Below are 72089 nucleotides of genomic sequence, written 5' to 3'. Positions count from 1 at the left end.
CGTTTTCCACCTCAAATTCAGTGGTACTAAAGTAATCTTGCACCTTTGCAGCTATAGGAAAAAAAAATGTTTTACATAAGCAAAGGCACCAAAAAATGGGTTGATACACTAAATCCAGTTATATAATCACCTTCTTGCTGATGGTCTCAAAAAAACCTTCCCACAGAGTAAGTCAAGTGGTGACAAACATGATTTCTCAGGGGCATAACACCTTTCATTTCTTGTAAATCAGAGTGACAAGCAAATTCTCCATAGAGGAGAAGTGGGCTCAGCAGAGATCCACAGAAAGAGACAAGAAACAAGACAAGGAAAATAACATGCACAGAAACTCTACCTAATACTGAAGTACCAGAAAACAAAATTATTTAATTGGGATTAGGACCCACTTTGCATACCACACTCCATGCTGAATTTCTAATGAGAATGGGAGAAATCTTGCTAACCCTTGGGCACTTTACAATGCTACCAGTGATGATCCTGGTGCAGACTGAAAGAATTTGTATGCCTGTGGCATGTCTCAGCAGCAAGAACAATTTGGCTGAAGATGCTCAATGTCTTCAGGTCCTGTGGATACTCGAGGAATTTTACCTTTTGGTTATGCTTGGCCTAATAGACATTATGATGAAACTATTTGACTAGGATTAGGCGCAGAAGATAACTCAGCTGGTAACTTTCCATCTTCTCAGGAACATTAAGCTCATTCCCTGAAATAAATTGCTCGTTCAGTCTCATACATCGCTGGGGCTAAACACCCCTTTACAGTAAGATGGAAAAAGACAGATTCATCAGCAACCACAGAGACCAGGCCCAAAATAATTCAGCAGAGATTAGGCCTTAAATTGGCACAGTGCCTGGGAGTGAATTATATCCATGCCACTAGACTTAGTGGCCCTCCTCATATGGCACTAACTATATATTCCTGCAGTGACTTAGTATCTGGCTCCATTTTTTTACTTTTTTTCCTTAAATATTTTCAAAATACCAGTACTGTAACTATTAGAAAATTTCTAGTAATGGCATGTTTGGCAGCCAGAAGGCTCAACTCTCTAACGTAGTTTTGTTTTTAGGCCTCTCTCTGCTAGTCATTTTAGATCATTTTGCTGTTCTCATTCTTCCCACTCTTATTTCCTGGTACAAACTTCTATCATTTCAATGTGAACATGGTTGGCCAAATCTCAGGCTTGAGAAGACTTCAGTGAAAGTTCAGGAAAGGGAAATGTGCTCAGAAAAGCAGACCAGGGATCTTTAGATCTGCTTCCTGCTTTTGTTAACTTGCAATTACCACCTTGTATTTGAAGAATAGATCTTGCCATATGCTTCTACTGGTCCAGTCCTTAGGCTGAACTCAAGCAATCAAAAAAATCAAGACAGGCTGAAAACAAGTAAAACTCTCACAGATTGTGCCCTCTTGCTCTGAGCCAGTGAAGTGTACGCTTCACAGTTTTTCAAAGGTTGAGGCATGCTTCTTAGCAAGAAAATCCCTGAAAGTGAAAATTCCCACATAGCTGAAAGATTCCAAGAATCCGTTGGAGAGAAGAACCCAGTGTTGCAAATCTTATTGTGAACTGGGGGCAGCTGCTAACATTCAGATTGCAGGAACCCAGAACCTTGCTGAGCCTGGAATGTTTTGCTTATTTGTGCTATGTACAATGACCACTACAGGCAATGTCTAGCCCATCTCCATCCATTGAAATATAACATGACTGCTGTTACAAGTCAGCAATAGTGGGTTTCTGTCAGTTTATAGATAGGTCTCTTGAAGGACAGCTGGTTTTGGCTTTTGGTCAACAGCCAGCATTCACTGAAAGCTCTATGTGATCAGTTTTTAGTAAAATGGCTGAGGAGGTTACCCATCCTGTTCTCAGTGCACATGATTTTTACCGCCGAATGCATGACCACATTGGCAGTATAAGCAAGCTCCAGCAGAAAAAGACTGAAAGGCTACGGACACCAAATTCACATCCCACACTTGGAAATTATTTCTGCCTAGCAAAGCTGGACATAAGAGTTGTGATGTGCACTGATGAAGAGGGCTGCACAGCTGCTACCCATATTCAATATTTCAGTAGAGGAAACCTCCCTCACTCTATAGAAGTCACTCGTGTCCTGAGCAGCTTTCTCAATGGGGACTCTCACAGAAATTGGTGGAGAAATAAAAACAGCCTTGGTTAAGGCGAGGGATAGATGCTTATTAGAAGTAACCCTAGATCCACTGAAATCACTTGCAAATTTTCACTGATTTCCATAGGATGGGCTCTTGGCCACTTTTGATTGAACTCCATAGGATGGCAAGTCACTCAACTTTTCAGATGGTTTAGTGCAGGAATTTGAAGAAGGCCATCCTTCCTAACATGCATATAGTGAAGCTTAGTCACTGTTCTACTGATCCCCGGCTCTTTATAGCCTAATAAATCAGGCAGAAGTCTCAGCTGCTATCTGATCTCACGTGTTATCTTTGATGGCCAATTTGTATTACATGACTGAAGAGTTCAAATTCATTAATAATTATGAGTGAATTAACACAGATACATAAAACAATTGGGGTATATGTCAGACTACAAACATCTTAATGTTAAGTTTCAAAAATCCCAAACGACTGTCCACAGTAACACATCTGGAAAGCCCAACTTTTGCTCTCACCAGTGACAACTAGAAGAGCTTTACCCTGATCCTAGGCCTGGTTACTCTGTCTCCGCAGGTATCCTCATGTACACCATGCCTTTCCAAAGTCAACAGGCCTCCACATGTGTATCAACAACTGTCTCCCTAGCCTCGACTGCAGAACTGAGCTGAAAGGAAGAAAGAAAGAAAGAAAGAAGAAAGAGAACAGTTCATTTCTGATCAACCAAATAGTCTAATCAAATATAGTGAGGAAAGGCACTGCAGAAATGTATTTATAACACACAGGATGTTAAAACAAACAAGTCAGTGATAGAGGGAGAATGACTCAAGCAAGATAAGCGTCCAAATAATGCATCAGGCTTTGAGTTGGCAAGAACGCTACAGAACCAGATGCAGGCTGTGAATCAGCAGCTTTGGAATGCCAGCACAGAAAGAATGGCAATAATGATCCAAGAGGACACAAGAGGCATGCAGAAACAGTTCCAAGACCATTTTAGCAAAACCACATGTTTCTAATATATATACATACATTTGTGTGATGGTAATGTCTCAAACACTTTCTAGCTTTGTTCCCCAAAGCATTAATTGAGGTCCAAGAATGTTTCTGAGATCCCGAACAGATAAAATCTTCTGCTAACCAGATGCTAAGGCAAAATTTAGAATAAAACCCCTCATGCTTTAGACAAACCTATTTGCTGGAGGATGAAGGTAAAATGCTGAATTACCGCTGTTTAGTATCCAAAATCTGAATTTCATGGGCTGACTTCTGCCCTGGCTGGAACTACAATGGGCTGAGGACCAAGAAGAGGGGAACAATCCCATGCTCCTGGGAACAAGGCGCCAAGTACAGGATTCCTTTCAGCGGGTGGGGGTAAGAGACATGCTGTGGGCAAGAGCAGCATTTGTCCCCAGCTAACTTTGGCTCTTTGCTAAACAGTCTCAGGATAGATGCGGTCCAGTGGGAGGGCTTGGCATGTATCCCTACCCTCACCCTGCTGATTGCGTTCTCTCCTTGGCGATGGCGAATGCAGGATTATTGCAGCACTCAGACTTCACTAAAGATCTTTGGGGCTCTGTGAAAACACACTCATATACAGATCAGTGAGAGTCCTTATACGCTTTTCTTTTTGGCAGTGTCACTCATTTCTTCTCTCCTATAAGGGATACCAAAACACCATTTGGCATCCTTGGTCCATCTGAATGTATAGGCCCTGTGCCCTCCTAGAGAAAAATCGGATTGTGTTCAGTAAAGAAAGCAAATGAAGTTTCTGTTTCTGGAAATAGGAATAGCACATAATGCTGCTGGAAGAATTACCTTTCATTTCATGAGATAAGCCAGACTTCAGGAAATTTTGCAAGGGTTAGAATATAACTACATAACTTCAAATGGTACTTGCTGATTTGATGATTAATTTTCATTTTCTTTCCTTTTTCATATTGGCCATAAAACCCCCACCCATTTATGTATAAAAGTCTAAAAAACACCTTTCCTTCAACTTTCGGCCTAGAAAAGAAACCTTTATAAGAATTGGTTACCCCTATCAGCTGACTGACTGAGAGTAGTAGACTGACTGGACTGCTCTGCCCAGCATACAAAGAGGCCATTGTTAGTATTCAGAAAACACCTCAACACTTCAAACATAAATCACATGAAAGGACCTTCGTGGTGACCAGATGGGTCAGTTGGCAAGAGGAGGACTGACAGCAATGAGAAGCCTACCCTCTCTGTGTTTATAATTACCACACAGGCTGATCAGGATATTTTTACTTCTTTCTTCCCATGGCTCTGCTGTGAGCAAAGTCAAACGTCTTTATGGCTTCCATAGTCTCCCTGAAGATGCAGTTTCCTTGAAAACCATTCCAGCATTATAAGGGAGGAATAATCCTGTCACCAAGGAAGCAGTACTTGTTTTTTTATTTCAATTAAAAATTAGTTCTAGCTTTGACTAGATCCCCACATTACTTTGGTCTAGCTCAGAATATCTCTTTTCAGAGAGCAGGACAGCAACTCTTGTCTATGCTACTGAAATCTCTAGATGTAGTTTGAATGAAGACAGGAGAGGAAAAAAAATGAAGTACGATGAGAATTTCTAGTGTTCCATTATGCTCCTCAGCTGAAAAATCCCATCCAAGATGGTAATACATTTCATTGTGGCTTGTAGTCAGGGGGAGAACATTGTTTTCAGAGAACAATTACATGGCGCTGTTAGTTAGACTGGCACTGTACTGTGTTCTGAGGCATACAGTTAAATTACAGTCTTTTCAGTCCCACTATGCCCAAACTAAGACGTATGGGGATCTTAATAACAGCCTGTGTGGGCCTTCTGCACATTGCAATTACAGCTGCAACTGCATGACTGAAGGGAGCAGCAGCAGCAGTTTTCTCCAATTGCACATATATCTCAGTCCTAACTTGAAAAAAACATGGGTAGGATGAGCAACTTATGTCACTGTTCTGTTCACCCATTGGTCACTGCTGCCCAGATTGCTTACATGCATGCCAAAATGGTAGTTTGGGCACTGAGGACAGACAACTCTGTGCTGGGAACTGGCCTATTGCTCCTTGCAGAACACTAAGCAAACACCTGGCAGTAATACACTGCTGCTGATGGCAGAGTTGACCTGAGCTGTTTGTTAGAAGCATAAGGTTATGCCTCCCATTGCAAAGCACCTGGGCATTTTAGAAATTTGGAATTTTTATTTTTTTTTTTTGTAATGTTAAAGCATGTAAGGCAACTGCTCAAAGCTCTGCCTATTTTTGTTCCAGTTACTGAACGGGGAGCCTAATCTTGGCCTTATATAAAAACAAAAGCTGGTTCCCATTCAACACCTTTCCTCTGTTAAAAGAAAAAACCTTGAAATAATATAAATCAAAATAAATAAGTCAGAATAAAGAACTGCCAATTGTATTTCACATGCAGCTGACCTTGCTATGCCCTCTAAATACATACAGAGTGTGATCTTCTTTCATTTCATTACTTGTCTAGGTAATAAAGATGTTTTGTTCTCCAAAGTAAAAGGCAGAAAAAAGCAAAGTAAAAACATAATAAGACTCCAACAAACTCTATGCCTAATAGATAGTATTTGCAGGTCAAATAAAGCAGAACTGTTTGCAACTGTTTCTGGAAAGTTTATGGGTTTGGAAATTATCTCACTGAGTAGAAAATGACCAGGAGATGGAAACATGAAGAAAGATTTAATCTGTGGAAGTATGAGACTTCAATAAATGGATTAAAATAAGATGATCTCTGTCTTAAACTAGAGATCAGGGGTATCCCTCTGTGTTTGATTATTTGCCAGTTGTGCCACTGGGACTTTGTCTTTGCACTTGTAACCCTGGCAGAGAAATGGCATGCAAGGAGAAAAGTGCCAGAAAGGCTCATTAATGCCTATGTAAATAGCAGCTCTTGCCTTGTATGGGCAGTGGGAAAGATTCAGTGAATGGCCCAGCAACCTCAACACTGAAGGACACTATATTGCTTTACAAACTTTATACAGACATACAAGGTAAGATTAAAATGCATCTGCAAAATAGCTCAGACTGTTCTGCAGGTAGAATTACCCAATTAATTAACATTTTGATATTGAAAGGTTTTTTCACATGCACCCCAAGCTAACCACTAGCAGTAAAAAGCCAATACTTAGAGTCTGTTTGTACAAAAGATAGCGGATGCAGAGCAAACACAATGATTATGAGTTTGGCTGAGTCTGCATGTTCTCTCCACAATTTCATCTGGTTGCATTCCCAAGCTGAATTGCAAGATCATAGATGACAGTGATCATTTCAAATTGAGAAGCAAAAATACATCCCTTAGGAAAATAAATCAGTTTTTACTTTCCAAAATGAATGAAAAAGGTTTCTGCAGAGACTCACAGTAGTTTGTTCAGAATTGCTCATGGTAGATTGTCAGACAGACAATCAGCATATTGTGAACCTGATGTCTGTGATTTAAAAGATGTAGCTTGCTAGGGCAAATATTTCAAGTTTTGTCAATAATGTATTTGTTCGTCTGACAAAATAATGACACATTCTGTTGAAAAGGGCATTTTGTTGTGGCAACCTCAGAAATAACAAAACAATTATGATAGACATCCATTGCATTCATTTGCACAGTTGAAAGGCAAATCATTTGTCATCTGACTGACTATCTCCATGACAGCCCTGAAGCTCCATTAACAGTATTTGAAAATATAACCAAGTGTAATGCAGTCAAACATCTTGATTGTTGTCAGTGTGTCATCATATGCATGTCATGTTTAAGAGATTATACTTATTCTTCAGTTATCAATTTGACTCATCTAAAAGCACAACATGGCAAAGCAGGAAAAAAATCAAAAGGAAATTCAGTCAATCTAAATAATTCTTCCGTATTTTGATTTCAGCAAATAGAACTTTCAGAGTCATTTTCATCAACTTCCTCCACTCCTTCAGGAAATCCTAACAGGGTTAAAACTGGACAAAAAAAAATCATATTGTTTGAATGAGGACTATTGCATATTGATCAGTTTATGAGCACTTGCTTTTGGAGTTTGGTATCAGAATTCTAAACCATTTCCTATCTTCAAATCCTACACCTTGAATGATGTAGAATTCATTATTTTCACTTATAACTCAATTGCAACAGTGAAAAAATTCTCTTACTTGGAAAAATGAAAAGATTGTATAAATTTTCAAAATATTGATACTGCTCTTCTACTAAATTTATTTTTTGCTTGCACATGCTGAGAGTTTTATGATTTGATTCTAAATTACTGAAATACATTAAATGATAATAAGGACCGTTTCATAGGCTTTCATAAGCTGGAGCTTATAAAAATGAACTGGTCATTTAGATCCAAAAAGAAAATAGCAAAAATATCCCTAACATAACATAAAGCAGCTTATTTTTCATGTGATTGTCTTTACTGTCCCTTTTAAAAGATGATCACTGATACCCACATAAAATAACATACAAATTAAAAGGAAAATTGTACGATGTTCTCTGCCAGTGGAATGTCTGATTTCAATCACTGCAGTGTCAAATAAAATACATAGAACACACCAGTAGGTAAAATTTTTTAACCCTCTGTGGATAGATAACTTCACTACACAATTCTTTACTTAGGGTTTGGTTTTATTCTATTTGAGATGCATTCATTGATAATGATGTTTCTGTTCTCACCAAGTGGGAAAAGCACATAGAAGCCCATTACTGACAGGATGTTTAGTCAATCTGTAAAGGATTCCATCTTGAAGCTGCTTTTCCTTCAAATATAAGAGGCATTTGCCCAACTTGTCTCTTTGATGTAAAAGTATAAAATGCTTTTTTAAAAAGCTTTAAGAAGCCAGTTTCATTTGGTTTTCTGGTTTTGTTGGTTTGGGTTTGTTTTTGGTTTTGGTTTGGTTTTTGTTGTTGTTTTTTTTTAATAGAGAAAGTGCAATATTAGGGTGGACAGAACAATTGAGAAGTCACGGCACAGAGGGAGGTAAGGAGGATGTGGCACATGTGTGCCAAAAGTGCAGTCATCACAGAATCCCATAGTAGCTGAGGCTGGATGCAAGCTCTGGAGATCATCTAGTCCCATCCCCTGCTAATGTCTTACTCCTTTCACTATGTACACAAATACTATTTGGTAGCTTCTCTATGCTCATAACTCATGTCAGGGTCTAATCAGCCATTTCAGAGGGCTAATGACCGAGGTTTTATAGAGAGTACTTCAGTGTAGTTTGAATTGATAGCATTTTAATGGATTCCATTTGATCTTTGCAAAATACAGAGAACCAATCTGATTCTACATCATCTGAACACTTTCCTTCAAATGAATGCCAAACAGCCTCTGCTTTGGAAAAGCTGTTCTAAAAGTGTACAAAATATGTGCAGGAAATCTAAGGCTATCTTATAACTAGAAAGGATGTTCTGAGACTGATACATTACTCATGTAGGTGGCTTTGTAGAAATGTCCTTAAGGTAAACTCAAATCTACATTTAAGAGTTCCATGAGTAAATTTAAGCATCTGAATAAAATTCTTCCACTTAGGAGTCCAACTCAGTATTCATCCTACCTTGGCATCTACAATTTGACTATGCAAAGCTAAGTTAGTTTTCTTGGGCTCTTTTCGAGTCAACAGGAAGTAGATATCCAAAGGACAATTTATCTAACTTGCCTTACATTGACAGAGATTGCCTTACTGGGTATTTACATTTGTCTATATACAATAAGAAGAGAATAGAAGACTAGACTAGAAGCTAGATGAGATTCTGGATGCTTATGAGAGGTTAGGTAAAATCTGCTCTAGGTTGTAACTACTGTCGCTGTTTAACACTCTAAGAAGCCTACTGCCCAAAAAGAAATGTCTCTTGATATTTCCCAAAACCAGAAAAAGGTTACTAGCAGAAGAGCAGTATTACCAGAGACAAAAGCTGACTATATTGGCTGGTTTTAGTTTGTGGGAGCAAAGTAATCTGGGAAAAAATATTAATCAATTAACCAGTTGACAGCAGATTTAAAGTCTTGTATATATAATTTTGTTTATTTTCATGTTGAACCTTGAGGAGACATCAAAGACATGAACACCAGTAATCTCATGGGAAGGCTGTCTGAAGCAGACCAAACCTTTACCCCTTTTTCAGTGTTCTCATGAAGTTACACAAATATACTTGCTAGCAATGTAGTGAATTCTGTTGACCGTGTATAGAAAGGAACAGAATTCAGCTTATTACCCAATACATAATTTCCATGTCTAACTGGAATAAAAAGCAAAACAAAATTATTTTTGACACTTGCATATACAGATAAAACCCTTACAGACAAGGAAATTGATTTACTAAGTAATAATCTGTTGTGTTCACAATTTTTTTCCTCAAGACAGAAATGCTATTTGAAGCAACAAACATCTATGCTTCAGGGCACACTGGTGTGAGGACTCTCCTGTACCTGCATCAATGCATGTAAGGTTTTCTGAAAGGGTTTCCTCTATAATCTTGTATATTTCATAAAGCCTTCAATGATCATAATAAAGATTTATCCCGGGATTTTATATGGATTTTATAGTTAATTCTGAAGTGATGCAACCAGCATGCTAATACTTGTCTTTTTTAAAGACCAAGTCATGCTGTTGAGCTGTGGGGTACAAGAAAGGGAATGCCAGCCTCCCAGGCAAAAAGCTGCGCCACTTTTCACATTTACATGCAAAACCAGAAATGTACTTTGGACTGATACTGCTCTGTTATATTCAACATCCACGACATGCTCAGTTGAGATTTCTCAAAAAATCTTTTATTTGGACAAGAAAGAAGAGTCTGAAGCAGTTCAAATGGCCAGCCTTCCAACCCTACAAGCACTGCTTCTCATTCTCTGGGTTCAGATCTTATCACAGTCTAGAACAGAGCAACAGAGGACTGAAAGAGACTACTTGGGTCACTGAATAATGTCCCAGGCAATCCAAGAATTGCCACAACAGATAGTTCATCCTAAAAGAGCCATAGAACTATTGCATGAACACATCCCAGGTGCCTGTAGACCTGAAACACAAAGGACAAAAGCTGTACCTCTGATGTACCATAAGAAGAAAGCAAGAGTGATCATTTCCCAACATCTTTACAGTAGTAAGAATTGGAAGTAAATTGACCAAATGTTTCTAAGATGTTTCAAGACCTTCTCACACCAGAAGCAACAGCTGTGTATCTTGCCAGGCACTAAGCTCACCACCCTCTGCCCGACTCCCATAGCTAAGCAACAGAAGTCCTGTAATGGAAGGCTAAAACCTTGCAAACACACAGAATCTCCTCTCTAACATGCATTTGTGTACCAGACCTACTAATAAATTGGATACAAAAGAACAGTTATTTCAAGTTTGAATTCTAACTTCAGGGTCATTCTTATCTGGTTTTGTGATCCCCATCCATAAACTTATCAACCTCTATCTTAAAAACATTTTGGGTTTCTTCTAACAATGTACCATTGTTGTCTACCTTTTCCCAAGGAAATCTAGCTGTGGGGAATACAACAGGAATCTAATGCATTTTTTTCCATTAAAACAGCATGAAATTGTGTGTTAACCCTTACATTATTCTGTTAAAATTAGACATCTAAAATAATAGACTGGTCCTGTAGACTAGGCTGTACCTTCCAGCAATGGAAGCAGGATTGATGTACATGTAATAATGTAACCTGTAATCCTTGCACAGAAAGGACAGCTGCTCCAGACAGTCTTCCATAAAAGACTAATACAATTAACCTTGTAAATTCTAGATTAAATACAAAACACATATATGCATAATTTTTTTTCAAAGCATATTAGGTCTGGTTCTCGCCTGCGCTACTAAAAACCATGAGATGCTGTTGATATTAGTGAGGAAAAATTTCCAGAAATTCTGAGGGATTAAAGAAGTATTCTTTCTTCTCCCATTTTTAAATTATTTACTTTTGAATAATGACAAAGGTACATGAAAACGGAAGTGGAAACTTTCTGCACTACAATTACTTCAGCGTATTGTTAATGCTGTTGATGATGTCTCTACCATATAGGAGGATTAAACTGCTGAAAATGGAAAACACCGATACTATTGACTTGGAAGCAAAAAGGAAGACTATGTTGATGAGGCTTAGAATGAACAGGTAAACAAGATGGAATTTTATAACTAAAACATGGAAGGGTCTGTTCCAGGGAAAACACCTGATAAAGGACTGTGATATCTATACAGATACAAGTTTTCTCACTCTGGCCAGCATTAAGAACAATGTAAACTGGGCCTACAGCATACGTGGGCTGTTGGTGTCTCATACTAGAAGTCTGACATTAACTTAATCAATTTCAAATACATCTTCACTTTTAAAAATATTCCAAAGAACTTTAAAGTCCACCTGTAGAACTATACTACAAGTTATTCTAAAAGTATTCCCTGATTAGAGTGAGTGAAAATATTTCCCATCAGAGTTTAGTTTCTTTTCCAAACATAAATTTATCTAGATCAAGACACTCCCCACCCCTTTATGAGACAATATCAACACAAGACATCAGTACTTGAAAGAAAAAAAATAATTTCTTATGCAAATGAAAATCTCACTGTAAGACTTTCATTTCTGAACAGGCTACAAACCCAGTGTTCATGTGTGCTGCGCTGCATATTTTGAGTATGCATGTATATATATCTCAAGTATGTGAGGAGCAACTAACTTGGGTACTCCCAGTGACTGCAATGTGACAGTGCAAGCTCCATGCAGACTAATTATCCTGCTAAGCCACAACCAGGTAGAGGTCTGGCGGATAACAGAAACTAAAGGTCACACAAGGCTTCAAATCTACAGTGACTTAATAACCTTTTACAAGCTGACCTGCAAGGTTGCAATGGCCAATGAACCATGTACTTCAGCTTCCTCCCTCTCAACTCTCAACCTTCTTCCTCTATCCTAACCTTCACATACTCTTCAGGGTAAGGTAACCTTTTAATCCCACATCACTTAACTGTATGCAATGGAATGGAGAGAACTATCAGCCATGTGTGCTGTCTGTTAAATGCTTGGCCAGCACAAAGAGCATATAGATATTACTGATTTGTATGTAAGTTTCAGCTACTGCAAGGGGCACTGTTTCCCATTTAAAGGACATAAACCTTAGTGAAAACTTTATTATGTTTTCTTCCCTTATAGTTGGTGGGAACCAACTTATATTTGGTGGCAAGCCTAATGTTTTGGGGGAATTCCAAAAATGGAGGCTATATCAACTGAGGAATCCATTTCCTTATTTTTCCATCTAAGTATAAGCCCTGTCTTCACAGCTGTTACCAAGGAAGGAAGCGTTCTCTGCCAGGAATGATGATACTATTGTTTCTGGAAGAGGTGTATGTGGACAATCAGAATACAGTTATTTAAGAGGCATGGGAATCACAAAGGCAACTTCAGTTCCACTGTTCCATTTTTTCTCTTTATATCTGGAAACATGTTATAAAGTTCTCCCAAAAAATTACGAAAACAACAAGGTTATTGATGTCTAGTGAAGAAAAACAACTTAGAAGCACTGTGCGCAAAAGGATGAACAGCTTTGAAGATTAATCTTTGTCTTAATAACAGAAATAAAAAGGGTTTCAGAAATTGTTCTCACAGGTCTTTTGTCTTTGCCCATATTATTCACCATTTTGGTAGGCATAATGACAGGAATATTTCTTCCAGACAATTTGACAGCTGGAATGATGAAGTAGAAAGTATTGTGGCAACTCTGGAAAAAAAAATGTATCCTGTCATCAGTACCAGAGAAGAGAGGACATAAGAGACATAAGCATTGGCAAGGAGAGATAAACAAACAGCGACAAGGTCATACAAACCACGGAATGCAAACCAAATGATCTTTAATGCTGTGAAGGTTCTTAAGGAAGAGCTAATTAAATATAATTACATCAAGGAGCAAGAGAGGTTATATGAGGGTTATATGAGTAGTTACACTTTTTTTTAACTGCTTGAGATGCCTGCTGGACCTTGGGAAAGCAACCAATATACCAGAGAAAACAATTAGAGTGCTCCATAGATAGAGCAGGACTATATAGAAGCTGAAAACTGAGCACCTGCATGAAGGGAAATATGGATGTGATGGAAGTTTACTTAGGATCACAAAAGTTCTTTAGATACTGCCAGAAAGTGATTAGTACCTGTCTCATCCCTTACCCGATTTTCTTTTCTTTATTCAGCTATTCCTTAGTGTGCTAAATCAGCACTTTAGCACCAAAGCTTCTGAATAACCAAGAACTGTTGCTTTCCCACATAGTAACTCTGTCGTAAGATCTGCCAAACATCCAGATTAAAAAAGAAGACAGACTTTTACTAAACATCTTGAAGAGCTGACGAAACCTCTGTGCTGTACCCAGCACAGTAAATTAGCTTGATGACAGTATGACTCTAAGGCAACAGAGAAAACAGTATGAACTGCACTATGACAAATACATGTGTATGCATGCACACACACCCCCTACTCCACTCCCTTCATTTAGGCCAACTCTCCAGCTAATGAAGACTCTAAGTTTTCTGCATGCAAGGCACATCCACTATGGGAAGAGCAGAAGTCAGAATGGTGAGTCTGTGTGAGGTCAGCAGGAATTTAATATAAAAGGTTGATTTTGAAGCACAGTTGTCCCACCTCTCACCCCCCCCTTAAATGGTTTGTTTACCATTTCCAGAGAAATTTCTTCCCTGTACAACAGGACAATGCAATTTCAAACTGGGTTCTGAAGGTCAGCTCCGTTCTGCATATCTCATGTGCTGTCACCAGCAATAAATGTAGTATTTCAGATAACTTTAGAATCATAGAATCTTAGAATAGTTAGGGTTGGAAAGGACCTTAAGATCATCTAGTTCCAACTCCCCTGCATGGGCAGGGACACCTCACACTTAACCATGTCACCCAAGGCTCCTTCCAACCTGGTCTTGAACACTGCCCGGGATGGAGCATTCACAACTTCCTTGGGCAACCCATTCCAGTGCCTCACCACCCTTACAGTAAAGAACTTCCTCCTCACATCCAATCTAAACTTGCCCTGTTGAAGGTTTAACCCGTTACCCCTTGTCCTATCACTACAGTCCCTAATGAAGAGTCCCTCCCCAGCATCCTTAGAGGCCCCTTTCAGATACTGGAAGGCTGCTATGAGGTCTCCATGCAGCCTTCTCTTCTCCAGGCTGAACAGCCCCAGCTTTTCTCAGCCTGTCTTCATCCGTCAAACTGATGTCTCTCCAATTTAGAGACAAGGATGTCATGCGGGACAGTGTCGAATGCTTTGCACAAGTCCAGGTAGATGACATCAGCTGCTCTACCCCTTTCCATCAGTTCCCTAGCCCCATCTTAGAAGGCCACCAGATTGGTCAGGCAGGATTTCCCCTTAGTGAAGCCATGCTGGCTGTCACCAAGCACCTTGTTGTTTTTCATGTGCCTTAGCATGCCATCCAGGAGAACCTGCTCCAAGATTTTGCCAGCCACAGAGGTGAGACTGACTGCTCTGTAGTTCCCTGGGTCATCCATTTTCTCCTTCTTGAAAATGGGGGTTATATTTTCCCTTTTTCCAGTCATTGGGAACTTCACCTGACTGCCATGATTTCTCAAAGATGACGGACGGTGGCTTAGCAACTTCATTCGCCAGCTCCTTCAGGACCCGCGGATGGATTTCATCTGGACCCATGGACTTGTGCACGTTCAGGTTCTTAAGATGGTCTCGAAGCAGATCCTCTCCTAGCTCCATGTTCTTCTTACACGATACTTCCCCGAGGGTTTAATACTATCCTACAGACCTGAGTCACTTACTTGTGTTTCATGAGTGTTGCAGGGAAAACCTGCTCGGCCCAGACGGTTTAAACCGAACTGGGATCAAAACACTTTGTTGAGCTTTCGAGAACGTGGAATTAGGCAGCAGTCAGTGAGGTGTTGCTTTCAAATAGTAGTACAAGAGGTAAACCGCCAGACAAGACACATGAATGTTAACAAACACAAGCAAATATCTAAACACCCTCTGCTACAAACGTTACCCTGCGTAACAAACGCAGAAGAGATTTCTTGAATTCTCCTTTCCAAGAAGACCTCACCATAGGCAGTGTAGTAGCAAATGCCAGTTGGTGTATTGATAAGGAATGGTGAGGAAATGCTGCATGATCTCTACGTCTCTGCCAAGTTCATACAGATGGAACCCAAACCCCTTTCCTTTCTCCTTCGGGATCGCCACTCTCCAATGACTGTACGTGGTATAAAAGCCTTTACGGATACAGTATGAACATACGGATTTATTTAGAGGGACACCCCGCGGCGATGCCCAGTGTGTGGCCACCATGGGCAGGGACATCCCCTGGGCCTCCTGGGCACAGGCGCTGCCTCAGGGCCAGCAGGATAAAGGCCTTTCTCCAAGGGATGCTGGGTGAAGGGGCAGCAGCAGCAGGGCTGCGGTGGGCAGGGCTGCAGGGGCCCCGTCACCCCCGTGTCATAGTGCCGGCACCCGGCCACGCAGCATCACAATGCTCCGGGGCAGTATGAGTCCAGCGCCCTCCCCTGCCCCACTGCCAGAGTGCCCGGCGCTGCCACCAGGACAGAGCTGGCAGGCGGAGGGCATCCGAGAGGCAGTCCTTGGGGCACCGGGGGAATTCCTGGCAGGGGAAAGGGGGTTGATGGGGGCAACCCTTGAAGCTGCACGAAGCTGCAGGAGGTTCTGTGCTGCGGTTCCAGCTCCTGGAGGGGCCACGCTCAAAGCTCATAGGATCTATGGGTGGATGGATGGATGGAAATCCTGCCTCAGTCACTGGGGAGCTTGCCGTCCTCATCTCCTGGGCACCAGGGCATTAGGTGAGGGGGGGACTAAGGGAGGGAACACTTGAAGCCGCGAAGCTGCAGGAGGTTCTGTGCTGCGGTTCCAGCTCCTGGAGGGGACACACTCAAAGCTCATCGGATCTATGGATGGATGGATGGATGGATGGAAATCCTGCTTCAGTCGTTGGGGAGCTCGCCATCCTCCTCTGCTGGGCACCAGGGTATTAGGTAGGGGGGGACTGAGGGAGGGAACACTTGAAGCTGCGAAGCTGCAGGAGGTTCTGTGCTGCGGTTCCAGCTTCTGGAGGGGCCACGCTCAAAGCATCATCGAGGGATCCTGCTTTGGTTGTCAGGGAGCTCGCCGTCCTCACCTCCTGGGGAGAGAGTGGCAGTAGCCAGAAGAAAAAGGATGCACAGGCGGCTCAGTGCCCTCCCCCAGTGCTCTGGAGCTCCCACTGCCAAGCACAGGAAGGATTCGTGCTCCGAGGATTCATCAGGCCAATGGCATTTTGCTGTTGTTGGAAGCCCCTGAGATGGCTTCAGGTGGAAGCAGAAAAAGCAGTGCCAGTGTCCCCTTGTCCCCTTAGAGGCGTAACCAGCGTGTGGAGCGGGAGCAGGTCTTGCTCACATGCTCAGGGAGTAGCCGACCGCCAGCACTGGGGTCAGGAAGGAATTTTCCCCCGGGGCAGATTGGCACCGGTCCCCGGGGGTTTTTTGCCTTCCTCTGAGCACTGAGCATGACCCCTTGTCAGGGCTCCTGGGTCCATTCTGGCTGTGTTATCGCCTGGTGCTCATGCTCCACGAAGGCGGCCCCTCGTGTCCTGCAGATGGGGGGGGGAAGTGCTTTTTTCCCCCCAGGCTGGACTAGCAAGCGTCCCTGGGGTTTTTTGCCTTCCTCTGCAGCCAAGCACAGCCCCTTCACGGGGCTCCTTTGGGTCATGGTGTCCCAAAGGCAGCTGCTCGTGCTCCACGCAGGTGGCCCTCGTGCCCCACATCCGGGGGGAGGCAGCCTTCTGCACTCCCAGAGTGGCCCCAGCGTGGCCCCGGGACTTGCTGCTGTCCTCTGGAGTACTGAGCACCAGCCCTCGTCAGCTCTTCCCTGGCCCTTTCTGGCTGGGTTCTTTCTTGCACTGCTCTCGCACCACCACGGCACCGCTCCTGCCCTGGCTTTCCTTTCTCAGGCTGCAAGGGAGGGTTTTTCCAGCTAAACTGAAGGGTCTAAGCTAAACCAGACTACAATTAACTAAGCTAAACTAAATCAAATCACTTTATTTAGAAATAAATCAAATACTCTTTCTACCCGTAACCGTTCTGAGCTGTGTCTTTGAAAGTGGTTTTGGTGCTGAAATTCCCTTGGCATTTCAGGTAAATACGGATCTCCCCATTGTACAACTTGTGAGTGCAGGGAAGGGAAGGCAATAAAATGCAGTGGAATAGAACAGAAGAGTGGAATGGAATTGAACAGAATGCAACAGAAAGCTCTGCTATGTTATGCATATAGAATCATAGAATAGTTAGGGTTGGAAAGGACCTTAAGATCATCTAGTTCCAACTCCCCTGCATGGGCAGGGACACATCACACTTAACCATGTCACCCAAGGCTCCTTCCAACCTGGTCTTGAACACTGCCAGGGATGGAGCATTCACAACTTCCTTGGGCAACCCATTCCAGTGCCTCACCACCCTTACAGTAAAGAACTTCCTCCTCACATCCAATCTAAACTTGCCCTGTTGAAGTTTTAACCCGTTACCCCTTGTCCTGTCACTACAGTCCCTAATGAAGAGTCCCTCCCCAGCATCCTTAGAGGCCCCTTTCAGATACTGGAAGGCTGCTATGAGGTCTCCATGCAGCCTTCTCTTCTCCAGGCTGAACAGCCCCAGCTTTCTCAGCCTGTCTTCATACGGGAGGTGCTCCAGTCCCCTGATCGTCCTCGTGGGCCTTCTCTATACTTGTTCCAACAGTTCCATGTCCTTTTTATGTTGAGGACACCAGAACTGCACACAACACTCCAAGTGAGGTCTCACGAGAGTAGAGTAGAGGGGAGGATCACCTCCTTCGACCTGCTGGTCATGCTCCTTTTGATGCAGCCCAGGATACGGTTGGCTTTCTGGGCTGCAAGCACACACTGAAGCCGGCTCATGTTCATTTTTGTCATCAACCAACAGCCCCAAGTCCTTCTTCACAGGGCTGCTCTGAATCTCTTCTCTGCCCAGCCTGTAGCTGTGCCTGGGATTGCTCCGACCCAGGTGTAGGACCTTGCACTCTGCATGATTAAACCAACAAATCCAAAACCTGGAAATTTCTCTGTATTACAGTATCTTGTCATCAATTTTGCTCTGCAGCACCTGAGTGACTCTTTTCTGGGGTATCCCAGTTACCACAGAGACATCCTATCATGATTGTACTTTAAGTCCATTGTCCCTGCCCCTTTCCCGAACAAAGCATATGGTAGCGGTAGGTTGGTGTTTCTCTGTGTGTGCAAAGCTCCACCTGCTTTGCTGAAGGTTTCCACGTTTGTTTGCTGACAGTGGAAAGTGAGATCTTAGATCCCATTCTTGATTCTTGAATGAGGTCCCTCAGCAACTGCATACTTCTGCCTGGTTCTTACATGTTCCCAAATCTGGCTCTTCCACTTTGTCTCTTCTATTGCCGTCACTTTTCTTGATTCCTTCTGTGAATAAAGCATCTTCCTTCTTCTTGAATCCAAGAAAGTCATGCTCCCTGCCTTCAGCTCCAGCTCCCAGATCAAACAGAATTCAAGAGGAAAGCTTGCTAAGCCCCTGTCGCCTAGACATAGAGCAAGTTCATTTGTTCAGTGATTCATACGTACACGTTAGTCACAGGAAGTAGCTGTGATGGGATGAAGCAAGTCTAAAGAAAATGGTCATGAGGGTTTTTTTTCCCAAGGTCAGTCTTGAATAGTTTTAGATAATCAAAATCAGAGTCCTGATTCCCAGGGTTTCCCCAGACAATTTTGATCCTTAGATTCTCTACTGTAACTCCCACATGAAACAGTTTCAAGAGTTTTCCTTTAGCAACAATGGCAAACACTGCATGTCTAGTCTCACTCTTCAAGAGACCTAAACTATTTTTGCCACAAGTATTAAAAAATTGTTTCAGCTGGCACCCAGGAAGCTAAGATAAAATCCAGTGATGAATTTAGTATGGGTTCTAAACAACAAAAAGCAACTGAGAACAGGGATTTATGATGGATGTTTCAGACAACAGATGCCAGATGGTTTTAATCATTGAAAATATAAACAAGGTCCAAAAGTGCATTCCTTATTCAAAGAATTCAGAGTCAATGCTTCAGGTAGTGAGCTGACAAAATCTTTGCATGAATTTTCACAAATTAGCCAAAATAAACATCTAAAATGTGATAATATTCCCAGAGCTTTCTTTTGCTTTTAATAAGTCTAACACTATTAGAAATAATGTGACCTTGGTGATTAGGAAGAAACAAGGTTTTTCTGTGTTTATTCATTTCCAGTTAAAAAGTAAAAGTAATACTGATTTTTAGAATTATTCATCACTTTTATCAAGAAGAAGTGAACATGTATCAGCAGAGGCATCCTCAAAGGATGTTTTCATCCTTCTACTTCATAAAAAACCCCAAACTTGATTGGGACAGGAGGTACATTCCACATCAGACTGTTTGCTACAGTGAAAACAAGCTTGAGAATTTTGTAACTGAATAAGAGCTTCAGACAATCTAGTTGGACTCCAGTTATGTCTTAGGCCACTAGACTCCATCCACCAAACTGCTAATCTCAATCATTTACTTACTTACCTCAAGCTGAGTTGACCAGATGCAGTCTGTTCATGAAAAGACTTTAAAATGTATTTGAATAAACTGTCTGAACATAAAATTTTGTTACTTTTAATTATGCTTTCCCAGTGTCAGGCTATGATGCTAGACTTCATAAATCATTTTAATAGCTTTTACTTACAGAGTACGTTACAAGCCATTAAAGAGTTCTGTTTGAGGTACCATACACCATATCTGGCAGATTAATCACTCTTTTGTCCTAGAAATCAACTTGCAAATTTGGAATAAATTTGACCCAGAATGCACCTTAAATTCTCAGAAGACATATGCTATATTTTCCCAGCACACTGCAAATTAAAATGAGAAGAGCACTTGTGTTTGCATTAGGAACACCAAATGTCAACAAGTACTGTCAACTGATGAATTTAATTCTTTAAAGGGCAGCAGGAAGCAGCTTTAATTTGCTTCTCCACAAACACCTGTTTTAAAGATCTATTCAAATAAGTAATATTCTTTCAAGACCAAATCAAGATCGCTTTAACTCTGCGGGAACAATTCTGATGGCTAATTACATTATTACCCAGATATAGCTTCACTGTAAGGCTCAGGTTTGCCAGTTTCTTTTGCTAAACATGCTTTTATCGCTGGGAAAGACTGGAGATCTAAAGGAGCTGTAAATCATAACAGAATTTCTAGAGTTTTATTGCACAGATCACAAATGGGAAGAAACATGGTTAGCGAACTAATAAACATAAATTTGGTGGATAAATCACTTCTAGTAAAACACATGGGTCTTTACTGAGAAACTTCAGAAAACTTATTTATCCCATAAAGAACATATATTTGATTTATACAGTCATACTGAGATCAAACACCAAACAGAAACATTCACTTTTTATGACAACCGATTTATCATTTTTTTCTCATTGCAATAGATTACTTTTAAACAGTCTTTTACCCTAAATTACAAAAAAAAAAAAAGCATGCTACAGACATTACATAGCAATACATAAGACAGTAAATACATTCCCAGTTGGCAAAGAGTATTCTTTAACTGCAATGAAATGGAAACTTACCAGGATGTTTGGTCTCCATACAGATTTCCAGAAGGTGACACCACATCCTCAAGAGTGCCATTTTGATATGTTTGTGCCAGCAGAGATAACATACTGTCCTCTTTGAGCACACTGCATTGTTGTGTCAGACTTTAAGTAGGTCATGTGAAAGAATGGCTGCTATTTTGAACACCAGATCAGAGAAGAGAAACTTCATGACAGAAGCCCTGAAACGGATATGAGAGCATGTATGTTCAGTTCAGCGGAGCTCATTCAGCATGGCCTCCCTCAGCCAGTATGAAAGATATCATCAGACAGTTCTCCTATGAGTTCACACAGAGCTGAGTGTTTTGAAGGGTGCAGTTTCTTCTACATAGCTCACACATGCTGACATTTTTTGTTTCAACATAGTTAAAATGAGTAATTACCTACTCATGTATCTGTGCTTTGTAGAGTGCCTGACATTTGCAACATTGAACAGGTAAGCAAGCCCAAGCATCTTTTTTCTTGAGAATCACGTCATTATGATGTTTATTCCTCTACTGAGATGTCCTTACATTACTTACTGTATGTCAGCAAATGTAGCTAATGATACATCGTCTTCGCTTTGATTAATCAGAACTAGGAGCTTCTTAAATACATTGGGTAAAGGATGTCTCAGCACCTGAAATGTGTACTTCTGTCAGTAATAATCATGAAGTTGTTCATTTTATATCAAACATTTCTCTTTCCTCGTGTATAAAAGCAAATTAATTGACAAAGTAGGAAATAATTTACACATCTTTCATAAAACTAATAACCTCCTATCAGAGGAAATCTGTGAGGATCCAAATCCAGCAGCTGTATATGAACAACCCTAGCCATCAGCTTGCTAATAATCTCAGAAATAGTTGTTAGATGCATTAATGTCTCTTGCTGACTGCAATACAAAGTAATAATTTCTAAATCAGCAAATGACAAAAAATATGCTTTTAGACACTTAAAGGCTAATAACAATTATGTTTAAAACATTTTATTGAAAATACAGACAAGCAAAGCTGTAAACAGATGTCTATGTGTATGATATCCTAGACATAGTGGAGCAGCACTACACCTACTGCAGACTCAGTATGATTCTTGGCTTTACTAGACAGCTATTTCCACATGTACTGATAGGTGGGGAGGTGTAACTGGTGCTGCCCTAGATAAGACAGCACAGCCCTGCTGAATTTTTAATCACAGCAGAAAAATAAACATGCTACAGCATGAACCCAATTGAGAACACTTAGCTTACCTCGTAAGATATATGAAGCACTAAAATATTTTTCCTACTACTGTGTGAAAAGAAGATCCAGAGGAAACTAGATTAGGTCATATTCAGTCGTGGAACAGTCTGAAGCAGTGTTCACCTCACACACCTACCCTAAGTGAAAACACACCACTGAAATCGCTAAAGTGAGGAGGGTCTGGAAAATGCGAGGATGCCTGATTTGAGATGGCCCCTGTTAAAATTCACAAGCTTTTCCCTCTTTGTTAATGAAAAAGAGAGTATTATTTGAGTATTTTTAAGGGAAGAACATTGCTATTGTGAGTTATTCTGGCCTACCAAAATTTACTCATTAAAGAGAAAGGATCCCTCTTTTTATTTTTTTACTTCAAGGCTATTTGAAATTTTTCCAGTACAAATTGTGATTTCTGTCAGGAAGCAGACTCAGCCAAGCTGTCAGTTTGCACTTTGTCCTGGTTTGAAAGTTCAAACCTGGACACAAGAGGTACAGTTGTAAATCCCTGATCACAATTCTTGAGAATCCCTGCTGTTACCTTTTTTTTTTGTCTAGGTAACAGTCCACTAGTTTTGATTGCCCACAATTCAAATCCCCTGTAATGAATAAAAAAACTTGCAATAAACTCAGCTTTAAAAAAGACAACTCAGCAGATTCTTTATTTAGATGGGGATGAGGTGGTGATGAGAGGACCTGTAACCGAGGTGACACCCAAAGCTGTGACCTGAGATGCCCCTGAACCCCCTCACCCAAAGAACACTGCCTGCTTCTCTGGTACGTGCGACAAGGTTCGCGAGCAATTCAGGAACCATTCCCAGGTCCCTGATGTCTGCGAACACTTCACCGAAGTGGGAAAAAAACCTCACCAAAGAGCAGCACAAAGAAATAGCGTACTTTTCTATCTCAACCGTCCCCTTCAAGCCTTTACTTCAGAGCCGGCCTCTCCCTTTCCAGGCGCACTTACAAACCCGGGCTCTAACCGGGACCGTGCTGCTGGCGGCAGGCACGCGTCGCGACCCCCGCCCGTACCAAGACCGGCGAGCTCCCGGTCCCGCCGCGCCTGACCTCTGCCGCCGGCCTGAGGCGGGAGCTCCCCCCGCCCCGTCAGAGCTACAGCAGCGCTCTCTAGTTCCGCTCCCCTCACCCCGAGGCGGCTGTGCAAGGTTTCACCCCTCCTCGCAGTACCGCGGCTGACGCTAACCCCAGCCACGCCGCCGTCACCCCACACGCCTTCATCGCAAATCAATCCCGCTCCGTTCCCGATCCCCAAGCAGACAGCCCGGGGGCGGGTCTGGGAGCTGCAGCGGGTGACGTCATCCCCTGTCCCGCCGTCGGCACCGCCTCTGCCCGGCAAGAGAGGGCTGGGACTTGCCGGCTTGCAGGCGCCGCCATGGCTGCCATATTGGGGAGGAAGTGAGAGCGGGAGGCGGCGGCGGTGGCCAGGAAGCAGCCCTTCCCTTTTCCCTCCTGCTTCGGCGGACGCAGGCTTCCCGGCAACGGCGGCTTGTGAGACCCCCGGAGCGGGCGGTGTAGAGGCGGCAGCGGGTGGTGGCGGAGCTGAGCGCCCCGGAGGCGGCGTTGGCCTAAGATGGCGGACCCGGCGGAGTGTAACATCAAAGTGATGTGTCGCTTCAGGCCCCTCAACGAGTCCGAAGTGACCCGTGGCGACAAGTACATCGCCAAGTTTCAGGGCGAAGACACCGTCGTCATCGCGGTGAGGAGCCGCCCCGGACGGGAAAGGCGGGGGAAGCGCCGGGGGAGGGGGTGTCAGGGGTTTGGGGGGTCAGATACTGCGGGGATGGGTGCGGTGTGAGGAGAGAGGGCAGGGCTGAGGCTATCGGGAGCCCCCGCGGGCGGGAACGCGGCGGGAAAAGGGGTGGCCTTTTGGGGGGGGGGGCTGAGGGGGAAGGGAAGGAGCGCAGGCAGAGCTGTGGATGAGGCCGGCCAGCCTGGATGGGGCAAAGAGCAGGGAGCTGGTGGGGGCAGAGGTCCCCGGGCAATAGGCGTTGGGTTGTGGGGGCACGTCCGAAGTACCGGATCAGGAAACCTCTGACAAAGGCTCTAGCGGAAGGCTTGCGACTTGGGGCGAAGCGTGAGGTTTCGGTGCCGAGCCCGAGCCACAGGGCACGTTTCAGTGTGCCCGCAGTGAACTGCGAGGCGGAGAGTAACAGCCGAGTCCTGCAGTGTGTCCCCCGGCTGGGCTGTCTCTGGTGTTGGCGGTGATGGGTTTGACTGCCTAAATACGGGCTCAAAATACATGTGCTGGGGCTACCATCGAAGTAATTGCCTACAGAGAGTTTTTTGGGACGAAAACTCAGAACTAGTGCAGGGTTCAGTTCAGTGGTGCTTGTGATCTGTAAATCAGTCTTGGGCTAATAACTTTGTTTTCAGTCAGAATAAACAATCAGTTTGGCTTACTACATGCTTGTAAATGTATTTTAACCGAAGTCACCTTGCAAAGTATGAGGCCTATTACAAAACAATCTGGATGTTACAGGGATAAGATAATCTTTTCCTTTTGTTCAGTGTTTCATATTTAGCTACAAAGTGGAGCTAGAATATAAAATTGCAGTAGTTTATCACCTGGTTTAGTCTGTATTGTACAAGCACACTTCATTCCCAGTGTTTTATTCTTGCTGACTTCTAATTTGTGTTTTAATGTAAATACTTTTCTTTCTAGAGTCAGTGGTGGTTGTGCATTGCTGAAAGTAACTTAGATGTCAGTTATACGTCTTAAAATTTTGTATATAAATATATAATATTGTTTCTTGAGGCTACCAATAAGAGCTTTTTCTCACAGTATCTGAAATTGAGATGATTAAGTAAGATACTTCTTTTTAGTGTGACTTGCTAAATACTAGTGCTCTGGTCTGTAATTCAGCTAACTTTGTCAATAAAATATGGAATTCCATTAGTCTGGAGCTGCAAGAACGATAGCATGCTTGTGAAATGAGGTAATTTGGGTTTATGTCATCTGCCAAGTGAGTATCTTGGAGTACGTCTCTTCTTTCTGAGGTTGTACAGGTAAACTCCTCAGAGTAAGGAACCAAATCTGGAACACGGGAAATTTAACCAGAACAAATGATCTCACTTCCATCAGTGAATACCCATTCATTGTGCTGCTGCGTGTTCTGTTTAAAATCCATAGTTAAATTTAGAAACTTCATGTGTTCTGACTTTTTAAAAACAAATTTTTCATACCTTTCGTTAATTCTAGTCTAAAAAGCCCCTTACATTGTTTAAATACTTGTTAAGTACACTTAAAAATACCTGAAATGTAAATTGGGCTAAAGTGGTGCCATGTCTGAATAGGACAGTCTGATGGCATGCTCCTGTGGGATTATGGAGGGTTTGGGATTAATATTTAGTGTTACAACTGTACTTGGGTGTTTTCTGCATTGGTAAAAATGACAACAAAAAGTCCTTCAGTGCTCCTAGGTCCAGGACTTGCTGTATCTAGCTTTGGGAAAAATGGCCCCAGAAATTATATTGGGTAGCAGTGGCAGTAGTTGTGTTCTGTTTCACAAAATCTTAAGAAAGGATTGATATTCTGTGATCTTTGTTTTTATAATGTTAGGTATATGACCAGATCGATGTTCTCAGTGTTATGACTTGATTCTCTAAAACTGTTGAAATAATTACTTTAACTTGATTGTTGGGGTTTTTTGTTGTTGGGTTTGGGTTTGGTTGTTTGGGTTTGGGTTTTGGTTTTTGGTTGTGTTTTTTTTTCCATTTTCATGTTTAACAAGCTGAGTTTTTACAAAGTTGTGGACCTTCCAATCTGAGGCTGTAGCCAGCCACCTCGTGCGTTTGTGTGCATGTGTCTGTGTTGTAGAGTTGTCCAAGGGGAGGATAGAAGCAGAAACAGCCTGTCTCATGAAAACAGTTTCTAAAAACATTCACCAGTAAGCTGTGTGTTTGGTTTCTTTCAGGTTTTTGATTTCTGCCTTTATTGCTACATGTCATATTGACTGCCTGTTGGACAGCAGTTGAGGCACTTTTTTATAGCTGCTTCCTCAGCTGCCTGCAAGACTCACACCCTTTCTGTGTGCCTGGATCTGTGCTGAAACAGTGAAGGCGTCTTTTAATAATACTTGGGAGTTGCCCGTAATGGTAGATACGTGAAAACTGGGAGAGGGTGGAAGCAGGGCTTGTACCAGACTGCAGATTTGACTCCTCTGTGGAGGAGGGTGGGAAGGGAAGTCAACGACTGTAACCAAGCCCTCCTCCTTCCTTGACTCCCCTGTCATCTCTGTCTATCCTCCCTTCTTTTCCTGTCTCTTGTGTAGGAGGAATCACTGGCATGATTGTCTTTCTGGACAAGTGAGTTGTTTTGATTTGTGTTAGAGAGAATACTTGTTTTAATTGTAGCTAGTATGGAACAGCAATTTGAGGGGATGTATAGTGCTGGTCTGTTTTAAAGAGCAGACTCTGAAAATGTATTGTCCTTCCTCAGGACAAAACTTTTTTAACTTGTAAAGAGCTTTTAAATTATTAATTAACTGTAGCTTCTTTCCAGCTTAATATTTAATTTTTTTTCCCTAATGGTTCTTCCTGTCAAATAAAAATAAGGGGTTTACAGATAATAGGATGACTTGTTACGAGTACATGGCTTTTATGTTAAACATTATAAATGTACCTATTTACAAAAATTAATAGCAGTTTGCTCATTGGTTTCAGGCTTTTGCAAAAGATGAAACAGAGAAGAATAGAAAGCTTATAATATATGTATATGTCCTTTATTTTTTCAGATATAAACCTGCTTGTAATTGAGTAGCTTTATAATTCTGCATCACATCTCTATAGTTTGTCCCTAAAGATATTCCTGTACCTAATCTTCTTCATCTTAAAACTGTCCAAAAGATAAGGTAGATTACTGAATACAGTGGCACTCAAGGACTCCGGGCTGAAGCCTCAACTGAACAGTACTATCGAATGACTGAAGTGGTGAGGTATTACGAGCATTCACACAAATTGGCAGTATTCCACTGTTGTCCAAATCTTTTTAGTAGTTATCCTAGTATATTCCTTAGTTCTATAGCTTTGAAGAGAAAATCGTGGCTACCTGTTTCTATTTTCATATTGATTTAGAATTTGGGGGTTTTTTGTATGTAGGTGTAACTCCTGTGATCCTGGAAGTAGCTTGAGACATTTAGCTTTCTTTTTCATAACCTTTTAAATTAGTATTAGATAATAAATGAATGCAAGGTTGAAGTCACATTAGAATCAGGTTAATGAAGATCACTTGTTAATGCAACTTTTGGCAGCAAGGTACTGAAAAGGAAAACCTAATTCAGGTGTGTTTCTGAGAGACAGGCTGTGCTGGACTGTATGAATGCAAGAAGCAAGGCGCACTCTTAAAACAACTTTAGATATTATTTGCTAGTGAAGAAAAGCACTTTTTAAAATCAGAAACAGGAAGGAAAATGCTTCATGGCTACAGTGGGACTTTAAACATGCATCGGAAATTGTAGTCTGTAGCTGAAACATTCATTCAGTGTAACTCTAATTTATATTATTTTTCTTCATCCCATGATATGGTAGGTAATAGAGACATTTTACAGGTGATACTGATAAAATGATTTAAAAGAAAGCAGCAATTCTAGTTTACAGTAATGTGTAACAGGAAAACTGTACTCATTGACTGCTGTGTCACTTGCTTAGAAGCACCTCGATCATATTTGGCTTTTGTCTAAAATCCAGTGACAATTTTTATGCCAGCAGTGCTTGCTTTTCTCTTTAGAAGAAATTTAGTAAGTAAATCTTGGCTGAAACTCTTGTTCCAAAATTCCTCTTGTTTTGATGCTGGAAATTGAATTTCTAGTCACTTTTTTTTTTTTTTAATAAAATTGCATGTTTTCTGTAACAGCAAATAACTGCTGTAAAAGTTGATACAGGAGTTGCAGTATTCGCACAGAAAAATAGGACAGAAAGGGCTGCGTTCTGCATTGGCTGCAGTTTTGTATGTGTAGCGATGGGACAAGAAGAAAATCCGTTTTCATTATCCTAAATATAAAATACTAATTTGGAAGAGTGCCTTTTCACTCATTCACAGTGTTGGACTCCATTAGGTGTGTCAAAGCAGCAATACCTTAGCTTAGTAATAGGAAGAACTGAGTCAAGTATTTGACGTAATACTTTCCAGAGATTATTTGATGTGCAGTTTTTCTTTTAACATATTTCATGCCGATAGGAAGAATGCTCTTTAGCAAAGATGCAGAACTTTAGGGGAAGATAAGCTCATTACTTACTACTTCAACCTCTCGCCAAGAATAAGCTAACTTGGGTGGTGTAACATTGTTTTAACTGTCCATTCTAGCAATAAATAGCAAAGAGCATTTGCTTATGTTGTGGCAGGAAAATACACTACTGATTTTTCAAGTAAATTTTCATTACTGCCTTTGCTGCAGATACTAATGCATAAAAAATAAGGGGAACCTAGGTAATGATAGAGATAACCAATTCTGTAGTTTATGGAAACTTGTAACAGTAAAATAAATAATTTCTGTGGAAATAACCTTAAGTGTTTCTTGGACTTCTGGGATAGGATTTCAGTCTAGTTTTCATCACAGATTTTTGTGTAGACATCATTGAAGGTACTGTACAAAACCTAACTTTAATGAAGAAACTCATGCATGCTCCAGTTCTTGTATAATTTAGATGAATTGAGCATCCTTTTGTATAAGGATAACTGGTAACTACTCTTTAAATTAACTGCGGCACTGTGTTCTTGAATTTAAACACTTCATTAAGATTCAGTTTTAACTACTGAGAAATCATGTTGGCAGATGTCCTTTTTCAAGGGCTGTGAGAGTGGTTGCAGTTTTTGCTGTGGAATCACATCCCTTCAGTACAAGCAAGTGTAGGAGCTGAAACTGTCTTGCAGTTGGTTACTGTCTACTCAAGGAGTGAATGTAAATGTTGAATTTTCTCTGTTCAGAGAGAGGAAGGCAGGTTCTGCTTGTTCATTTGATATTTTGCGTTGCTTATGTCATGTGTGTTAAATTGTCATTAAGGTTTGAGCAATGCAGAAAACTTCTGGAGTGTGTTAGAGCAGCATCATGGTAGTGACACTGTTGCTACCACTGTCATAAACACCGTGTGGTAATGTTACTTGGACCTTTTGTGTTTTCAGTTCATAGTATCTGATTGTTTACTACTTGGGGAGGAAAAGTCATCTGGTATAGAAAAAATATGATGCTTTAATCTTTCTTGATTAATCTCTTAAAGGTAACGAAGAGGCTTTCTAGCACAGGGTAAACTGTAATACTGTTTTAGCTTTGTTTACAGCAGAAAGCAGACTGTAAAAAGAAGTGATAAGACATAGATGTTGTATGTCAGATGTCAAAGATGTGAAACCATGCTGAGTGGGAGTAACCTGTATTCTTAAAACATAATTATCTTGGAACCTGCTTGGCTAAACCTACTGATTCAGTGATGATGGAGCAGGGACATGCCTCTAATGTGGGTTTTCATAGGTGTGATAAATGAACTGTGACCTGGGATAGAAGGGAGATACATAATTGGGTTTTTGAGTGCTTTGAAATTGTATTGTGGCTTCATCTAGGAGGGTGTAATAAAAAGGGCATGTAAACAAATATTCTACTTTCCACCTGTAAGGGATAGGGAAGTGACAACTGGTATAAACATGACCCCTCTGAGCGTTCATTGGCCAGAATTAGTAAATTTTGTGGGTATGTTGATAGCAATTGTTAGCTTGAGGGAAATCGGAATTTGTCATGTGCCTAGCTGCTTTCTCTGTATAAATAAACAAGATCAATTAAAGGCATTACTATATGAGTGAAGGCCTTGCAGCTTGGTTTTCTGTTCTTACTAGGCCAGGGCATTCTTCATACGTGCTGTTCTTTATATTAACATTTTATAAAATAGGAGAGACTATAATTATATGGGATACTGTAATTTGGCTCTTTTCTCTCATGAAGACATTTAAATAGCAAATGGCAAGTCGATAGTCTAAAAGTATTCTTTGTTTATGGATTATTCTCAAATTAGTAAACAATTTTCCTTTAACACAGATAAAGAAGAGCAGTTCAATTTGGACAAGCTTTGCTTGGCAGAAAAAAAAGAAACCCCAACCCTCTAAACAGTGTTTCATGTTTTGAAGGACGAAAGCTTTTTGAGAACCTGCTGCAAATACCTGCAGATTGCAGGCTGGTGTAGGTTGGGCCTACAGTTCCTTCTAGACTGCTCTACCAGAAACTAGGCCTGAATAATTGATTTATTTATTAAGTTGGATTTTGTAGAAGTAAATAAAAAAAATCTGTCTGGCATCAGAAATATTCTGTAGTATTATGTAAATACAAAACAATGTATGTATATATATCCACACATTCAAACACATACATGATGCAAAATAAAGTGTGTGTTTTAAGGTACCTTTCTGTTGGGAGCAGCAAAGATCAGGTATGTTGATCTGTGAGAAATAGTGAGTCTTGTTAATACTTGCTGCATAGACTGTCAGAAGAGCGTGTCCAGGAACTTTCCCTAAGTCTTCCTAAATCAATTGAATTGGAATAATTGTCACCTGAAACAATAATTTGGAGAAGATTTAAGTCTTGCAAGTATAAACACAGAGATTGCTAATGCTACAGAGATTGTTTGCTGTGACTTTGAACACTTGCTTTTCTTGCTGTATTTTTCCAATGTGTAATGATAAATGTGATCCTCCAAAATGGCATTATTTCAGTGCATGTAAATACGTACTTGAGCATGAAACAGATCTGATTAATGGTTAGTGATATAGAAAAGTTTCAGTGTGTAGCATAGATGATTGGTATTTATGAAGTTGGAGGCTTTTTGGAACTCCAGCTGCTGGTGAGAAAGAAAATGTATAGCTCCTGTTATCTTTTCTAGAATCACCTTTTTATGTAACATGCTTTCAGTCTTCATTTTCTTACCTCAGATTTACTTGAACTTATTAGTTGTTTGTCTCCTAGTGTATGTGATGGCTTCAATTCTACCTGTAGAGCATAGGAATGTGAGATGTATTTGACGCTAACATGAGTAATCAAGAAGGCTTGTGATTTCCCTGCTCTGAAACAAGCATTCTGACAAACTTCAGCACCTTAGGGATAGTTTCCGCCTACTGAGTCTTGTGGTTTCTTGAGTGTATTTACACAGTGAATGCTGTAATTATTTTTTTCCAGGAGGGAGCTCATCCACCTGAATTCAAGCCCTCTCAGCAGATAGATATGTGTTGAATCTAAAAAGCTTTCTTCTGTGTTACACTAGACATTATTAAAAGACAAATGGAAGGTCAGGCTGGGGAAGGGAATGTTGTGGGTGGATGAAAGATGGAAGCTAGAGGCAGTTCCAGAATATCCTTGAGGGAGGATGATAATGAATTAAATTTAGGCAAAATAGAGCACTTAACAGTTGCAGTTAGTTCAGCAATGGTAACTGACATAGATCCTGTGTAAACTTTGCCTATCTGCTTGCCTACCTACTAAATCAAGCTCTGAAAATGCTACAAAAATTTGAACTTTGTAAGATGACCATAATAATTCATATCCTAATGGATGGTCAGCTGCTTAAAACTATTCTGGGCTGCATCAAAGGGAGCATGACCAGCAGGTCAAAGGAGGTAATCCTGCCCCTCTACTCTGCTCTTGTGATACCTTACTTGGAGTATTGTGTACGGTTCTCATGTCCTCAACATAAAGGATATGGAACTGTTGGAGCAATTCCAGAGGAGGGCCATGCGGGTGTTCAGGGGGCTGGAGCACCTTCTGTATGAAGATAGGCTGAAAAGGTTGGGGCTTTTCAGCCTGGAGAAGAGAAGGCTGCGTGGAGACCTCATAGCAGCCTTCCAGTATCTGAAGGGGGCCTATAAGGATGCTGAGGAAGGGACTCTTCATTAGGGACTGTAGCAACAGGACAAGGGGCAATGGGTTCAAACTTAAACAGGAGAAGTTTAGATTGGATATAAGGAAGAAGTTTTTTACTGTGAGAGTGATTGCTCAAGGAGGTTGTGAATGCTCCATCGCTGGCAGTGTTGAAGGCTGGGTTGAACAGTGCCTTGGGTGACATGGTTTAGTGCAAGGTGCCTTGCTCACGGCAGGCAGGTTGGAACTAGATGATTTTAAGGTCGTTTTCAACCCAACTGTTCTGTGTTTCTAACTACGTTATGGAAATCTCTTCTATAAAGCAAAGCTGAATCCAACATTCCTGTCAAAAGCTGTATCAGAGCATTCTCTTACAGTGTCTCCAAAATGAGTCTTCTATGAAAGGTTCCCTTCTTCCAAAGTGGCATTTTCCTTCTGCTCATGGAGCTTTATTTTAAGCATATCATGTATGGGGAAATACCTCTTGTGCTGACTAGAGGTGATCTGAATGTTTTTTCTTGGTTCGAAGTTTTTAACAAGTATTACCAAGTGTCCTGGGTTTAGCAGTAGCAGTAACCAAGGACACCAAGGTAGTCTATGTGATGTAGTATGAGCTGTTTTTAGTAAATTGGGTTGACCAGAGTTAACCTGCTGCTAGGGTAGAAGAGAAAAACAGATTCACAGATGTACAGATTTACTAGGCATTGGGTTGCCCTGTAAATCAAGTAAATTGAGGTCATGTGGCAGAGTAGTTTTGGAGAACCATTTAGATAACACTTTGAAAGCAAATACATTTAAGACCTTATAGGCAAGCATGTGAAGATTTAGGCAATACTGTATAAGCTGATTTCTTCACTGCAGTCTTCAAGTGCTTAAAATAAAACAAAAGATGAGTTGAGATAGTATAGGCTACTTCTGTATGAACACCTTCCAGTTCTACTTTTAATGTCTGGGTTTTTTTAATGGCTCTTCTGCTTGTTTTTTTTCCAGTCCAAGCCATATATATTTGACCGAGTATTCCAGTCAAACACGTCACAGGAGCAAGTATACAATGATTGTGCTAAGAAGATTGTCAAAGGTAAGGTGGAACAAAAACTTTAATAATAAGGAAATGTTTCCTTTTCATATGGATTTCAGTGTTGAAAACTGATATGTCTATTGTTATCTTTTACCCTCTGAATCTTTAATAAGAGTCAACATGGTTCATAGCACTATAAAATCATCCTGTAGTTAAGCTGATAAATTATGTCAGTTCTTAACTGTTTGTTGACTGGAACAGCAAGTTTGACAACATTTACCTGTCATGTCTTGGGTTTTTTTTTCAGTTCTCTGCAAAAGATTGTTTAGAACAATTTGTCAGTAATTAATCAAAATAATTCTAATGAATGAAGTTTTACTTCCCCCCCTTCAAATTTGTTGGTGAAAACATTCTACTTTAGTTTGTTTGAAGGACTGTAAGAAGAAAAGGATCTTGTTAAATCACGTATATGCTATAGATCTTTTCTACGCTTGTTTATTTAATACACAGTTGAGGATTTTTTCAATATGATTTTTAGTTTCACAATTAAAAGTTTAAATGTGAATTATCATTGTGCACATCAGGTTGTGCTGTTTCTCCAAACTTGAATTGGCCTAGTAACTTTAGAAAATCAAGTCTCATCATAAGGAAGGTTATTCCACAGTATGTTGCTGTAGTAAGCTGTTAGCTTGTTTCCTGAAGATAAAATTAATTTCTTGAGTTCAGTTTTAAGTTCTGACACAGCTTTCAAAACAGCTTTAACAGTCTTGTCAGAACCCCCTGAAATGTCAGCTATTAGTGACAAGAGAAGATGAGGTAAATGTAGGAGTCTTTTGAACATTATAAAACTGAATTACTGTGTAAAATCCATGCTGCTGCAAGTGTTTAACCCTTTAATGAGTTAAATAGTAATCTAGGATTAGATCAGAAGTTTGCTTCTTTAAAAACTGGAGGTAACTAAGAGTCGTAATGCTGCCCCCTTTCTCCATCTAAAAATCGGATCTGTTCCTCTGTGCAGTGTTTCTAGGCTGTGCTGCATCAAGTGGCAGATGAGCTCTGGTGGTAGAAATGGATGATGGGTGTGATGGGGTGGCAAAGACTTCCCCATTTGGAGTATCTCATGATTATATTTGGAAAATAGAATTTTTGCTTGCAGGATGTGATTCTACTGTAACTGACTTGTAAACAAATCAACCCACCAGCCCCTCACCCCTTAATCTAGAATTTTGGGTTGGTTCTTTCATAATTTGAACTATAAGCTTATGGCCAGAAGTTTGCAGCTTGAAACTTACAGCATAGCGCATTCTCTTCACAATTAGATGTTGAAACTTTCCCAAAGGCAGAAAATATTACTGCATTCTCATGTATGGTTTCTGCTTAAGAGTTATCAAAGACTGATTTCCTTTTTGCTCCTGAATTTGAAGTCCTGATTTTTCTGGTTGAAGGAACAGAAGCTTCCTATACAGTAAGCTTCTAAAACACAGTCAATGGTGCATTGAAAGGGGTAGGGAGGAGCACCTTCCTCCCTCCCAACTCTAGCACAGAGCTCCCAAACACTGGGTGATTTTAACTTGCTGAACATTTTAGGAACTGCTTACTTGCATTCTATTTCATTTTACTTTCCTTTAGAAGAAGGAAATGAACTCTAATGAAAATACTCTTTCCCTTCAGATGTACTTGAGGGATACAATGGTACAATATTTGCTTATGGGCAAACATCATCTGGAAAGACACACACTATGGAAGTAAGAAATCTTACAATAATTTTCCTCTTCATGTCACTGTTATCTCTTTTTGTCACAATAGTCTTATCTTTCTCAAAATAAAGATGTCTGCTTGATTTCATCTTGCATTTGTAATTTTCTTTCCCTTTCCATTGCAACATTTTGATACCCACAATGGTTCGGGTTTTTTTAGGACTGATAATGGCAGCTATTGTACTTATTCAGCCCTAGGATAAGACATGGTTGAATAATGTTAATAGTACATTTTCACTTTTAGTAGTTCAGGGGATTTCTGAGGTGGTTCTTTTCACCCCTGGCAAATGCTGGTGCTAAATGGGTCGTCAAGTCTCTTTTCTAGATAAAGTATTTACTTTATACCTGTCAGCATTTAAAACTAATTTATCTGTTAGCTCTTTTTTTTGCCTTTGTATACTGTTTGTGATGTTAGAGTCAGTATGAATGTTTTATTTTTATTGTATCCTTTTCTAATAAGGGGAAGCTTCATGACCCGGATGGAATGGGTATTATTCCAAGAATAGTGCAAGATATTTTTAATTACATTTATTCTATGGATGAGAATCTTGAGTTTCATATTAAGGTAAACTTTTCCTCATTATTACTTATTTAATCTATATTAAAACTGGATGTAGTCTGTGGTTAAATTGATGTTCTATATATGTTTCAAATGCCTGTAATTTGGAAATGTGATAGTATGAATTATTTTTGATGTAACTATCTTTTCTTAAAGAAGAATTGTATGAACACTTTAATTGTATTTCTGTTAAACATCAGTGTTAGCTATCTTGAAAATCTGTAGCAGTGCTGATAGTGTTTGAAGCTTTTAATCAGAATTTTTTTTATTAAGGGTGTATTTTAGTTGAGCCCTAAGGGCTTGAGCTAGATGTGTTATTATGTGGGAGATAGTAATCATGCTGGATCCTTGTGATTGAAAAGCAAAGCAATTTTGCTTTCTGATGCTGTATCTTTATTCCCCTTTCCACTTTTAGGTGTCGTATTTTGAAATATACTTGGATAAAATAAGGGACCTTTTGGATGGTAAGCCTTTTGATCTATATTGAACATAGAAAAAAATTGTTTTGGAGAGAGATACTAAAAAACTTATGGTATTAAGATAGGTATGCAGTATGCTAATCCATAATAAGGGTACATCAAAATGGGAAAGCATGGGGGAAATCTGTACGATATTGCTAAAGCTACAGTAGTGGTTATTTCATGTATATTAATGTATACAAGAAAGTGTTGCTAAGAAATAATGTCTGTGACTTGGATGTGTGTTGTGCACACCTCATTCATTTTGCAAAGAAATCATACATACCTTAGCTTTAGAACTTTTTCTCTTCCAGTTTCAAAGACCAATCTTTCTGTTCATGAGGACAAAAATAGAGTTCCCTATGTAAAGGTGAGCATCAATCTGTTACGCTTTCATCTTGTGCTTCTCTAGCGTATACCATTTACTTCTGGCTTGTTGGTGTGGTGATGTTTTGCCTTTATTTTTTTTTTAAAGGGTTGCACAGAGCGTTTTGTATGTAGTCCAGAAGAAGTTATGGATACTATAGATGAAGGAAAGTCAAACCGACATGTAGCAGTTACAAGTAAGTATTATCTTTCATCACTTTTCATGCTTTATCAGCTTGTTTCTGACATAAAAAGGAAAGATGAGGTGCATGCAAAATAATACTTCAGTTCTTGGCAACTGAAGTGACTATCAGAAATCTGAGATTGTGAAACTTCACAATCTTCCAGTGTCTGCTTTTTTATTCAGGAAAAGAAATAATATACAGTCATCAGGAAAATAAAGGATTTTTTTTCACGTGTGTTTGGTTAAGGATGGAAAAGAAAAATGGGATGTTCCTTTTAAGGAAGACTCAGTCCTGCACTTCCATTTCATTGCTCCTATATAGTAAGGTTCTGAAGTGGGAACCAGAATAATGGAGGAAATAGCAGAAATTTGAATGGAAGGATGTTACTCAATATAGAGTTGCATTTGTGGCGTCAAAGAGCTGGTCCTTTTAGGCTTGTGCGGGAATTATCATTAAAAGCAAGAAGAAATAGGCAGATGTTCTCAGTCAGCTTAAATTGAATTAAAATCTTTCTTTAGATTCAATGTCTTGTTTATTCTGCATGTTTCACAGCAGAAGGGATAGTAGGCATTTAAATGAGAAAAGCCTGAAAGTTTATGGCCATCTAGTTCCAAGTTTTCACTTGAATAGGAAAAAATGATACATTGTAAATCTACCAAAAAAAAATATTCTGGTATCAGAATGTGAATGTACCTTCTCTTCTAATAAAGTAAATTGTGTAAAATACATAGTTGACAGGCTAGCAAATCTTGTCAGTGAGCTTATGTGGTATTAGTAGAAGCCCAAGGGAAACTAGATCTTCGTTACTCAATTAGACAATACTATTGGGTTTGCTGCCTTTTAATTTCATTGTCATTGAGAGATTACTCTATACTGCTTCATTACCTTTAGATCTCTCTCTTCACTGTGGGAAGATGTATTATTAAAGAAAAAAAAATTTATTTTAAAAGACATTCAATAATGTATTTTAAAAATAACGTACAATTATTTTTGACAATATATTTGTTTTGGATTATAGATATGAATGAACACAGCTCCCGAAGTCATAGTATTTTTCTCATTAATGTAAAACAAGAGAATACTCAAACAGAACAGAAACTAAGTGGAAAGCTTTACCTTGTGGACTTGGCAGGTAGTGAAAAGGTAATTCTAAATTTTCTTTTCTGCTCTGAAAAAACTCCAGTTATTATTTACAGTCAAATATTTTACGTTCATGTAATACTGATTGTCCAGTTGTCATCCCTGATGTGTTTTAATTTTGACTTTGGAATGTGGTTTCTGAATCCTAGTCTGGGTTGGCTGTTAGATACTACCTCTTTAAGCGGCTGTGCATTTCTGCAGTGAGGGTTTGTAAATAGGGAATAGGGTGGGGAAGTAGGCTAGAGTTCAGTCATGGTATCTGTGAGAGCAGTGTGTACAGGTATCTCAGCTACCCAGGTACTGGAACAGAGTGAGTTTTATGGATGTGGAATACCTGAATTTTCTTACATAATGGTACCAAGTTTCTTAATTTGAAATTCTGAATAACATTGTTTAAAATGACAGCTTGTTTTCTCTGTCAGTGACCGAAAGCAAGGAAGGAAAGATGTACCATTTTTCTTATTCTCGTATCACTTTTATACTGCAGTCAGCCTTTTTAAGAGCTGGATTTTTGACATTCTTTTTCATCTTTGCTTCTGGGTTTATCCCTCTTTTTGTCTCCAGTTTTTTTCAGTTCTTTCTGCTTGCTGTTGTCTTTCTGTGCGTCATTGTTCTCTGGCCTACTGTTGTCTCTGTTCCTGTGCTTTTTCGGAAATGTGCTTCTTAGTTATGGTCTTTTTTTCCTCTTTAATGAGTATGAAATTAGAAGCATTAAAGTCAGAAAAAAGGGCTGGGTTGCAGGTCTCCTTTCTCTGTAGTTTTTTTTCCTTTCACTGTTTATTTCAAACTTAGCTTCTGTGTTTCCCTAGTTTGGTTTGGTTTTGGTTTTATTTTTCTTTGAAATACATGAGGTTTTCTGATGCCTTGTTTTGGGTTGATTTAAACATAGACAAATAGAATTGCTTAGCTGTAGTCATGAGCTCAGCTTGAGGAGAATAGTAAAGAGAGAGTTTATAAGTCATATTTAGCCCTTGAGGCAGAAGAGCTAAGGTAAATAGAATGGTGTCAGGGTAGTTTTTTGTCACATTCCTGCTGATATCTAAGTACATTTCTAGAGCATTTTTGTAGGCTAGATTCAGCCTCTAAAATCTGTTCTCACAAATTCTTGCTAATAAAGACTCCAGTGTATTTTTCTGAGCAGGTGGTGTGTCTTTTGGGGTTTGATATGGGGGTTTGAGACTACCTCAAAGTCAGGGAGAGTGACTTGATTGCTTAAGACTTATATTGAGTGTGGATGGTGTCTTTTGCAGATGCATTTAGTAATTTACTGCAATATTTTGTAGGTTAGTAAAACTGGAGCAGAAGGTGCTGTGCTGGATGAGGCCAAGAACATCAACAAGTCATTGTCTGCTCTTGGAAATGTCATCTCAGCTTTGGCTGAAAGCAGTGTAAGTATTCTCTTTTGTATTTTTATGTGGTTAAAGGCTTGTATCTCTGAACATGATACTGCACAGGAACACTGTACTGATCTCAGAGATATGCATGGAATCTTTGAAAGTAATCCAGTTGCATCAATACATTGCAAATGGCCATTACTCTTGTACTGTGTTGAAACTAATGATCAGTAAAGTTACATTTAATGTTGAGTGACCTAAGCATCATACTGAAAGTTTTCTTGTGTTTTAAAAGCTACCAGACATAGAAGTACAATTTTATTTCATCCCATGTGTGTTCCTCCTTGTGATTTATAAACTAAAGTAGAATTTAATGTCTTTCTAATGAGGTTAAACCTAACAAAATCTTAGTTCTAGTTCTTACTTCAACAAATTGAATGTGTCTGAAAAAATGTGACTGATTCATTTAACCATTTTCTTGATAGACTTATGTTCCATATCGTGATAGCAAAATGACCAGAATCCTTCAAGATTCACTAGGGGGTAATTGCAGAACCACTATTGTTATTTGCTGCTCTCCATCATCATACAATGAATCTGAAACGAAATCTACTCTTCTGTTTGGCCAAAGGTGAGTAAATGACTTAGTATTTTGTACTTACTATGCTCAGAAATAAATGCAGAATGAGAAATAAGTTACAGTGTTAAGATTCTCAAACCAAATTAATTAGAGAGTTTACTTTCTTTCTGTAATTCTTCAGTGTGTGTGTGGTGAAATGTTGTGATCTGTCTTATACTGTATAAAAAATTTTATTACATCCTGTGGTCTGTTTCCTGTATCTAGCATTCCAGTACCATTTAAGTTAATACTTCTACATTCCTGTGTCATTCATAATTGAATTTATAAGTACCCATTTAGAATTTGGCATTTTGTTAGGTATCTCTTCTTTACCACTCTATTATTAGTGCTTCATCATCATACTCCAGTTCCTGACCACTAGATTTAACCACTTAATTTACTGGAACACATTACAGAAGCTGTCAGCATTACTTGGTTCATCTGGTTATAGATGTTAGTATACCTAAATAACTAATTGTTAGTGTAACTAAGTGGAAGCACTGTAGTTCAACAAGGTAGTTGTTGTTTTTTTTTTTCTTTACTGGTCTTTCCAGATAAGTTGTTTATTATGGGAAGTAGACTAGGTGACTTCAGAAATTCTGAAAAACCTGGCAGAATATGGGTACTTAGTGGGTGTGGAGTAACGACTGCATTCTGCAACAGTGGACGTTTATTGGTCTCCTTTTAAAGTCTAGGTCTTTTCCTTTCCTTTAAGTATTTCTTGAATGAGCTATTGAAAAATGTCTTCCAGCTGTAGCTCTGTAGTTTCACTGCCTCATGCTCTTGACTTCTTCAGGAGTTAACAGTACTCTTCCATCTCAGGCACTGTAATTAGTCTAGTATATTAATACAACCTTCTAGGGATGTTAAATTTATATTGAAACCCCCAGCTTGTAGTAACTGAAGCCTACGTAAATTTCACATAACTTAGCAGAAAATCATGTGCCTTTTGGTAGTCATCAAGCACAGTGAGGCTTTGCAGAAAGGAGCCTATAGGAGTCATAATGGGGAGGGGCGGGGGGCAGGATTTCAGGCTATCATTAAGCTTTTTACCCCTTCTGATCTTTCATGTGGGGTATTTGTTAGCAGGAGACTGTACAGAAAAGTTACTGAGGTAAGTGCCGTATGGCACTAAAGTAAGACCTGTATCTTAACTTCATGAATACATGTTCCTAGTGTCTGTAGTTTCATCTCCAAACCTAGTGTCTTTGAATGAGATCCACCTGACTGAACACAGACAATCACATCTGAACTTTCTGGCTTGTGACACCTTTTTGATTAATGGTGATCTAGTAACTGTGGATTTTTAGGTTAAAATAGCAGTTGTATCAATCCAACTGAAAGAATAGTAAGTTGACAGGGAGTAGAAATAAGCTTTTTGGAAGAGGTGGGAACGTTTACACTTCCACCAGTGCTCTCTAGAAACTTTATTAAATAGGCTTTACTTCCTTTTTTTAAAAAATGAAGCTTCAGATCTTTTTGCTTTTTCTGTGCAGAGCAAAGACCATTAAGAACACAGTCTGTGTCAACGTGGAGCTCACTGCAGAACAGTGGAAGAAAAAATATGAGAAGGAAAAAGAGAAAAACAAGACTCTGCGTAACACCATACAGTGGCTAGAAAACGAACTCAACAGATGGCGGAATGGTAAGAAGCAATTCAACTTTTCTTCTGACAGCTTTAAACAAGACAACAGGCACTGAATTAGTCTTCCGGGTACTAAAAGTTAAAGGACTATGCAAGATAGTAATAAGTACGTTAAAGCCAGGATATTAAGTTGACATTGGACCTTAATTTTTCACCACATTGCAACTGGAACAACTTCGAATAGTCACGTAATGGCACAAATGTTTGCAAGTATATTGGTGTTAGGTTGATCACCACTTGGTTTTCTAGCAGAGCTAGAGTTACATACATTCTAAAAAAAATTATTTGGGGGGAGAAAGAATGATATTAATTGCAAATGCATAAAATATTTCCTCTGGTTCAGTTTTCTAATTCAAATTAATATCATAAGATCTTGTCCTGGTTTAAAACTCAGACATGTTAGTGAGCAAAAAACTCGCCCAAACCCCCACAAAGTGCTGACAGCACAAAATGTGTGCCTGTTCTTTCTTCCTGAATAATTAACTTCTTACCTATTCAAGTGTCGGAGAAAATGCAAGTTAAATATAAAGCCTTAAATTCAGGGAAGGTGGAATGTAGGTCATTTTTACAGATGTATTCTGGAGTTTAGCAGCTGTAGAAAATGATCTTGCAATCTTGTAGACAACTCCTCATGTAAGGCTGAGAAAAGTGGGCTGACTTAAGTAAGTTTAATAGATGTGGGGTTCTGTTTTATTTGTTTCTTCCTGTCTGGTTGGTTGGGTTTATGTTGGGGTTTTGTTTTTTTCTTTCTTTTGGTTGGTTTGGGTTTGGTGTTTTTTTTTCTGTTAGTTATTAAAAATGTTTTATGGAGATGGTATGAGGCCACACCTGAAATGTTCAGTATCTTGTGTCAGTACTCTGGAAGAACTACACTTGAGTGTTGGAAAGAGCTCTAGAGGAGTGAATAAAATATTTTGTAATAAGGCGCTGAAGAATTTAGTTTTGTTTACCAGAGAAGTGCCCTGATAATCGTGTGGTATTTTTTCTGTGTGAAGTTAGTAAAGTGTTCTCATCAGAAAAGGCTTAACAAACATAAAAGGGTAAAAGTGTAACTGAAAAGAAAGTATTTTAAAATGGAAGCAAAGCAGTTTAAAAATAGATATGGTTACCTCGCAAAATAGACTACCAAGGGAAAAGAAAGGATTTTTCTGTCTTCAGGGCAAGTTAGGTGCCTTTCTAGAAGACAGAGTTTGAGATTTAGAACTCGTAGCAGAGTAACTGTGTGAAATACAATGTTCTGTGATAAGCAGGAGATGATTTGGATGATCTAGTGGTAGGTTTTTTATCATCTAATCACATGAGGTCAACTGCATGTTAAAAGTGGAGTAGTACTGTTAGTAGGAGCTATGTAATACTTCTCATGGCTAATGTCATGGAAGATGCCGCATGGCTGATCATACCAAAACTGAGTATATTTGTTTCTTTAAGGGGAAACTGTACCAGTTGATGAACAGTTTGACAAGGAGAAGGCTAACTTGGAAGCTTTTGCAGTGGACAAGGATATTACTGTTGTTAATGATAAGCCAGCTACCACAATTGGAGTAACTGGCAATTTCACTGATGCCGAGAGAAGAAAATGTGAGGAAGAAATCGCCAAACTATACAAACAATTGGATGACAAGGTATGCTATTCTTATTTAATGTAAAACCTCTTGGAAATACATCTTGAACTATGTTATGTAATACTTAATTTGGCAGTCTTCATTTGTTAGTACAGCTTAAGTATTTGCTGGGAGTGCCTGCTCCAATTCTAAAGCTCTGATTAAGAGAAATCAAAGTTGTCTTATCTGGTGCTACTAAAATAATGTCCTGAAAACTAACGTATCAGTACATTGGAAAAAAAGATGAAAGTTAGGAAGGAAAAGTTAATGAGAATCTTGAATGGTATTTATACTTTTTGGGTGTAGAACATTCTTGACTTTTGGAACAATACTGTACCAGAAAGAAAAATAATGAGAAAGCAGGGTTATATGTAATTTGAAAACAGCAGTTTTTTTCCTTCCGTGTTACACATTTTATTTGAACATAATTTTAAATGTAAGCAATGGTACTAAATTTGGAGAGGAAACAAATCTTTTAGTTAGATCATCATTCTTTCTTGGAAGTTAGAACAACTTGGAGAAAACTTGCAAAAGCACAGGTGTAAGAGTTTTGTCTTTGAACAGTTTTTGTCTTTGTTGAGACGTGTGCTAGGTTAAGAGCCTAATGGATTAGCCAGTGAAATCAAGTGGTTACTTCTGTTGCTTTCAATTGTGTAGTTGTCTCAGAATATGGAAAAGTTAGATGTCTAACATCTACTGTCTCTTAGATTATTTTTCCTGAGTGGTATTTGTTAGTTTATCAAACACAGTCTTACTTGAACTGCAGGATGAAGAGATTAATCAGCAGAGCCAGCTAGTAGAAAAACTGAAAACACAAATGTTGGATCAAGAAGAGGTAAGTTTCACTCTTGCATCTTTGTCTTTCCTTTAAATAAATTTGAGATGTTGTGAATAGGTCACAGTTCGTAACCAGGGAGTAGGATGATGGCTTACTACTTTACAATAGTTCTCTCTTATTCCTTATCTGAATGCTCTGCCTATTCATTCTTCCCACTTTGTGCTAATAGCTAAATTTAAACCAGTTTTCTTGAACCATGAAGACTGAAGGAATTTTAAGTGTTTTATGCAAAGATACCAGCAGTTGTTATTCCCCATGCAAAGTTAGCAGTTTGTCAAAACTGAATATACCTTGATTTACTATAAGAAATCCATTTCAGGTTTTACTTTTGGTCAGTTGCTGTACAGAGAGAAAGGAAATGTAATGGCCTATAAATTAAAAGAAAGTATCCATGTGTTACTTTAGACCATGCTTGCTAGAATATTCAAATTATTTGTCTGCACATGTTGTCAGTGTTGTAACTTAATTAAATGGGGAAAATACCTATTAATAATGAAACTGTTAATTTCCTTTAGCCAAGCTACTAGAAAAAAATAATTCTGTCTAGCACAAACATTAGAAAATTACGATCTTTTGTTGCATGGCAAGAAGAAAATGGGTTGAGGACTTGGGAAGTTGGACCTACTGTTTAATCTTACTTAAGTAAATTAATCTGCCTCTTTACCAGCCGTTCCCTTTGTCCAGATATTCTGGAGCATCTAATAGTTAAAATGCTGAAAGTTTAGTCCCTGGCCTGTTGACAATTTCAGCCTCATGAAGTAGTGTGCTTTTTTGAGAATTTGCAATATCCCATGTGCATTTTCAGTTGTTGTCCATATGTGTCTTGATTTTTAATCACTTCCTTTTGGAAATACTTAATATAGATGATAATTGTTTGTGATACTCACTTTACCTATCCTTGGCATCCTTACTGCATAATGCTAGACACTAAAAATGTAGATATAAGCTATTGTAGTAGCTACAAGCATTGATAAGATTCAACTTATACAAAGGCTTTTCCTCATGATTATTTGTTGTTGTAATTTTAAATAAATCTCTCTCAATGTTGCAGCTGCTAGCATCCACCAGACGGGACCAAGACAACCTGCAAGCAGAGTTGAATCGCCTTCAGGCTGAAAATGATGCCTCTAAAGAGGAAGTGAAAGAGGTCTTACAAGCCCTTGAAGAATTAGCTGTCAATTATGATCAGAAGTCTCAGGAAGTAGAAGATAAGGCAAAGGAATACGAACTGCTTAGTGATGAACTCAACCAAAAATCGGTATGAAATTGGCATAAGAAATTACTGACAGTCTCCAACGTAGCTTTTCTTGCCTCACCTGTATTTCTTGCTTGAAGTCACTTAAAAATTTTTCACAAGGGAAAATGGGAGCTGAAGTCTAAAACTCCTTTATTTTTAGTGAAGGATGATGTTTTTCAAAACCAGTAAGCTTCAGAAGAGTGCACAGCGAATGTTGACCTTGATAGCTCTCATCTTTTTAGCACCTGTAGCATTTTACTACTTGAAAATAGAAAAATCCTAAATATCAGAAGTTAACTCTCTCATTTACATGCAGGTGATCTGACTCCAATTTTTTGTCTTCCTGGTGCAGGTGGGGTAATCTCACTTAAGAATCTGCTCCTTCCAATCTTGAAATTGCAGTGAACATGCTACAGCTTTTCTTGAAAGGAATGTGTATTTGCATGCTGCATTTATGGCACCTAAAATACCTTAATCTTAATGCCTTCAAAAATAGGCTGTTTATTGTACCCTCTGAAAGGAGCAGTCCTGAACACTGAGGACGTATTCAAAAAGATTACTCTGGTTAAAATACAGATGCAGCACCAGTCACACAGCATGAATACCATATGCTTCCTTACATACCTGCGTAGGTTCTGAATTGACTGACAGTTTTGGTAGCCAATTATTTGGCAGACCTCAGTCAGTTTTAGACAGTTAATGCTCTACCCATGATTCTGAAGTTCTTAAGTACTGGAAAGTATCAGCATAATTGTTGGTATTGCAGACAGAATATGTGATGGCACAAGCCTCTTGAACTCTGTTCTTGAAGATGAAAATTGATTGGGTCTCTGTCTCCCTAGTGAGTGTGTCTCAGTTTTCAGTTAGTAAGTTTTGACTAGACAGAACACTGGCATTACAAGTGATGTTCATGAGATCATGAAACTTCTCTTTAAACTTCAAAGTATTTTGAGCTGTATAATCTTCATTGGTAATTGACATCACTTGAAGGTTGGCCGAAAGTCAGATTGTCTCTGGTCTTACTACGAGCAGCATTTAAAACTTGGTGGAGTAGGTTAGATGTATGCATGTATTATTCTGAAGTGTGGTTTGCTTTTTCTTGGTGGTGGTTGTTTGTATGGTTGTTTTTAATTAGTTTATAGACAGTCCAGTAATTCTAGATACTACAGCTAATGTCCACTGAGTGTCATGAATAACTCAATCCCCAAGAAAGCAACAACCGTTCTGAGATGTAGTAAAATTAGACATTTTAGTGTTGTCAGCCTGTCACAGCTAAACCATGCAGCAATTATCCTTTGGTATCATCACTGGCTGAAACTTTTCTGCTGTAAAATTTCTGGCATATTTTTAAAACTGGAGAACAAATATCGGACAACTTCTGAGTATGCAAACTGCTCAGCTGCAGCCGTTAGAACCACAGCAGGTCAAATGAGCTGAGAAATTGCTCTAGAGTAAGTGCAGTGATTATGAATTCTTGGAACTGGATGCCTTTTTGTGATTTGAAAGTAGGAGAGAATTAAAAGCTCTCCAGGAAAAGCTGATATGATTCTTCTTTACCAAAATACAGTGAAGAGTGTTGGACTTGCTGTCCATATACCTTTTGCCTAAAAAATGCAATTCTTCAATATTTAGCTGTATATAACTCTGCTGTTAAACAACGTTGACGTGAATTTTGTTGCAGAGCTGTAAGATTATATTTTGTTAGCTGAAGACCTCTGTCTCCAGCACTTAGCAATATTTATTCTGAATGAAATGTAACTCCAAGACTTCTAAATTTTTAGTATATAGTATATTCACATACGTTGATACCAGCCTGGGTTTAGGCATGAAAATGGGATATTTCAGTAGGCAACCATATGTTGCTATATTTAATTAGTATGAAGCTAGTTCTAAAAACAAGAGCGTGTTGTTTATTGAAGTGTAATTTCTTTCTTCCTATAGGTTACTCTAGCCAGTATAGATGCAGAGCTTCAGAAACTTAAAGAAATGACCAACCATCAGAAGAAACGAGCTACAGAAATGATGGCCTCCTTACTGAAAGATCTTGCAGAGATAGGAATTGCAGTAGGAAATAATGATGTCAAGGTAAGGATTAGTCAGTGTAATTTTTAATGCCATATATTACACACATACATTGTGGATATGCGGGGTCAGTTTTTTTTAGTGTGGTAAAAACCACCATAGGAAGCCTTGTATATGTTGATGGTTTGAACATAAGCTTATCTCTTGCTTATGCTGTGACTTAATTCACGTATCAAGCAGACAAGACAAGAGCAGGTATGATTTCTTTCTGAAGTAGTAGTTTCATTCATATTGTTAAATTGCTGTATGAAGTGGTCATAATCAACAGCATCATCTTGGAAACCTAATGCTGAGCTACAGTAGCAGAATGGGAAACTGAAATAAAAGTTAAATGTAGAAGATCAGTGTAGGACAATGTAAGCAGTGTTAGAAAGCTGTAGGAAACCGTATTTCCCTCTTTACATGACTCATTACCTTTATGCAAACTTCTCAATAATCTGAAAATTACGTTTTTGTGTTTAAATGCTCTGTCAGTCAAGGTGGGGGATGTGTATTGGGCACAAAGTTGCTTCAGCTCACCTTTGTTTTCATTATCTGATCTCTCTGAATGTGTCATTCCACACTTTTCAGCAGCCTGAGGGAACTGGCATGATAGATGAAGAATTCACAGTTGCAAGACTGTACATTAGCAAAATGAAATCAGAAGTAAAAACAATGGTAAAACGTTGCAAGCAGTTAGAAGGCACACAGACTGAAAGCAATAAGAAAATGGAAGAAAACGAAAAGGAGTTAGCTGCGTGTCAGCTCCGTATCTCACAGGTAAATGTTTCTTTACAAGAGACTTTTTGAATGTCCTTAGGAATTCATTAAGCTGCTGAGGAAAAGAAGAAGGTTGCAATTTCTTTTTGACACCTAACAAAGTATATTGTGATCAGCCGTAGATTCAGCTGTATCCTCAATACTGTTTTTGATTTGAATGCTTCTGAGTGATTGTGTGACAGGAGGTCAGAATTTCTGCAGTATGTCTGTAGCCTGATAATACTTCTGTAGCGCTTGTATTAAATATTAGGGTCAGCAGGTTCTCCATCACAGGTTTCTTTACAAACACAAGTCTTACAGAAGCACTCTGTGCTTACAGTGAGCACTCTGCCTACTAATACAGCAAGTTGGAAGTGGGAGAGATAGCAACAGCACAGTAAAATCACAATAGTCTTTCATGGCACATTGAATTTACTTCTAATGCGAGAAAGGCCATTTTAATGTAATTGTTAGAAAAAATCAGTAATGTGACTTTTAACACCTCTGAAAATTGTGAGCTAAATGTGCAATTTAATTTTTCTGTATTTTGTTTCACATACAGATGGTCATCTCATTTTTTTAAATGAAAAGATGCATATTTCAGTGCTCTCTTCTTAATACAGTGGGCCTCTCTTTAGTATTTCAAACAGTTAAAAATGTATTTCGTTCCTATCCAGAATAAAGACATTGTCTTACAGGCTGCATTACAGATCTACTTGAGTAGTCATATACTTAAAGAGTTGGTATCATTTTTATTTTGAGATCAAGTTACTTGTTTAAAAATAAGTATGAACTGTTCATGCAGATGTAATTCTGTGATACCTACTTCCAAAGTAAATGAACATTTCTGTTCTCCAGCATGAAGCCAAGATCAAGTCTTTGACTGAGTATCTTCAGAATGTGGAACAGAAGAAGAGGCAACTGGAAGAGTCTGTGGATTCCCTTAGTGAAGAATTAGTTCAGCTCCGAGCACAGGGTAGGGATTACCTCCTTACAGCCCACACACCACCATCTTAAAGTATATAGTGATAAATAGACAATTGTTCTGTTTAGATTGAAGGGAATCACTACAAAATGGCTTTTTGCTACTGAACATGTAGAATTAATCAACAGGAAAATGCTATTGGAAAGAACTGCTGTGGATAGGGTTAAATTAAAGATGGTATTGATTTAATCCAGCTTTGTGGTGGGAGGGGACTTTTTCCCAATTTTAAAGCATTGGGAAGGGAGAAGTAACTCCATCTTCCCTGTGATAGCCTAGTTACCTGTTTTCTCTCCTCTATCCCTACTAGAAAAAGTCCATGAGATGGAGAAAGAGCACTTAAATAAGGTTCAAACTGCAAATGAAGTCAAAGTAAGTTAATTTCATTGGGTTTTTAGGGTGGTTGGTTTTTTTTTTATTTTTAAGTATGGCAACTTCTTAAAACGTATAACACATACTGTTTGGTTTTTTTTTTTTTACAGCAAGCTGTAGAACAGCAAATTCAAAGCCATCGTGAGACTCATCAGAAACAAATCAGTAGCCTAAGAGATGAAGTTGATGCAAAGGAGAAACTTATCACTGAACTTCAAGAGTAAGTAATTGTCTTTATTTTAGTAGTGCCACATGTCTCTGGACTCTGTCAGTAGTATAGAAGCACAGTGTAGTGGGAAGGAGTGTGGAAGGCACACTCCTCCAACAGTCTCTTTCTAAATTGTGTTGCTTTAGTGAATGTGATATCTGACAGGTTCAGCTGATATATGTGTATATATATATATACACACACACACATATAACATGATTTACTTTCTGTGTTCAGCCAAAACCAGAAGATGATGCTTGAACAGGAACGTCTTAGAGTTGAGCATGAGAAGTTGAAAGCAACTGATCAGGAGAAAAGTAGGAAGCTGCATGAACTTACGTAAGTGAAAATGGTGCATAAACCAAGTGTGTGTTGAAACACTGACATTTTAAATACTAGTGACCTAATAGGATGAAGTGGCTCTCACTGTATGATATACGTATTAAAAAGAGAACCTCTGCACTGCCTTCATATTTAAAATTGGAAGTAAAATTGTGAGGTCTGGGAAGTTGATAGAATGCTGAGATATTCTTTAGAGTATTACCTTAAATATTTAATGATTTAGCTGTGAACTAATAGTGGAACTGGCCAAGTGAGGAGAAGTTTCAAGAGGAAAAGAAGGTTTTTGGCTACTTAGCAGGAATGCTTCATTTTCATGCAGTGCCTGACACTCCTATTCCAACCTCGAGTCATAAAAAGTCCACATTCTTTTTATGTATCCTGTTATGTGAGTAATTGCACTGCCTTATAATTCTGAGAGAGAACATTAGCAGTGCAGTAAATGCTTTCACAGTAGGAAGACAGAAGCTCTGTGAAGTGATCATTTTTAGGTTATATTCCTGTAAACTGAGATTGTTTTTCATGATGCTAGCTTTGACAGCTGTGTTGGGGTGAGGTGGTAGAACAAAACAAAAAAAAGGTTCATAATCTGTCATGGGATGCTTGTCGTCTCAGCTGGTCAGAGCTAAGAACATGTATAGGGCAAGTTCTCCCCTTGTATTCGCCTAGGACCTGCATCTGAGAATCTTTCTTTACCTACTCTAGAAACTTAAAATTTATGCATCTGGAGGTACTTGTTTGTATTCCTTAAAAGTACTTCCCTCTTTTTGTCCTGCAGCTCCCTGACTTCCACCCCAATTGTACGTGGACTTCTGAGGGTCATACCCTCTCTTGGCCACATCTTTAACTGAGGACTTCAACTGAAAGATATTTTTCATTCGTACCATATAGTGTTCATCACTCTAGTCTCCTAAAACATTAAAACTTCAAGTTTTGCTCAAATGTTTCAAGATGAATTTATTCTGTTTTAGGGTTATGCAGGACCGACGGGAACAAGCAAGACAAGACTTAAAGGGTTTGGAAGAGACTGTGGTAAGATAGAATATATTCCAAAACAATATTGGTTTGGGTTGTTTTGACGGGGGGAGTTTGTTTGTTTTGGGTTCTTTTTTTTTTTCCTTCAAATTTTTTTTTTGGGGGGTGTTGGTTGGTTGGTTTTGGGGGGTTTTGGTTTGGGTGGTTTTTGGGGGGGGGGGTGGTTAGGGGTTTGTTTTTTGTTTTTTTTTTTTTTCAATTCTTGTTTGTTTGGGTTTTTTTTGATTTCTTGCCCTTAACTTTAGGCAAAAGAGCTTCAAACTCTTCACAATCTCCGGAAGCTGTTTGTTCAAGATCTGGCTACTAGAGTAAAAAAGGTAATGTGGTGGTGTAGTGAAACTTGGTGTTTCTGAGAATGCTACATAAATTTTGGTGTGGAACTAAATTGGAATTGATATTTACACAGTGTAATTTTTCTGGCTTGATCTTAATATGCAAGTTCATGTACTCAGCCTCCTCTCTCCCCCCCATGCCTTTGTTACTGCAGAGTGCAGAGATTGACTCAGATGATACAGGAGGCAGTGCTGCACAAAAACAGAAGATCTCCTTCCTTGAGAACAATCTTGAACAGCTTACAAAGGTTCACAAGCAGGTACAATGAACCTTAATTTCAAGTTTTAATTAAAAACAAACTACTTAATGTGCTTTATTATAAAGTGACCAAATGCATATTGGTCATAAAGTAACATTTATAATTAAATACTTCTATATCTTGAGTATGTCTCTTGATAAAAAACAATAGGCTTAAGGTTTTCCTGTAAAGTAAATTAGTAGCTAAAAGTAAATGTGGATATGTAATAAAATAGCTGCTTTTAAACTGAAGAAGATCCAAGTTAGTGTTTAGAGCTAGTACCAGTCTTGAGGATGTCTTGACTGAAGAATGTAGACATTTATTGCCTACGCTGGCTAGCATATTCTTCCACAGTAACTGGTTTTCAAATGACAAACTTACTGGTGAACTATTAGATTTACTAAAAGCTTAGCAAAAAAAAATGCAGTAGCCCTACTGCTTTGCCTGCTTAAGTGTGGGAGGGTGTTTTGTTGAAGAGAAATACCAAGAAAAGAATTCTGGTTTTGTAGCTGGTACGTGACAATGCAGATCTTCGCTGTGAGCTTCCTAAACTGGAGAAGCGACTTAGAGCTACAGCTGAAAGAGTTAAAGCTTTGGAGTCTGCATTGAAGGAAGCCAAAGAGAATGCTTCTCGTGATCGTAAACGGTATCAGCAAGAAGTCGATCGTATAAAGGAAGCTGTAAGATCCAAGAACATGGCCAGAAGAGGACATTCTGCACAAATTGGTTAGTAAAGAATCTCATGCCCCTAAAGTTTCATCTGTCTTTTTTTTTTTTTCTTTATCTTTGTGCATGTGTGCATCTTTCAGTGTTAGTTGGACCTGCATGCGTGAACATGATCTTCTGTCATAGAATCAAATAGAATCAAAGAATACTAGGATTGGAAAGACTCTTAAGATGATCTAGTTCCAGCCTCCCCTGCCATGGGCAGGGACACCTCTGTGGGTCTCCAAAGAGCTGTTACAGAATAAAGCTGTAACTCTTTTCTTCTTGGTCACTTCAAGTGGTGGTTCAAAGACAACTATTTTCCTGTCTTACCTTTTTTGCAAGTGATCTCTAAGAAGACAAACAGAACTCTCTAGGGAGCTTACCACAGGTATAGAGCCTTTTGTACTTAAATATCTAGATGAACTAATTATGTCTTACTGGAGATCAGCTTCCTGTAAGGCAGAATTTGAGAAGTGTTTCTTTGATGCAGTTGCTACCTGTAGGTACTTTATATCCCCTCTTACCTGCTGAAACTTTAAATGCTTCTGTTTAATACTACAGAACTTTGTAAAGTGATACCATTGTGCATGTCCTGTTAAAGGCTAATGCAAAATGGATTGAAAATACAGTTTATCAAAGTATATTGCAGCTTGTGAATTACCTGTCAAAACTACTGTTTTTTTTTAATTCTGTAATAGAGCAAGTTTTATTTTTATATGGTTGCAAGAAATTGATGAAGCAGTGTTTTCTGTGGAGTAATCTCTATGCAGAATACTTGCAGAGCAGAATAACTAGTGGCTTATTGATCAACTAGATCTGGGAAATACTGCAGGATATAATGATTCTTTCATGATGCTAGAGGAATATAAGCTTCATGAAACTGCTTAGCAATTGGGTTCTTACTGCCAAGAAATAGGACTCTCACAGTGAAATATATTAGGTGGGGTAGATAATACATGTGAAAATAGTGGTTATTTAAAGCTTTTCTAGCTTTAAGTCTGGTAGGGACAATAAAACAAAAATCTTGTCCATTCTTCAGGGCTTGTTATAGTTGACACTAATCTGTTATGTTCCCAGAATGCCATCTCCTAAACTTGTTTCATTGAAAATGAATTCAACTTTTACTATTGCATTTGGGATACTGTAAAATAAAGTATTAGTGAATTTGAATAATCAAAGGTAAAACTGTGATGTATATATTTATAAGTCATATTTCTTTTCATGCAGCTAAGCCTATCCGTCCTGGCCAGCATCCAGCAGCTTCTCCAACTCATCCAAGTGCAATTCGTGGTGGAGGTGCATTCACTCAGAACAGCCAGCCAGTTGCACTGCGTGGAGGTGGAGGACGGCAAGACAAAGTGTAAGTTTGTCTTGTAGGACAACTTTTAAATGTGTGATTAAACCACTTTGGTTTTATTACAGTTCATTCTGTGGCATAGAATTACTGGAATGATCAGATTAACTTTTCAAACTGAATTTTATAGTTACAGGAACAGGGTACATGTGACTAACACTGCTGCTTTTGTTATAAAACTGGTGTGTGTTGTGAAATGGTAGTTCTGGAGTTGTTCTGCTGGAGTAGAACAAAATGTGAAAACAGTCAATTGGAGGTAGTTACCAGTCACGGCCATTAGCTACTAACTGGGAAAGGAGTAGGCATTTTAAATTCTTCTGGCTGGCTGGTATCTTTTTAATAGTTTTCTTCAGTAAACATTCAGAAATTAAGTTCAAAAGTTATCCTGTTCTTAAATGTTCAGTAATTTGGAAGCATTTCATAGAAAGCATCTGAATCTCTGATTAGAGAAGAGCTTTTGCTACAGTATGGAACATGAAGTACTGTTCTGCCTATGGAGACCACCATTTAATGAATTATTCTGGAAACATTAAAGAAATACAGATATGATTGTTATTTCCCTGTGCAAATCAAAGTTTTCTAGGATGATGAATGCCATTCCCGTTTCATCTTCCCAAAATAGCAAAGTTCAAACTTTGCAGCAGCTAGTAGGTCGTATCCAGACAGCTCTCACTGGCCTGGAAAAGTAGCAACACTCATGGGAAGTGGAGCTGGGTTATAATTGTGTTGTGTTTGTAAAGTTTACTCCATTAAGGCAATCAAGATTGGATACCCAGTCAGTTTATTGTGCTGTACATTTTTTTGCTAACAGACAGCATTGCTTAAATGCTTTGAATTGTGTAATTTCTTGTTCTGAAGTAGATGTTTTATTAGCACTTAGATAAGTGGTCTAAGAACTGGGCTCTTAAAGGCTATATAAATAGTGAATACGGTCTACTGTAAATGTAAATAACTTGGCTTTTTGGCTTATGAGGTACAAGCATTTAACTTTATTATTTTTCTCATTTACAGTTGCTGAAAAGTAAATGCAGTGTGAGGAGGATTTGGTATCGTGTAGAGGGAGTCATTCCATGACAATAATCTTTCCCTTTGGGGACTGTAGGATTATTTTTTTGAAAATGTATAAATTATACCTGGCCTGTACAGCTCTTCCCCCTTCTACAAATTCTGCTATCTGATTCCCCCCAAAAAACCCAACCTAGAGTGCAATTTTGGCGTCTTGAAAAATGACGTTACTTAAAGTGTAGCTCTGCTCATTACACAGTTTGTCTTTCATGTCTTAAATTTAGTCTGCACTGTGCCAAGCTGAATGTATGTTAAGAAAATCTTATTTTGAGTTTTCTAGCTTAATTTGTGTTCATCTTACTGTCTTAGGGAATGTGCAACAGTGTTTATACTTTCATTTTTATCACTTGTTCACATAACACTACATGTCCCACTGAATTAAAACGGCACTCTACATTACAGTTTCCTCTTGGACTGCTACATAGAGCATTGGAACTAAATCTGTACAGTTTAAGAATACTGAAGTGTGCTTACGACAACTGCCATAAGGCATTGTGATGGCTACACCACAGAACTATAGAGTTCAATATGAACTAGGCTGTTTAACTGTTATCTCATTAAATGCCCATTTATTGGGTTATTTAGAATTAAAAATTGTACAGTAAGAAGAGTAAACCTAAGTTTACTATAAAGACTTTGGCAATGGATTATCCCAGCTGTCCTGTTCCTGATTTTTGCACACAGTACAGTCTTGTAGAGTGAAAACATTCTGCTTCATTCTGATGAGCCTGTCTGTCCATTTATCTGTATCTGTCATGGTTCCCTTTTGCTACTTTACGATAGCAAAATGAGCACCATCTAAAATCTAACTTGATATTCCACTACATACACAGTACTGGAATTTTTGACTAAAATTTTAACTTTCAATTGAAACTATTTTTTTTTCAGCAACTGGCCGATGAATTCAGATCCACTAATAAAGGATACAGCTTTTAAAAACTGATATATCTGTAAATCCCAGGCACATGTGTTTAAAAAAGATACTAAATAAAGTGCTACCCTGAATTGTTTTTGTAATCCATTTGTAAGTAGGTATATGAAATGTCCAAAGTAGTAGTTGTTGAATATTTTTCTTCTCTTTGCAATAAAGTCCTGTAAAGTGGCTAACAACAGGAAGCATGGTTGTTTTTTTGTTTTGAGCTCCAGTACTCCCACTGAGCTGAACTGGGGGTTAAAATTTTATAGTATAATTTGCGTAACTTATTCATAGGGTTTAGCCACTACCATGTTTAGAACAGCTGCCTTCTGGTAGAAATTAGTTGCCAGGTCTTTGAGAAAGAAGGAACTTGGTGTTACTGAAAGCTTTTGATGAGTTTTTCAAAACCAGTCGGTACCACTTGGTGTTCTGGCTTAAATTCTTTGCTGGGAATTCACCAGTTATTGTGGGAACAGTAGAGACTGACTGTTCAGACAGCAAATCACTTTCAACTTTTATATTACAGATAGACAAAATATTTATATTATGATGGAGTGTAGTCAGATTTTAGACCTTGAACCACTTTTTTCTATGTCTACAGTAGTCTGAATTTTTAATAGTTTGATTTTTAAAGGTTGAGTGTGTCAGTTGGAAATCTCACTATTTTGGAGTTTTCAGCTTTTAAGACTGTTTTGTTCATTAAGGCTGCCAAGCACTCCAAACTTGCAGTGGTTTTAGAGCACGATTAAAGACAGCATACTAAGGAGAAAAAAATAAAGGAATAGTAACTATTTTGAATGAAATGACTCATAATGGAAACAGCACTGTACGTTATCTTCCTCAGTATTAACTACAGGTTTTCAGAGCTTCGTTTGTTAATATGCAGTAATATAAAACAAAAACCCCCACTTTCTTTAACATGCATTCAGATGAAGCAGGATTTTTTTTCTCATGGCTGTGAATGGGGGTTTCTTTCCTGTAGGTAATTATCCTGGATTTTGGTGCTGAAAATTGCTGTGTTTAAAAAGTAACTTAAATGGTAACTAGCCTGTAGCTCAGTGTACGTCACCTTTTTGTATTTAAACTTCTTTTTATTTTAAACCTCTTACAAAGTTTACCAAGAACTGCCTCTTACTGTAAAAAAGAAAAAGAAATAAGAAAAACACAACTTCAAAACTTTTTTTGCTTTCTGGTTTGGCTGTCATAGGTCAGCTGGACAGGACAATTACTGCTTTTTTGTAAATGAAATTCTTCAGTCTATACAGAAAACGTTCAACACTGCTGTTTCATCTTGCAGTCTTTGAATGGTTCTTATTTTTATGTTCCTCTAGATCATATTTTTTAAAAGATGGTTTAGGATAGCAACTTGGTGAAATAATATTTATTTCTGGTGAACAACTAAATTATTTACATAATTTAAATGCTGACTTACTACTTTGTGTAACTCTAAATTTGACATGAGGACAAGTCTACCTGTGTAATATGATTAAACTTCTGTACACTTAAGATGCATTAAAACAATTGGTTTGGGGAAGACGCCATATAGTTTTAACTTGCCTGCATGCTGTAAATGTATTTGTGTTTAAATAAAGAGAAGAAAAATCTTTGAACTTTGTGCGTTTATGCAGTCTCCACACCTCCTTATTAAATTGTCTCCATATAATACTGTTCGCTTGATAGGTTTCATGATCAGTTACTTCTGTGTAAACGGTGATCACTTGATGTATGTAACCTCTTACTCCAGTGTTTGTTACAAGGCAAGCTTTCCCCCACACAAATATGAATATTTAAGTCTTAGCCTTCAAAAGACTGTTCATGATAGAAAAAACATACAAACCAAACAGAAAACCAAAAACCCCAACAGCTGATGCCTATAGAAATGTTAGAACTTGATGATAGCTACAGTATATCAGAATTTGAACCCCTTCACTCTGCTGTGTATGCTTCGTGTAGTTCTTAAATATGCCAACTTCATAGCCATTTTTAATGGTGTCTCTTGGTTATACTTTTTTGTTTCTTCTTTATTTTTTAAGCATCAACTTTCACCCTATCTCTCTGGGATCTCTGGCTTAGTATTCAGCTGCTTTTCAAAAACAAAAAAAAAAACACCTGAAAAATAAACCACCCAACCCTGCCTCTCTGAAGCTATGTCTGTACATTTCTTACTGGTTTTGTTTTGGTTTTGTTTTGTTTTTAATAGTTGTACTCCAGAGTAGGCTGAAGTCAGACTGGGGACTGCTGTACTTCTTTCCAGGAGCTGACTCCTTTTAGTGTTTCATTATGAAAGCTGAAGGTGTCAGAGGGTCTCAGTCAGCTAAGCTATCCAGTGTACTGGGAAGAGGAAGAGCTACCTGAAGAAGAAAAATACATGCAAATGAGACTACTGTAATAAAGCATATTTAACTTACTTTTGAAAAGGAAAATAAGATGCTAATATCTATAAAGGTGGAAAAAGGAGTGTTGCACAGCATGGTGTGCCTTGCAAGTTTACCTTATGGCAGTGTACTTCCTGCAGGGTCTGTTGTGCTCTACACAGTTTAGGCACAGCAGTATTGCAGAAAGCAGCTATACCGGTCAGCCATCTTCACCTAAGTTACATAGGAAGTGTTGATAGGCACCTCCAGCAAGTAAGGAGAGCAGTATCGCCCACATTCTTTACATTTCTAATCCACAAACCTGGGCGTGGAAATGACTCAGAGGTGCCCCCAGGTGTGTGTTTCAGCTATTTCCGCGTGTGTCTCGTGAGTAAGAAGTACCTGGGAGCCCATGTCAATTGTAGTCAAATTCAAATTGTGTCCTGCAATTGGAGACAAACACACTTCACAGCTGATAGCACCAGGTAGGCGATACCTAAGAAGCCAGTGGATGTGTGATTTGGCTGTTGTCAGACAAAAAAACTTTCAGCCAACTGAAAAAGTTTGTTAAAAAGTAAATTATCTCAGCAAACTGATGTTATCCTGCCAGCTTATCACCTCCATCAACATGGCCAGTTCCGACTAGCCCCTGGGAGTTGTGCTGCTAAGGCAGGTGTTTTACATGATCAATCAGCATCCAATTAACAGGTATTTGCAGAGTATTTCGTGCCCATTTTTTTCTGAGAGGGTGTAAATGATCCTTTAAATGCTTTTACTGCAAGAAACCATGACAGATCTTAGTCTGCTGCCTAGGAAAGCTGGTTTCAACCACAGTTTACTGCAGGGCCTTCCTGGTTTTAGTGTCAGCCATGTGCAGCAGCCTGGTTTCAAGGTCCTGATTTGTACTGGGGATTTGCCAACCATATGCTGGGTTGTGTCGAAAGAAGCATGACCAGCAGGTCGAGGGAAGTGATTCTTCCCCTCTACTCTGCTCTCATGAGACCCTGCTGGGAGTATGGCGTTCAGGTCTGGGGCCCTCAACACAAGAGGGAAGTGGACCTGCTTGAGGGATTCCAGAGGAGGGTCATGACGATGATCAGGGGGGCTGGAGAACCTCTCCTATGAAGACAGGCTGAGAGAGTTGAGGTTGTTCAGCCTGGGGAAGAGAAGGCCCTGGGGATACCTTAGAGCAGCTTCCAGTGCCTAAAGGGGTCCTACAAGAAAACTGGAAAGGGATTATTTACAAGAGCATGCAGTGACAGGACAATGGCTTTAAACTGGAAGAGAGTGGTTTTAGGTTCAATATAAGGAAGAAATTCTTAATGTAAGGGTGGTGAGACACTGGCACAGGTTGCCCAAAGAAGCTGTGGATGCCCCATCCCTGGCAATGTTCAAGGCCATATCATACTGGTGAGCCTACAAGGCCATGAAAAAGGGTGAGCCACACTTGTTGTGTCACTGCTTGGGGCAGTAAAACCAGGATTGTCCAGCTAGGGTTAAATAACTATTTATGATACGCAGAGCTTGTTATTAACAACCAGAAGCCAACCTGCCCCAGGCAAGCACCTTCTGTGGGTTCTTCATTGACCCCGGACCTCACGGATGTGACAGAGAGAGGGCAGGGCTGCTGGGGGAAAAGGAATCCAGTGGTTGAAGCTGACGGATCATCAAGCCCCTGCTCTCTCCCTTGGTCTGTGCCTCCTTTCTGCCATCGATCCGCAATTCTAGCCCTGCAGCGCTGTGGCAGCCGCAGAGGGAGCAGCCCGCTGCGCTCTGAGTGCCCCGCGGCCGGGGAGAGCCTCCTTCCCCTCCTCACGGCCCGCCAAGGCGGTCAGGCGCCGCTAGGGGTCACCGTGCTCTCGCGCGCGGGCTCGGTCGGGGTCCTGCGAAGAGCCGTTGTGTGGACCCGCGGCCTCAGTCGCCTCAATGGGAGACAGCGCCGTTTGCGTTGATCAGCTCGCGGCTCTGTGAGCAGCGCGTTGCCGCGTGTGCTCCTCTGCCCCTCTGCCCCGCCAGAGAGCTGCGGTTCCTCGCACCGACCACCTAGCAGGCAGACAGCTGCAGGCAGCTGTCCCCTCAGAGGGCTGAAGCTTTGCCGGCTTCCTTCAAGCTGCCGGGTGGTTTTCTTCCTTTAAACGTGTTTATGTTTTCTACAGGCCCTTCCCACCCCACAGACCTCTTCCCCATCTCTGAACTTGGAGGGGACACTTCCACGGGTAACAGAAAAGCCAAGTACGTAAGAACACTAATGGCTCTGGGCCTGCTGTCCCTGCTCTCCTGGTGTACCTCAGTGGGCTGTTAGCCTTTTCCTCACGTTTTTGGCCTGTAGAGAGCTTTGTGCCCTCTGCAGCCCTGTCCTTTGTTGCAGAGCTCAGTGCAGAGGCTCACAGCCTGTCCTTGTACATCCACCTGCCTACCTGTAGGGAGAAACCAGATGGATTTCCTTCAGGTGCTGTGCCACTGAGGACTCCCCTGATGTGTAACCTTCATGAAGTCACTTAAGTAAAAACTGTGGAATTCATACTTATGCTAAACACACAATCAGCTCTACTGCCACCATAGAATCATAGAATCACAGAATGGTAAGGGTTGAAAAGGACCTTAAGATCATCTAGTTCCAACCCCCTGCCACTCAACCAGGTTGCTCAAAGCCCCATCCAACCCGGCCTTGAACACTGCCAGAGATGGAGAATTTACAGCTTCCCTGGTGTCCTGGGTTCAGCAGTAGCAGTCATGTTTTTTCCTTTGTGTTAACTGGTGCAGTGCTGTGTTTTGACTTCTAGTTTGAGAGCAGCGTTGGTGAAGCCGATGTTTTCGGTTGTTGCTAAGTGATGTTTACCCTGACCAAGGACTCTGTGAGGCTCATGCTCTGCCAGGGAGGAGGGGAAGCTGTGAGGAAGCAGAGACGGGGCGCCTGACCCGGGCTAGCCGGGGAGGTATTCCATACCACAGCACGTCATGCCCGGGGTGGGGGGTAACTGAGAGTTACCCGGAAGGACAGGGGCTTCCGGGTGGAACTCGTTTTCTTGGCCGGTGGTATCGTATTCTCTTCCCTTGTTATTTTCCCTTATCATTGTTTTAGCTGATAGTAGCAGTGGTGATTTGTTGCTGGACTGTTCTTGTCTCAACCCGTAGGAGTTGCACTCTCTCGATCCTCCTCCCCGTTCCTCCGGGAGCGGGGAAGGGGAGAGCCCCGGTGCAGGGGGGGGGGAGACGGACACGGACCTTGATTGTTGTTAGCTCGGCACCACTCACTGGGAGTGAGTGAACAAGTTACCTGACTGGGTTTAAACCACGACAGTTCTTTTTTGGCGCCCAACGTGGGGCACGAGGGGTTGAGATAAGAACAGATCTGACTGGATTGATAGTCACTCGTCACAATGCTGATTTATTGGCTCTCAAGGTTTTTCCTCTTGATCTCACAGTTTCAGTATACCATATCTTACGTCCATCCGGTATTGGCTGTATTAGTGTTTTTCAAGTGTGGGGCTTGGGCTAAGGTTTTTATCCCATTGTGCTTTATGGCAATGGCTTGTAATACGGGCGGGCTCCAGCAGCAGGGCGGGACGGACGTGGCCGTGGACTTGTACCTGGCCGTCCGGCTGCTCTTCACCGTCCTGGCCCTCGCCCTACTCTCCATCTTCGTGAGGCTGCGGGGAGCTGAGGGGGAGCGGTCCCGGGAGCCGGCGGCTGCTGAAGCGGCCCGGGAGAGCGGCCCCGGGGACCAAGCGGCGGCGGGAGCGGGGCCGGAGGCCGCCAGGGGACGGCTGCCGGTGGAGGAGGCCGGGGCGGTCGAGGAGCAGAAGGAAGCGGCTGCCGAGCAGCGGGATAAGGCGGCGGAGGAGCCGAGCCCCGCGGAAGAGCCGAGCCCCGCGGAGGAGCCCAGCCCCGCGACGGCCGAGAGCATTCCCCGGCAGCCACCCGCCGAGCCCCAGGAGGATGCAGGAGACCACGCAGCACTTCCCAGCAAGGCAGAGGAGGAAGAGCTGGACTCAGGAAAAGAGAAGCCGGTGGTGGGAGAGCCGGCAAGCACAGCAGCTACACCAGCCCCAGTGACAAGCACAGCAGCATCGTTTGAGAGTTCTGAAGGCTCTGAATGGCCTTTGGGTATCCCTGGGACCTGCCTGCTGATTGTGATGGGGATCAGCATGTTGGCACACACACAGGCTGTGTTCTACCCACAACCATTTTGTCTGATCTCAAAGTTAAGCAGAGTCAGGTTTGGGTCTTGTCTGGGGTTAGACAACAATATAGGGGGACCAAGAGATTTTCCCCAAGGCTGGACAGTCATGAGTGGCAGGGTGTGTGGGACAGTATGGGCAAGTATCTAGTCCACTGGGCCCCTCCAGTGCTTTGGAAGCGTCGGAGATGGAAGGCAGCTGTATGGAGTCCCCAGCAACAAGCTGCAGAAACTGCTTAAGGGGACAGTGAATTATTTTAAGCCTGGTCAGGCCATCAGAGCAGAGATGCAACACAGAGATGGACTCATGATCGAGGGGTGGACTTAACAATTGACACTATTGCCCAGGTTATTCATGAGTGTGAAACATGTGCTGCAATTAAACAAGCCAAGCGGTTAAAGCCTCTTTGGTATGGAGGACGATGGTTGAAGTATAAATATGGGGAGGCCTGGCAGATTGACTATATCACACTGCCACCAACCCGCCAAGGCAAGCGCCATGTGCTTACCATGGTGGAAGCAACCACCGGGTGGCTGGAAACATACGCTGTGCCCCATGCCACTGCCCGGAACACTATCCTGGGCCTTGAGAAACAGATTTTGTGGCGACACGGCACCCCAGAGAGAATTGAATCAGACAATGGGACTCATTTCCGAAATAACCTTATAGATATTTGGGCCAAAGAGCATGGCATTGAGTGGGTATATCACATCCCCTACCATGCACCAGCCTCTGGGAAAATCGAACGGTACAATGGGCTGTTAAAAACTACACTGAGAGCGATGGGTGGGGGAACTTTCAAGCATTGGGATACACATTTACCAAAGGCCACCTGGTTGGTCAACACCAGAGGATCTGCCAACAGGGCTGGCCCAGCCCAGTCAGAACTTTTACATATTGTAGAGGGGGACAAAGTTCCTGTGGTGCATATGAAGAATTTGCTGGGGAAGACAGTCTGGGTTATTCCTGCTTCAGGTAAAGGCAAACCCACTCGTGGGATTGCTTTTGCTCAGGGACCTGGATATACTTGGTGGGTAATGCGGGAAGATGGGGAAGTCCGATGTATACCTCAAGGGGATTTGATTTTAGGGGAAAACAGCCAGTGAACTCAATTGTATACTGTTGCCTGCTGTGTAATGCTTTTATAGCCCATCAACTAGATGTCTCCAGGTCACCAGCGACTGGCCCTGACTTCCCTCCAGCCATCATCCCAACAGAGAATGAACTTGGAACATCATGGACCGAATGGACTCGGCAGCATTATAGGGATTGGTCCATGCACTAAGAAAATGATTTTTTTTCCTCTTGGTCTGTATGTATATGGATGTATATATGTGGGAGAGCGATGGTGTATTGAAAATGTGGGATCTGAGCACGACGTGAATGGTATGGAATAAGGGGTGGATAATGTCCTGGGTTCAGCAGTAGCAGTCATGTTTTTTCCTTTGTGTTAACTGGTGCAGTGCTGTGTTTTGACTTCTAGTTTGAGAGCAGCGTTGGTGAAGCCGATGTTTTCGGTTGTTGCTAAGTGATGTTTACCCTGACCAAGGACTCTGTGAGGCTCATGCTCTGCCAGGGAGGAGGGGAAGCTGTGAGGAAGCAGAGACGGGGCGCCTGACCCGGGCTAGCCGGGGAGGTATTCCATACCACAGCACGTCATGCCCGGGGTGGGGGGTAACTGAGAGTTACCCGGAAGGACAGGGGCTTCCGGGTGGAACTCGTTTTCTTGGCCGGTGGTATCGTATTCTCTTCCCTTGTTATTTTCCCTTATCATTGTTTTAGCTGATAGTAGCGGTGGTGATTTGTTGCTGGACTGTTCTTGTCTCAACCCGTAGGAGTTGCACTCTCTCGATCCTCCTCCCCGTTCCTCCGGGAGCGGGGAAGGGGAGAGCCCCGGTGCAGGGGGGGGGGGAGACGGACACGGACCTTGATTGTTGTTAGCTCGGCACCACTCACTGGGAGTGAGTGAACAAGTTACCTGACTGGGTTTAAACCACGACACCTGGGCAACCCATTCCAGTGCCTCACCACCCTCACAGAAAAGAACTTCCTCCTTACATCCAATCTAAACTTCCCCTGTTTAAGTTTTAACCCGTTACCCCTTGTCCTATCACTACAGTCCCTAATGAAGAGTCCCTCCCCAGCATCCCTATAGCCCCATTTCAGATACTGGAAGGCTGCTATGAGGTCTCCACGCACCCTTCTCTTCTCCAGGCTGAACAGCCCCAGCTTTCTCAGCCTGACTTCATACGGGAGGTGCTCCAGCCCCCTGATCGTCCTCGTGGGCCTTCTCTATACTTGTTCCAACAGTTCCATGTCCTTTTTATGTTGAGGACACCAGAACTGCACACAATACTCCAAGTGAGGTCTCACGAGAGCAGAAAGGGAGGATCACCTCCTCCAACTTGCTGGTCACGCTCCTTTTGATGATGCCCAGGATACAGCTGATCATGCAGAACAAGAGCCATTTGTCACAAAGAAGTGCAGATCCTCTGTGCATCTTTCTATATCATGATATGTAAAGTGGTGACTATAAAACTTCTGTTCCACAGAGCTGCATTTTACTGAATCGTGACATAAAAATATTGTGAAAAGCTGCATATTATATTTCTGAATAAGTACAAAAATATTCTCCTAGGCATTTTCCACTCTTTCATTTAAACATATTTTTTTTTCAGGGAGGTACATGGAAATGTCACAAAATTTGATATCTTCGTTTGAACTGTAAAATAGTGGTATAAGATGCAAAAAGTCAGACCTGTGCAGTGGGTGAATCATTATCAAATCCATTCATTGGTGAAGCTTTGAGACATTTTTGTATTTTTCTCTTATTTCCAGCTGACTTGTCTCCATTGATCTACAGACACTTGAGCAGCACGGGAGAGGCGGGAAGAGTCATTCCTGATGAGAAACGGATTTTTTCCCCCCGCGCTCATTATTGTAGAGGACTGTCAGTTTCCCTTGGCAGCCCGTACAATGGGTTTGCTCTCTAATAAATGCAGATAGCATTAAATTAATGTTTCATTCCCATGGTGACAAAGAGTGGCATCCAGTTCCAGCACAGGATAATTCAATGACAATATGGCCACAAACAACTGCCTTGCCTGTTATGGGCTAATCAGAGATGCAGGCTGTTTGAATTTGACTCAAAGCATCCACGTAGCTTGGAGTGAGTTTATTAATCTGGAGACACACTGGTGAAAATGAGCTAGGAACCTGGAAATGAGAGAATATGCATAAAAAAGAGCCAAAGCACATAAAAATAAGCATAAAAGTGTGAGTCAGTTTTCATTAAAATTTTCCTTCTACTCTTCACCCAGTTCTAACTGAAACCTGTGCAGGAGCTGTCAGTGGAGGAGACCTGCATCCACACCTGCATGCAGGAGTGTAAGTACGTGGATCCTTGGTTTGTATGCTTGCTTAATGAAGCCGGTAGAGATCAGGCTGCCAGACAGGAAAATGGTGCAGCTTGGCTTTGTTGTGCTCTTTGGGCAGAGTTTGGCCACGTGTAAAAGCTGCAGAGAACCAGCCCCAGAGGTATGTGGGAACTGTTACATGAAAGAGCTCCAACAGACAAGCAGATCCACAGCAGAGAGACTCTAAAGGCTGTTGAAGGCTGAAGAGTGACCAGAGCCTTGCAGCACTCTGCCGTGCTACTGGGAAGGGAGCTGCTGGCGCTCAGGGAAGACCTAGCTCTGGGGCTCCTCTCTTTTCTTCTCCTCTGCTGCTTTTGTCCCCTTTTGCTGGATGCGTAGCTGATGGGCTTTCATTAGGCTCAACAGTGAATGCATCTTTCTTTTGAATTTATAATATACATGGGTAGATACTCTGCAGGGAACAAGACACTGACCTCTTTTAGGCAACTTGTAAAGAAGGAGAGATTTTGCAAGGACAAGGAATTCAGCCTTCATTATTATGACTTGCCCAGGGTTATGTTCTGCACATCAGCAGTTCTGAAGGAGAGGAAGGACCAGCAGCAGAGGGTTCCCCTTTTGCTTGTGTTCAGCTTTACATGCTGCATGTTTCTGAATGCCTATTTTGCTTCATGTGTTCTCTGTGTGAGCTTGGGATAAAATCTTATGTGTACTAGTTGCTTTTTTTCTTTTCATCAGATTAGTTATTTAAAAGCCTCTCATTCATGTTCCCTAGAATTATTCTAAAGATTCTCATTACACTTGTTTTTTTTCTTAATGAAAGCTCTTGGAGCCACATCTGGCATATCTTATTGATCATAATCTCATGGCTGGAAACTCATCTTGGTAACTATAGCAACAGAATTTTTTATGTTTTTTTCTTCAAATGCCAACATAATCCCACCAAAATTATAATAAGGGGGAGCAGATAATTTAAATTACCAAGTAGCCAATATCCTTTTTTCTGTAATCAATTCTGAGTTTACTACTTTGATACAGTAAACAATGGATAGGAACAAAATCTTTTGACAGTTGTATCTGCTGTGGAAGCTCATGAAAGAGAATGACATGGATGAAAATGGTGTCTCAAGAGTCCTTTTTGCTGGCCATGCATTTCTGCTACACTCCAGTGGGTTGCAGGTGTCACAGGCAGACCAAGGCATGAACTCCAGAGAAGGGGCACCTGGGAGCATGTATTTGCAGCCCTCACTCTGCTCGACAAGAAGCCAGGCAGGGGTCTTAAACACTGCCCATGGCAGCTCTTGGGGGGCTAGAAGCATTCTCAAAATGTGCCTAAGGGTTAAGGTGAAGTGATATAGACAGAAATTATAACTTTCTGTAAGTGCATCCTGATGCCTAAAGACTCCTTTATGGAGGTTGGCACCAACGTGTTCTTATTGGCGATTTTCTCAGGCACAAGTCACCTCTGAACCAGGAGACCTGCAGGAAACCTGGCCTGCATTGCGAGACTGCTCTTCTCTCTGCTTCCAGCTCCCCTGTACAGCTCTGAGAGCATTTGGGTCAGTGTTTCTTCATCATGTGTAATAGCGGCATCCTGCTAGCACTTGAAAATGGAGATGCTGGGACAGTCAAATAAAGCAGTGGGTGGATGCTGTTGCCTCCCTTGCTTTCCCTTAGGGCTTTCCAGCAAGGCAAGCTGAGAACCACCCTGAGCCTCCAGCCAGAGCAGAAAGTCAGATCCAGCTGCAGCTGCCTGCCTTTTTCAGGTCTGCAAGAAACTACATATGGCTACAAACAGTATTTCTAAAAAATTCCCAGAGTTTCAATCTTTGGCATCATCTGAGGGCTCTCCTGCTCTAAATATCACCTATTTGACCCCTACTTCTATGTAGTCCTCCTCCCCACAGCCCCACAGCAATGCGGTGCAAGGCTTTCCCTGCAGATGCCCTTTCCACCCAAGAAGCCCCATAGAACAGCCTCTTTATCCTGCTCAAAACCCAGGCTGGGTTGGTGGTCTTTTTCCAGCGTCTTCCCTGGGTTATGTTAAATGTCCATCCATCCCAGTGGATGGCCGTGGCTGGGTGCAAGTGGCCACTTATCTCCTGCTGCAGCCCTGGCATTTTTTCCCTGTGCAGATGATGCAGCCGCTCATGCGTGTTAATGCCAGTGCCAGGTCATTGAGCGGGAACAAGGCAAGGATTGTTCCTCCAGAGTTCAGGGGAAAGCTGGAACACAAGGCTCGAGGAGGAGAGAGAAAAGATGCACCATCCCATCCCAGAGAGCAGCACAGGGTGTACTGTGTCTCTGTTTTACTGTGGGTGATACCAAGGTCTGATTGCTGGAAGAGATGCTTGTGGCTGCTGAGTAAAAGTGTGAGTTGGCACAGGTTGGCGCTGACTTGGTGAAACATGTTTCCCTGTGCTGCACCCGGAGAGCACCCTGGGAAAGGAGATAACCATCAGCAAAATATGTAGCTATGGTGCTGCCAGGGATTTGATGCAGCAAAAATACTTCTGCTGTTACCAGATTCTGCTGGTTGAAGTGTACCTCCCTGCTGGTGCAGGTCCCTTGCTGCTTTAATGCTTAGAAATTCAGGAGACGAGGTGGTGGGTACAACATCAGTGGGAAGGACCAGTCTGCCATGTGGTTAAGGATGGGATCCATGGTGCTTTGCTTCGAGTTAAGCTGATCAAGTGCATTGCTGTAAAGAGTCTGCAATTTTATATGGTGAGAGCAGAAACAGGAAAGTACAACCCTAAGAGCAGACAAAACAAATGTGCCTGAAAAGAATGTCAAAGACAAAAGTTCTCCTGTGGTTGGGGGAATCTCAAGGGACTTCTTCAGAGAAGAGGGTGTTGGGCTGGAAAAGACCAAATGTTTATCTAGCTTTTCTTTCCTCAATTTCATTTTTCCCTGCTCCTACATTTCCTGAATGCTATCTCAGGAAAAGACTTTCACCTTAAGCATATATTTTATTGCATTAGCACATGTTAAGGCCTTTAACAGAGCAAAGCTGGAAGAGTTTGCCTGGTGCTGCTGCTAACAACAGGCAACGTCATTGATAGGATCATCAACAGAAAATTCAGCATCTACTGGGAAGTTCTGAACTAATACAGACCTCAGAAAAGATTAATGAGGTTGCCTTTAATTTTAATCCCTGTTGTATCTTTATAGCAGTGCAGAAGATTACACACCACCACACATATCTAAGAGGAGCCTCAGAACACATTGTAACCCAGCATTTACATGTAGTCACAGCAACCTGCCCTGACCCTGTAAGGATCTAGTTCTGTTACCTCCTGCTTTTCCACACCCCCAGTCATCAAAGTCCCTACATGTCTGTCACCTGCCAGGCCAATGCAGCCAGGGAGAAGGGACATGCTGACACCTTGTACACCCAGATTAAGAAGTCTTGGTGACAGTGAATGTGCTGCAGGGAATGTTTTGGCATTTGATATTCAATAACTATTGGAGTGAGGATGGGAAAGGCCTTTTTGACCTCTGCTGACACACAGTGACCTCTGAGGCCAGAGGCTCTTGCTGATTTGACTCAAGAAGTATTTATGGACTCGGTACAAAAGAGGGAGAGTTTTCACATGTGGAGCTGAGAGGGCATCGAGAGCCTGCAGCTCCTCCTGGGCATTGGAAGGGGCTGGATCAGGGCTTCCCACATCTTGGCTGACTATTTTAACCACTAAACCAGTGGGTGAAAGTAGCAGCAATGAAAACCAAACCCAACACCTTAATGAACCAAAAGAGAAAGTCATGATTCATATATGGGTCTACAGAGAGGATTTCCTACTCCCACTTCCTGTATGCCTTCAAAGAACTGAAAAAAACTCACCTTGGTTTGGTTTTTGGTGTTTTTTTTTGTTTGTTTGTTGTTTTTTTTGTTAAAATGAGATTAGAAAGAATATTTGCAAAGAGTGTTTAAGCCCTCATGGAAGTGGGCCTGTGCTCTGCCCTCCCCAGCAGTTTTTCCAACAGCTGCCTGGGGCAGGCTCCACTCCCTGTACTGGCTTTTCATCTTGCCGGGAGGTACCTGCCTCTTCTAGATCCCCTGTGTAACTGAGGTGTTACAAATGCTAGTTGAAAAGTTAAATAAGTAACAGGGTGTAACTGCAGCCTAAATAATCCCTGTGACTCCAGTCCCTGTTTGTAGCTAGTAATCTGTGACGATTGTAGCAGGACTGTTTTCTAGGCTGGGAGGGTGAAAATGCCAGCTAGAGGAGAGCAGTGTATTTAGATGAGGAGTTCGGTTTATCTGCTGAATACATTGCTGATATGATCATTTGTATTTGACTCAGTCAGCATTCATTTAATACACATGTATTAACAAATACTCATTAAAGTCAGATACATGCTGGCTACTGTCTAATAGACCAAAAACTTCAGGCTACTCACATCACTACCCGATGTATGCAGTATTTAGGCATATATATATTATATAATATATATTCAGGCATATACATATATAGGAAAAAAACACCATATGTATTTACACATATGTGTGTGAATGTATGCATATATATATGTATGTATGTTTGGATTTCTTATTCCCCAAGACACTTAACGTTCTGCTGATCCTTTGATACAGAGGCAGCCTTGTGGATGCTTTCCAGCTGAAATGACCTAATTCAGTTTACGCTGTGAGTGTGGGGTTAGGCAGGGCTGTTCTGTGCCGTGCGTACAGCCCAAACCCGCACAGCCTGAGGTCAGTGGCAGCCCCACCAGTGCCTGGGAGGCTGCAGCCAGAGTTCATCCCTCTCCAAAGAGCAGAGCAGCTGCAAGTGAGCATCCCTCTGGCCAGAGGGCAAGGAGCAGCTACTCTGCCCCAGGAGGGCATTAGCTGCATAAACCAGCTCTGTGTGTATCAGGCCTGGTGCCAAGTGTCAGACAAGCTCATGGTTTATTTAATACAGCTGCTTCTTAAGCAGAGCCTGAGCCTGTGCTGTGGGCTCCTTGCTGTGAACTTGCTGCCCACTTCATGGAGCGCAGTGAACATTTGTTAAGGAGTACACAGCACCCTGAAAATGCAGAGTGTCATCCTTTTGATGCATCAAAAGGAGCATGGCCAGCAGATTGAGGGAGGGGATTCTCTTCTACTCTGCTCTCATGAGACCCCACCTGGAGTACTGCATTCAGCTCTGGGACCCCCAATACAAGAAGGACGTGGACCTGCTTGAGGGAGTACAGAGGAAGGCCATGAAGATTATTAGAGGTTTGGATTATGAGAGAGTCGGTCTTTTTCAGCCTTGAGAAGAGAAGGCTTAGGGGAGACCTTATAACAGTCTTCCAGTATCTAAAGGGGGGCCTACAGAAAATCTGGAGAGGGACTTTTTACAGAGGCATGTAGTGATAGGAAAAGGAGAATGGCTTTAAACTGAAAGAGAATAGATTTAGATTAGATATTCATAAGAAATTCTTTACTATGAGGGTGGTGAGGCACTGGAACAGGTTGCCCAGAGAAGCTATAGCTGCTCTGTCCATGGCAGTGTTTGAGGCCAGGCTCATGGGGGTTTGAGCAATCTGGTCTAGTGGGAGGTGTCCCTGCCCATGTCAGGGGGGTTGGAGCTGGATGATCTTTAAGGTCTCTTCAAACCCAAATTATTCTGTGATTCTAACAGTGTGGCTGGTCATACGGCATTGCTCACAGCAGCAATGCACTGGCTGCTCATGCCATCAGAGTGAGGGGGCAGCCAGGAGTTCAGGCACCTTGCTGTCAGATAACATCAGTGGGTGCTGCCACTTCTGCACCAGGGCAGCTGCTTGCTGTCATCTCACTTTCTGCACAAGTATCCCCAGAGCATCAGTAAAGTGCAAGATCTTGTCCTGTACTCAGATTTACTTGGAAAAATATATGTCACTTCATATTGGCTCACTCTGCAATGCAACTAATACTTTTCAAACAGCTGCAGGTCTCTCTTATCCTCTGAAATATTCTTGTGGGGGAGTGACATGGAATATTTTCTCCTCAAATATTATTTTCATTTTATGTGTGTACTAATGCATGTGCAATACTGTCACTGAGATTACCCCAGACTGTCACAAGTTGGAGACTATGTACCATTTGTTTCTACAATGGCACTTCTTACTGCTAGTATTTTAAACTATTTTTTAAAGATGAAAAGCAGAAACAAATATTGGAAAAGTCTTTCTTGAGACAGGAAAAGCAGCTTCTAAGGGAAAACCATTCTTATTGCTCTTAGTTTATGAAAGACTTAAAGGAGGTCAGACTTCTTTCCTGTGTAAAGGAATGGGGGTAACAGAATGATTTTCTGAAAGACTCACAGTATGTTACCTGCAGAGGTAGAATATAAATTATTAATTAAGCATTAAATAATTAATGTTAACAACTAAGGGGTTGATGGAGGGAAGGGGGTGGTAGGGCTATGTTCAGACTAAAGCACCTTGCTGTTACTCTGCCTCTTAAACTGCCCTGAAACAGATTTATACAACATCTTGCCTCTGCCTGTACAGCCTGTTCAGCTGCACTAGCTGAGCTGTGCCCTGGCCCTTCCTCTGTCCCCTTGCAAGGGGAGCAGGCCTTCGCCCACAGAAAAAGGAATACTAAAAGGAAAACAACACAACTCCCAAACCTCTGAAGAGGGTACTGTGCTTTGAAGGGAGCCAGCCTGTTCACTCGCTCCCCAGTGACTAATAGCTTTGGTGGCTGTGAGCAGCATCCCTGGCATGAACCTGAAGCAGGATATTGGTGGATGCCATGGGCAGCTGTGGACATGTTTAGACTAAATGGGAGGTTTGGGTCTCAAATAGCAAGGCTGTGGCACACATCACCATTCCTGCAGCAAAACAGGCATGTACCAGATTCAACAAGTACCAGGTACTCGACAGGAATGTTGTGTTTGCTTTGCAGGCACTTCTTGAGTGCTCCTTGCTGTTGCTGACAGTGACCAAAGCATCAAGAGGCCCATAACCTTAGTTGCCTGATGGCTGGGTAACTCCTGAGGTGTGTGAGGCAGTGTTCAGCATGAAGGAGCCTGTGACAGTGGGGTGCTGCCAGGAGCAGTGACTCAGAGCAGAGTGCTGACCTCCCGAAGACATCTGGCCATCACTGAGCTGCTGCATGCGGATGTGTACCAGCTGCCATGCTCCTTCCTGAAGGAGCCTCTGCTGCCGCTCCTCTTTGAAAGTGATGAAATTAGCTGGTTGGAAGGACTATTATTCATAGTCATATTTCACTAGGTAAGCCTCCAAGGTGAGTGTTATGCCAGGGAAGGTGCAAG

The 72089-nt window shown here is 40.9% G+C and overlaps 1 protein-coding gene across 2 annotated transcripts; it reads left to right on the top strand.

Moving 5' to 3' along the window:
- Positions 1–23283: 23283 nt before the first annotated feature.
- Positions 23284–56543, top strand: KIF5B (kinesin family member 5B). 2 transcript variants are annotated; one of them, XM_057432853.1, is made up of 26 exons: positions 23284–23675; positions 32797–32884; positions 34496–34569; positions 35042–35146; positions 35556–35604; positions 35913–35968; positions 36074–36161; positions 37168–37292; positions 38573–38677; positions 39109–39254; positions 40739–40887; positions 42316–42509; positions 43255–43323; positions 44378–44584; positions 46505–46648; positions 47219–47404; positions 48242–48359; positions 48676–48737; positions 48848–48957; positions 49183–49284; positions 50256–50316; positions 50565–50636; positions 50807–50911; positions 51400–51616; positions 52826–52958; positions 53964–56543. In XM_057432853.1, exons 1-26 carry the CDS (start codon positions 23550–23552, stop codon positions 53968–53970), a joined length of 2898 nt encoding a protein of 965 aa, XP_057288836.1. In that variant the 5' UTR covers positions 23284–23549; the 3' UTR covers positions 53971–56543. The 2 variants fall into 2 exon arrangements, with proteins under 2 accessions (XP_057288836.1, XP_057288835.1); XM_057432852.1 differs by having other exon boundaries at positions 23285–23675; positions 47216–47404.
- Positions 56544–72089: the final 15546 nt, after the last annotated feature.

The sequence above is a fragment of the Pezoporus wallicus genome, unplaced genomic scaffold (assembly GCF_028554395.1).
Source record: "Pezoporus wallicus isolate ANWC-B61680 ecotype Strahan unplaced genomic scaffold, APGP_CSIRO_Pwel_v1 scaffold_2584, whole genome shotgun sequence".
NCBI lineage: Eukaryota > Metazoa > Chordata > Aves > Psittaciformes > Psittacidae > Pezoporus > Pezoporus wallicus.
This window is presented reverse-complemented; position numbering and strand designations above follow the sequence as displayed.

What these genes read in the sequence shown, in the direction of transcription:
- KIF5B (XM_057432852.1), top strand. Translation starts at nt 23,550, where the DNA reads ATGGCGGACCCGGCGGAGTGTAACATCAAAGTGATGTGTCGCTTCAGG. An exon ending in AAACTGCAAATGAAGTCAAA is followed by an intron (nt 48,738 to 48,847) that starts GTAAGTTAATTT and finishes TTTTTTTTACAG; the next exon opens with CAAGCTGTAGAACAGCAAAT. An exon ending in TGGCTACTAGAGTAAAAAAG is followed by an intron (nt 50,637 to 50,806) that starts GTAATGTGGTGG and finishes TTGTTACTGCAG; the next exon opens with AGTGCAGAGATTGACTCAGA.